Here is a 72,089-nt window from a genome sequence, read left to right on the forward strand (position 1 = left end):
ATATCTATTTGATTCAATAATTCATGGCCCGTCCATTTTAATTCTTTAGCTACCTGAAGTGTGGAGATAAGAAATTCAAGTGGCAAAATCGCTTGAATTCCATGAACCATGTTGAACGGAGTCGTTCCGATTGAGGTTTTGTACGCTACTCTATATGCCCATAAAGCTGAATGCAACTTCTGATCCCAGTCGGCTCTCGATTCACTAACAATTTTCATGAGAATTGTCACCAAAATCTTGTTTGTACTTTCTGCTTGGCCGTTAGCTTATGGATGATAGGGAGATGAATTCTTGCGAATTACCATGAATTCATCCAATAGGAATTCGATCACTTCATTGACGAAATGAGTCCCTCTATCTCTCACTATCTCTATTGGTAAGCCATACCTAGTGAAAATATTCTCATACAAAAACTGTGCTGTCGTTTTTGCATCATTTTTGTTTGTTGCTTTTGCTTCAACTCACTTTGTTAGATAATCTGTTGCCACAATAATATATTGAGCGTGCGTTTTATATCCAGGAGGCACAATTGGTCCTACAAAATCTATTCCCCATTTTGCAAACGCTCTTGCCCCCATCATTGGTCTCAAGGGCATGTTATCTCGTGCTCTAGGAATCTTTGTCCTCTGGCAATCATCACATCGTTTCACAAACTCTTCGGCATCCATGAATAGTGTAGGCCACCATATGCCAGCAATAAGAATTGCTTTGGCCGTTTTGTCAGCTTAGAAATGTACTCCAGCTTGTCCGCCATGTGCTTGCTCTAAGATAGGAACGTATTCCTCTTCCGTCGCACATATTCTCAATTGATTGTCTTTTTCCCTCTTGTAAAGATTGTCCTCAATCAATACATAGTTTTCTGCCTCTTTCATGATCGTTTTGATACGTGATCTACTCATCCCTTCAGGAAATATTCGGGTGGTGAGGTATTCTACAATGTAGTTACTCCATCTGGATGCTACAGATAATTTGAATAGAGTTGCGTATTCTATCGGCTTTTGAAAAGTGCAGATAATACATGATTTGATATGCTTATGAACACTTTGTTACATTTTCGGCCAATATACACCCATTCTCATCAATCTTTGATACGTGTGTGCATGCCCATTGTGAATCCCTGTTGTTTGTACATGAGACTGGTTTAGATACAAGTCCTGTTCACTTGATTCAACACAAAGCCTAAGGATTTGATCCGATCCCTGTTTGTATAGCCTTCCAGCCAGCATTACCAATGATCTAGATGCTGCAATGGTAGATGGTTGTCTTGTCAAATTCAATGACCCAATAGTCAACAAAGGAATTACATCCTTGCTCCATCTTGGAACCATTTCCATGTTAAAGAGATATGCATCTGGCAAATCATCATCAACTCCTACAGGGTTTTCTCCATGCACCATTCTAGATAAATGATCTGCTCTTTGGTGTGTAGTTCCTTTTTTGACTACAACCGTAAAGTCAACCTCAAGCAGTATGATGAACCATCGTACAATCCGCCCCGTACTGCAAGGTTTGTTTACCAAGTACAGCAGTGCTTGGTGATCAACGAAGAATACAAATTTATTGAAAATTAGGTAATGTCTAAACTTTTTCACAACATAGATCATACCCAAACCCTCCCTTTCAGTTGTTGTGTAATTATTCTCTGCACTGTTTAGTTGTCTACTGGAGTAACTGATTGGAAAATCCATGTTCTTTTCTCCAGGTTGTGCGAGTATGCATCCTATAGCATATGCTGATGCATCTACGTGGATGTGGAATATCTTTTCCCAATCTAGAGCCTTCAAAATTGGAGCGGATATCAATCGTTGCTTCAAAGTTTGAAAAGCTTTCTCGCACTCATCTGTCCACTCAAATTTAGTTATCAACGTATAAAGTGGTTTCGTAATTATAGCATATGAGTAGATAAATCTGCGATAATATCCACAATGGCCCATAAATGCCTGTACCTCCTTTACCTTTACTGGTTGTGGTAGATCAACAATTACGCTGATCTTCTCTATGTCTGTCGAAATACCATTTTTGGACACTATATGTCCCAATATTTTGCCTTATCTTACCATGAAGACACATTTCTCCGGATTCAGGCAAATCCGATACAGTCTGCATTTTTTGAACACTTTGGTCAAGTGCTATATGTGCTCCAATCTTATGAGAGAGTGAACGCACAAGTCATCCATGTAAATTTCTAAGAAATGTCTTAGATATTCTTTAAAAGCATGACCCATCAGCCTCTGAAATGTGGCTGGTGCATTCGTTAAGCCAAAATCCATTACCCTGAATGCAAAAATGCCCCATTCAGTTGCAAAAGCCATCTTGTGCTGATCATCTGGCTTTATTACGAGCTGGTTGTAGCTTGAAAAGCCATCTAAGAAACTATAAGCTTCTTTTCCTGCCACTCTTTCTATTACATGATCAATAATGGGTAGGGGATAGTTGTCCCGAATTGTAGCAGTGTTTACTTTCTTGAGATTGACGCATACTCTCAACTTTCCATTTTTCTTCGGGACCACCACAATCGGTGAAACCCAGTCAGTGTGCTCAATTTCATAAATAGACTCTGCCTCTTTTAGCTTATCTATCTCCTCCTTGATATTCCTTGCAAACTTCTCATTGTAAGCATAAGGACGTTGTCTGCTTGGTTTGGCGTCATTCTTAAGGGGTATTGTGTGTTTGACAGATGCTTTGATCCACCCCCTTAAGATCTTTGTATGACCATGCAAACACATCTCTATACTGTTTTAGAGTAGCTATCAAAAGCTTTTCCTCTTCTTCAGTAAGATCCGTGGCAATATATGCAGGTTTTGGATCTTCTCCTGGCTCCGCTAGATCTATTCGTTTGGCTTTTTCAGGACCGTTGTATGATGTACCAGGTTCCTTCAATTCTCTCATCGGTTGTTGCACTATGATTTTTCTATCTTGTATGGTATACTTCTTATAATGGGACGGCACATCCATCTTGTCAAAATTCTTGTCCTCATCTGTTTCCATTTCAGTTATCCATATGTCTTTGAGGGTCTGTTTGAGCTTATTGTACTGTGTTTTCCTCTTTGTTTTGGTCATTCTAGACCCTGTTTCCCCCTCCTTATGTGTCTCAGTCATTTGCTTTTCGTGCTTGTTCTTCTTGTTGTTTTTTCATGGTTTAGTTATGATAAACCGGCCAATGACCTTGTCTTTGACACAATTGTCTGCTTTTACAAGCCTTTAGATATCCCGTTTTGTCATTGACAAGAGGCATGGGTTTATGCTTATTCACTCTTGATTTCCTTGTTCTCTTTGATCTATATCGCTCTTGTCGACTAGGTTTTTGGTTAGGAAACTCGTAAAACCTGTCCGGTCTCGATATATACTTCCTATCCGTCTCTGATCCACTTGATCTTTCTTCATCAACATCTATCATTTGGATTTCATCACCCAGTGATGGAAGGTCATCGCTTAGTGAGTCTGTGAATTTCTCCTCTGTTCGATTCCTATCGTCCATTAAAGATATCTCATCAACTATTCTTCTACACTCAGTCTCAGGTAGTGGTTCTTCTTGTTCCTCGCTATCTGATCCTGACTCAAGGATGACGCTAGCCATTTGCAACGTTACTAGGTCGTATCCTTCATCGTCACAAAATTTTGTAGGCGTGCATTCGTTAACACATACATCCAAGGTTGACAATATTTGAGTCCACCCAAATGGCTCAAATAAATGTTCAGGGAAAGGTTCTAGGAGATAAGCCTCGTCTTCTACTGACCATTCCAACACACATTCCTCTTTGATTAAGTCTCCACAATCAGATGCTCCACACATCCAGACATGTGCTTTCGTTTGTAACCACGCAGGTATTTCTTTTCCATTCACTGTGGTTGAATCAAATTCTTGCACTGGTGTTTTTGCAACGTCTCTATAGATGTGATCCTTCATGTTGATTTTTGTTATTAGCTCCTCATACCTTAGGTAAATTTGGTCGTATCCCCAATCTTGTATCATTTTGAGTTTACGCATAAAAGGTCGCCCCAAAATAATGTCAAAGTTGTTTGTTTTTTCGAAATCTACCACGGCAAAGGTGTGCTCATAGTTAATTCCACACGAAGTTACAACTATTTGGTCCAGGACTCCCAATGGTCTTTCTACATACCCATCTGCGAGTTGCAGTTTCATTCTCGTTTTTCTGAGAGCTGGACGGTCCCATTTCTCCCAGATCTACTTTGTAGCAATCGGAACTCTCCCGCTCCACTGTCTAGGATAGCTATTGTCTTTATATCCTGATATTCGACAGGTAAGGTTGTATTACCTTCCTCACCTTCACTGTAATCTCCGACCTTGTTTATGGACACAGGTTGGGCTTTGGGTTGACCTTCCAGTTTGTTTTCTTTGACCGTAGGGTTTGTCTGAAGAGGAATCTTGATTCCTTTGTTCTCCAAATGTTTCCCCATGTCTTCCCATAAGTGTGGTCTGACTCTCAAGAGTTCTGACAGTGTGATTGTGCATGTTACAGGTGTCGGCAGCACCTCTTGAAGACTTTTTGAGTCAATCATTTGTGGAATAGCTCTCATCTGGGATGGAACTAATCTTATCTCCGATTGTGCCTCGTGTTCACCTATAAATGAAGGCAGGGTTTTCAGGGATTGAGCTTTGCTTTCCATCAAAACCTCGGTTCCTGCATCTCCATACAACGATTGTATATCTCCTGGATAAAATTTGTTGTCCATGTTAACCTCAGGAATTGGTGCAGACTGTAACGTCACGCTTCCGTTCTTTCTATTTCTAATGGTTTCCCATAAGTGCTGTGGCCATGGTTCTTCGACTTCTGAATTGGAATTATAGTCATTGACTTAGCATCATCAGCGGTGTTCGACACCACTCGGTGATCTAATGACAATATAGTTTCAGGCCTGGGTCCGTTTACTTGTTCTGAATCATCGATCTTCAGTTTTTATCGCTCTTTGTGAATCAACACTTCTTGTTCTGGGGTTCTAATCGCATTAGGTTCCATCAATGCCTGGGATGTTTCAATAAGGTGTTAACACATTTCCAAACGCTTCGTTTCCACTTCTGGTTGAGGAAAAGTCAACCATCTCTTCTCTAAGGTTTGGTTTGTTTTTAGCCTTGCTTCATATTCTTGTAATAGAGCATCTAAAGGCTCTAGCACTTTCTTGACTAAGACTGATCCCCCTGAGGATGCTTTCCTCGGCTTGTTGTTGTCCTCAACAGTTTTACTCTATCTCTCTTGTTTCAGTTGGTCTTTCATTTCATGTAATTCATTTTGCATGGCAATTTGGGTGAATCTCAATGTATTGCTTGAATCTCAAGGATGCTTCCTTCACTTTTTCGTTCTCCTTTTGTTTAAAAGCATATATCTGTGATATAGTATTATGCTTTATACCCCGTTTTGAGAATTATTTCGCGAACTCCCGCAATACATGTTCAATATTCGGACAAGTTTCAGGGTTCAAGGTTGAAACCATGTTAAGGCCGTCCCTTCCAAGGTCAGTCCGAATCCCTCACATTGAGTATGGAAATCAGTGATCTACTCTGCTCTTAAGACTTGCTTGAAGAGCGACACATGGGCATATGGATCCCCTCATCCGCTATACTTCTTTGGCATGCACTTCGCTACCTAGGATGGCCTCATCCATCTATGGTCTGCGACCAATTTCAATGCTCCCGTGTCTCGACTTAATCGTTCTCGTACATCATGGATGTCGTGGGTTGCTCTCGTTGGCTACCCTGCCACGAATCTACTGCTAGGAGGCAAATGTGATGGTGTGGCTGCAAATGTCGGACCTACTGCGGTATGTGTAGAGATAGGAACCGAACTACCTCGATTCATAACCATTGACTCTCTGGGATATAATGTTTCCATGGGGTTTGGCATAGAATACTGAGGTTGTTTGAAAGAATTTGCTACATGAGTCCTCTCTCCACCTGTTGCCATCGGGTCTGGCATGACATTTGTAGGTGCTGGTCTCTGTGGGCTTGGAGTGACATAATACTGGTGGAGTGGTCCCCCAAAGTACATATATCCTTCCAACTCCTTTTTATCGATTGTTGCATATCGTCTTCCATATTTGGCGTATGCGACGATTTTTGTTTATGATCCCTGTGTGTAGGTGAAGACATAAAGTCTTTTCCTCTCTGTCAACTCTCCGATGTAGTGTTCCTCGCATCTATAATAGAGATCTTGCTCTCCATTATTATACTTGTATAACCCCACGTAAACGTTGTCTGTGTTGACTCTCAAAGTTTTGTTTTCTCGCCTTAACCTCACATCAAGGAAGCTCATTGTTGGTGCTTTCTCCTTAGGTTTCTCATCTACTTTGGCTTTCGTGCCCATCAATCCCCACTTGTCCACAATGTTAGGATTCAGGACTACCAAGTACATGATACCTTTGTCATCGAGGTACCTATCTCCGCTATAGCTCACATGCACTAAGTCCTTGAACTCACTTGGTCTATATTCTATTTTCACACAGTAGCGGTCCATACCATCTTTGTAGATCTTGGCACCTTGATTGTTGTCATATTGATACTTGATGAACAATAGCTTCATTGTGGCTGAAGGGTTTGATGGTCCTGCTGCCATGTTTTCTCTTTCGTTTAGGTTTAAATGTCCCAAGTGTTCCGTGAAATACTCGTAATATCTCTCTGAAGAAGTATCGGAAATACTTCCTTCAAGGATCGGCTCTAACGATCGTACTACACCTTGGTTTACACTCTCCTCCGTTGATAAAACACTTGCTTGATCCGCTAAATTTTGGTGTTGGTTGTTGATTTGTTTTCCCGATCTCAAAAAAATGAAGAAAGTGGAATTTACCGATTGAATCCAAACCTCTTACCTGGAGATGGAGTGATCTTCCAACTCGCACGACTGCATGGATTGTTACTTGATCGGTCTCTGCAAATGAATACACTTGATGGCTATGAGATCACTGTATCAATCCAACTGTCAGTAGATTCAACAACTTCACAACGAATTCAATGCAATTTTTCTTGCACATTATTGACAGTATGTCCAATTTGGGTTTTGACAACTCCTAATATCTTAAAAGGTCTAGGTTTATGAATAGGTAAAAAATGAGTCAATTCTGGCACAGAGGTACACCGATCGCGATCGTAGTACAGTGCCCAAATTTGATGAAACTTCACCAGCTTGTTCACTAAGCTATTTTAAGGTTACCCACCACATACTTTTGTATTCAAACCCCAAAAAGTCAAGCTTTTATCAGTTCTTGGTTGGATGTGTCTGTTTTTCCGAATCTATCAGTTTGACTTGATTTTGGTGTTTGTTTTGGGATATGAAAGCTATCTGGGGTTGTCCTGTGTACAGGCTCTCCCTCTGTATAGTTTATACCCAATTTGATGTATAGGATCCTGATGAAAGTCAATTTCTATGTCAGTATATCAATTTTCGACTTGGATCAATACTCAGATGGTTTGACAGGTATTTTGAGGTTTCTGGCTCTTGGTTCTATATACTTTTATGTTTATATACACCTGAGGATCCCACAGATGAAATCTGGTCAAAATCTGGCACTTAGGTACACCGATCGCGATCGTAGTACAAAGGCCAAATCAGACCAATTTTGGTGTGCTTGTTGGCAAAGGTGTTCTGAGGATATTTCCCCATTCACTTAGCATTTGGACCACTAAAAGCCAAGATTTTACACTTTTTGGGTTTGTTAGGCTAGTTTTGCCCAAGTAGCCCGATTTTCTTGATTTTTGATGTTTTTAGGTGTGGTTGCTTTAGACAAACTTGTTTAGAATCTTATCAGGAAGGCACACAACAATTCTTGTCCAATTCTGGCACAGAGGTACACCGATCGCGATCGTAGTACATGAGCCAAATCTGATGAAATTTAGTCTGCTCCCTCTGACAAGTGTTTTACAGTGTTTTGTGCTACCACTTGGTGATTTGAATCAATATCAACCCTATTTGGTTAGATTTTCTAAATTTCAGAGTCTTATGGCCTTTTTGCCAAAGTTATGGTTTCCTAGTTTCTCGACTCTAACTTTTGCCCCAAATCTGACTGGAATGCAAATTACTTATCCTACTCCTAAGTACGGAAATGAAAGAACATAAAGAAATGAATCAAACAAAACAAGCAAGACGGATTTCAGTACTCAATCGAATTAGAGAAATTGAAGAGCAAAAATGCCTTGAACACTCTCACTCACATCTCCCTAAATCTCCTAAGAGAGGATCTAACCGGTCCACTGACTCTAGACTCCACTAAGCTCTAAACCCCTGTCTAGCAGCCTAACTGAGGTGTAAAATGGATTTGTGGATTGATCTTCTTTTAAGGAAGCTAACTGCGCACTCAGTCACTCATCACCTAAGCTGCATTCCCCAACAGCGACGCCAATGTTTGCGGGTCGCCGCGACGGACGTCCATAGCATAGCTCTCATGCATCAACATAAAATATCAATACAAGGGAAGCGACCAGGATGAGGCATGGAAACTCACTAGGGTGTCATTCCTAATGAAGTGAACTCGATGAGATGCAACTACTAACTCTACAAGCAAATCACACGCACTAAAGCCAAGTAATCTGCCTATGTCCTTCTACACAGCTCTATAATCATCACGCTCGTTTACCATGCAAATCATATCGGATTCTCACAAAACTTGAAGGGGAGCTATAGGGGACTATTTAGAATCTATCATGTCACTATCACAGCATTCTGGAGAGGTACATGGATCGCGATCGTGCGTCCCAAAGTCAGCAAAAAAAGTGAACAGATGAACCCAAAGGGTCGTTTTAGGGTTCCTGAAGCCTCTCCTAGGGTCAAAAAAACATAAAATACGCATTTAAACACTCAAAACAACGATTTAAGGTCTCAAACGCGTAGTTGAAAACCTACACCGAATATTGAATGCTTACACTTGAATGGAAGAGCAAAGTAAGAGGAACACAATGCAATAAACGAATCTGAATTTAGATTACCGTAGCCAGAGTAGCGAAGATTACAAGTTGGAGCAAGAGGAAGCTCTCAAACGTACGCTGTCTTCTTCAAAACTTGTGATAAAAGATGATGAGGTTCAAACTTACAAAACTGACCTTTATAGTTTAGGTCTTTACAATTGGCTTGTTCGGCCAAAAAGTCCTAAACTTCTAACTGGATCTCCACTATACAAATGCTCTCAAAAAAATAATCAAAAATTTCTTTACAAGTTCTTGGCTTAGAGAATCTCCTTTACAAAAGAATGAGATTTCCGCAAAAATGTAGATTCCCTGAAAAATGTGACTCTTTCTCTGGAGACCATTGCTTCGTCCGCCAAACAGCCATTTCCAGGCATTCCAGTCAAACTCCGAATCACAACTAGGCATCACTATATTGTCAAGCTTTTTCATCACTTTGTGGACCAACAAGACCTCCAAGCGATTCAGATGGTACTGGTTAACCAGAAGGTCAATGGTTTTCCAACTCTTGTTGTCACTATCCCAGAAGTGTCCCAATCGATTCAGACCCTTATTATTCAGCTTCCTGGCTGTCTTTATCCAATAGGGAATTTGTGGCAGATCTACAACTTTGGAAAGCCAAGGGGACCAATGCAAAATGGAGTTCTTGAAGTATCTAGTCTTTCCCCCCCACTTTAAGACTCCTGCTGCTCTATTTCATTTTCTTACCAATTCTCCTGAGCTGCCCCCCAGTCTTAGGGTAGACCACGTCAGGGCTAACAGCTTGTCATGAACCTCCACCCCTCTCCACTTTCCACCTTTCGAGCCAAGTTTAGCTGCTTCTATCATATCTCTGATCATGACATCCCAAACTTGATCCTGTTTAGCCAAGGAAACAACAAATTTGGTGCAACAAGCTTCTGCATGGGGTTCAAAATTATGAGGTCTCCTTGATTTCCCGGCCCATTGCCATGGCTTGGAGGATTTCGTGTTGTTTTTCCATAAAAACCTTTTTACTGGTTTTAAGAACTCTTTCCAGTGACACTTAGCCATCTTGAGAAGTGGGCTAGTGAAGGCAATATAAGGAATCATAAAGGCATTTATCACTTTCATCCTACTTGGGTTAATTTTGTAGCTTTACAATATACAAAAGATCTTTCTTGATGATTTGATTGATTGGGATGAAAATATAGATATAGTGTTGGAAAAGAAAAGTTAAGCTTAGTCAAATATCACAAAGTGACTCACTATGCAGGTGAAAACATGCCATTCTCATTAATCCGCCATAGATTAACTCACTTTCATCCGACTTGGGTTAATTTCAAGAAGGTTAATTTCATGAGTTTATCACAAGCAGCTCACGTGGGGTTGTTGTTCTATCTCATCCAAATTTGGGTTGAAGCTCCAAATTGTGTGGTTTCAAGTTGCCCTTTTGATAAGGGAATGCGAATGGACATGAAAGCTTCCCTCTAATTTAGATGTAGGCCACATCGGGTCTGCAAAAGGATTGTCACATGCGTGCATTCCTTTTCCCATCCCGGCTAGACTTCAAGTTGGTGCTCCCCTCCAATTAATAGACCAATGGGGCTCTCCATTTTAGGGGCCCCCTTCCCACGACCAAACGTCATTAAGTTTAAACCTCATCTTCTAAGCGTCTCAGCTTGGGACTTGTTCCCCATGGCCCAAAAATCCTGAAGGGAGGTCCTCTTCTAATAGAGGAGTTTCTCACCTAAAACCAAAGAGCCTCTTTATTAAGGGTTGTAGGCCAGCATAGCCTTGAAGATCAAAGGTATATTCAAAGAATTGAAGCTTCAAAGGAAGGATTACTTGAATGGTCAAAGCTTCAAAGGAAGGCATACTCGAAGGACCAAGGACATTTTCACTTAGTGAAGTGACTTCACTTAAACTTGAAGAGATACTTCATAAAAGTAGTATTCAAAGGGAAGTTCCTACCTCTCTCTCTCTCTCTCTCTCTCTCTCTCTCTCTCTCTCTCTCTCTCTCTTTCATCAACAAAATTAAAATTCAAATTTATGCACCCAAGCACAACATCTTGAAATGCATATCCATCGATATTGAGCAATTGTGAGGAGCTCAAACACTAGCTTTTGCATTAAAAAACCAAGTGCTAAGATTTCTCCAAGGCGTTGTTATGGAAAAGAAGGGACTTAGGAAATTTAACAGTGAAGGTTTTCTTGCTTGGCAGACCAAATTAAAAGGTTACTTAATGAAAAGGGATTGTGGAGAATAGTAAAGCTAAAATTAGTGACCCCTCTTTAGTGGTGGAGCACAAGTGCAACCACGAGCTATGAGCACATAGAACCATGCCAAAGATGAGTAGGCATTAGGAATCATAATTATTACACTATATGACAATAATGTGCATTTTGCTAATGATTTTGAAACCTCATTAGTTGTATGTTAGCTGATCAGCTAACAAAAGCATCAAAAGGACACCATCCCTATTTTTTTATCCCTATTGATTGTATCAAAACTTCATCATTAATGAGAAATCCCATAAAAGTCCAAAGCTATCGTATAATTATTGATTGCCAAACAGTGTAAAGGGGCCGAGGGCTTCCAAAGTTCTAAATGCAGATATTGAGCCTTATCATTGAGACCAATTAGCTAGGAATCCCTTTCTTAAACCTTGGCTAAGGTACAAAAGTCAATTTTTGTAGCTTTAAGTCTAAGTTTTTGGATAATGAAAGTGGAGCTATGTTGCAGTATAGTACTGTGAGTTCTTTATTTTTTTGATTGCTCGTGTCTCCGGTGTTGCATTGTGATTCTAAGCATACCAATGTGCTCGCAGGTGAAAGCTCTTCCTTTCTATGTAAATTTTATGCGATGAAGTTGTGTTTTTAGTCGTGCCCTATCTACGAGCTATTTTCATTCTCTACGCACAATACACACATCTAAATGAATTTTCGACCATAGGGATAGATAGAGAACATCTTAAGGAAGTCATAGAGTGCTTGAGAGGCTGAAACTGACATACACAAAATATGTTGTTTATCTTTGGTGCGATTTTGCCTAAGCGTCAGAAACAACTTTTGAGCATATGGGGATGTTGAGGATACTTAGCTCATTCTAAGTAGTAAGTTTCAGTGCATTTGGAGCATCGTAGCTATACAAATTCGTCGGGTAAAGGTTGTGGTAAGGAAAATGGCTTTTGATGTTTGACACACATGTGAGACCGATATAGGTAAGAGCACATTGGACTTGGGTTTTTTGAGAGATTAGTAGCTATCTCTTGTAGCCTCCATGCACTAGTCGGATCAGATACGTCCCACGGATCAACATTTTATGTCTGTGGTTTTTGCTTTATTAGCATCGATATGGCGAGGCTTGACAATCGGCTTGGCGTCGTTGCCGAGGACCATGCAACCTAGACTAGAGAAAAACCCAAATCATTCACTTAAATTTCCATTACTTCCTCTAGTTTTAGCTAGAGTAACACATTTTTTGACTTTATCACTGCTGCTGAGAGGTGCTTAAGAGTAGGGATACTTGATAAGGACCTCCAGAGAATTAGTTTAGTAGGAAAAATTAAGTGAAGGGTACTTGAGACTAGCTAGTGGTCGAGAAGGGTATCATTTAAATAGAAATTAGAGATTTGAGGGTGAAAGTTGAATTTTTCACATTTTGCACTCTTTTTTCAAGTTTAGTAGGAGTAGGGTAAGTAGAAAACAATCAAGACATCATCTGATCTGAGGTGCATTGAAGGAAACCAAAAAAATTATCAAATCCATCTTAAAAATAGACATGGGGTTTTTGGGATTGAAATTGTGAAACTGAAATTGCAAGGTGGTAGAGCAACTTGATTAGACTATTTCTCCTGATTGTGGTACCATTTGGACCACTGAAAGGCCTAGTCAAGTCCAAATCTGGAAAAAACCACCAACTTTTGAGAAAATTGACAAAAGTAAAGTCGATCTTGACCAAATCTTGAAATTAGGGTATGGGTAAATCATAAAACTTGTGGGAGAATCAATATATGAAGCAAAAATTGCAATAGAGTCTTATCTTAGGCACGCCTAAGATAGATTTCTATCTAGAGGAGGAATTTTGCCAATTTTTAACTCACAAGGCTTTATTGGAGCATTATACATCTCTTGAGCAAGTTTAAACAAGTTTAGAGCTGTGCAAGGGCAAAAAAAAAACCAAGAAAACAAAAACCTTTGCCATGGGACCAAAAAGGGTGACAAAACACCGGTAAATAGTTCCAACTTTGTGAAACTCATTGAACAAGCTTGAAATCACATGTAGAAACCCAGACAAGTCACACTGGGCAAAAATATGTTGAAATAGGGAAGATTTATCTTAGGCACGCCAAAGATAAAATTTTCACCAGAAGAAGAATTTTGTGAATTTGAGACTAGGGTTATCTTTGTCAAGCTATGTGGACCCCATCCAGATAATCACATATAAATTTACACCCACAGTGAATGCAGCCATTTTAGGCGTACCTAAATTTGCCTGAGCAAAATTTCAGAGTTCAGGGCACATTGATTGTATCCTAGGATTGTGGAAGGAATTATTAGATATTTTGTAACTTTGGATTGAAAAATTGTGGAATCACATACATTTTGAAGTGTTGGTGTGGAGGGAATCACCACTTTGCGAAGAAGGGCTAGACAAGGAGTGGAAGCTTTGTGTCTAAAACCAAACGCAACTTTCCAGGTTTGAAGTATCTGTTCAAATAAGTTGCTTAAGTCCATTTATGAACTTAAGATCTAGTAGAGTTTTGGGAAACTTGGGTACCTTAGGAGAGAATAGGAGCATGAGCTCCACAGAAGAGAGTGTAAACCAAGGGAGACATTTAGAAAATATTGTGAAAGAAGTGGCAGACACTTACTCTGACTCAAGCTCCAAGAATATGTCTTCTTTTTTTACTCAATCAGAAATTGGGACCTCTCTCAAGCTCAAGCATATTTTGGCCTTCTTTAAAACCAACAAGTACAAAGCCCACATTTATTTGGATCCCAACAAGGAGTTTGTTGTAAGGGTAGATGACCATACCATCAAGTTTGAAGAGGAGGTTATGGCGAACAAACAATACAACTTCTATATGGATCATAATGGGGTGCAATATCTCAAGATACAAGATCTTGATTCAGTAGGCAAGTGGGGATTGAAAGTTGACACTTTATTTCCAAATAAGGTAGTGAAGGAAGAGCTTCCCGTGCTAGAATTATAAGGATACAATTTGTTAGATATCAAACCTCTGAAGCGTATAACCACTGACAATCCTAGGCTTGGAACGGATTTGATCTAGAGTACCCATCCAAATCCAGGGCAATTGGTACCCTTGAAAATCGTGTATATTTTCAAGATCAAGGAGAAAGGTTTAGTGGAACTTCCTATCCAGCTCTTTAGGGATTGTTATAACAAAATTTTTGTTATGATGACTCCGAAAGAGAATGAACAAACCAAATACTAGGGACATTCAATTTGAGAAGTGATTACTTGAACAATACCTAAAATCAAATAGAACGTAGGGCCAAATGATAGAGTCTATGATAGCAGGGTCAATCAAAGAGGAAGCACAGCCACAGGCAGTCATTGCAATGATGGAAATAGGGGGAGAAATGCGGAAACCACCTTTAACAAGGAAAGAATGAGTGACACTAGGACAAGGAGAGGTCCACATGAGTCACATCTACCAAACAACTGGTTTAAAGGTTTAATGGGAGAAACACTTGCTAGAAGAACACAACCGTAGAGTCATACTAGCAGATTTCCAAAAATGGGTCAAAAATATAGCGGGTCAAGGGATCCGTATGACCACTTAGCGAGCTTCAGACAGGTTTTGAGAGTTGAATGCATAACCAACTTCCATACACTTTTTGAGGGGTTTGGAATGACCTTAGAAGGAAAATATTTAACTTGGTTCTAGATCATACCTCTTGGATCAATAACCAATCTACCAACTTTGGCAATGACATTTGTTGCCTCCTACTCAAAAATGGGAATGAAGCATAGTACAGTAGCCCAAATCTAGGACATGATGACCAACATGCAAAGGATGCCACTGAGAGGCCGGTGCAGGGACCAACCCCAAGAAAACCTATGGGACAAAAGAGGGCGTTGAAATGTATGCCATCAAAGAAAACTAGACAAACCATGAGACAAACGAGTACTACTATGAGCCCAAATATGATGGAAACGTCCACTATGTGCCAATGAGAGCACAAGGACAATCCACGTATAGATACGTTCCAAATGTGACACCAATGCAAAGATTACCCATGAGTATGGAGAGACCACAACCAATATTAGGCCAGCAACCACCACTCCCAAAGAATAATGCTATACTAGTCAAGTACATGTTGCTTGAGGGACATGTGTATGAACATGCTATAATATCCATTACACCATACCCTGAAATGAGTTCAGTAGCTATGGGGTAGAGGAAGAATGGAATAATCAATCGACTCCGGTATTTGTAGAGCCAATGTATCAAGCCTCTTTGGAAACAACACCTGCTACCTTCATGGCAAACTAGGGAGCTAGACCTCCTATGATTAAACCAATGCCTAAACCAAAAACTGGAATTTTTCATAACTGCGACGCGGACAACCATTGGAGAAAAGAATGTCCTGAACCAAATTAGAATGTAAAACCTATAGAGGCATATTGTGGAGCGTGTGGATGCAAGGGTGGACATTTTCTTGAAGAATACCCTAGTAACCCAGTAAACAAAGTGAAGACCGCCATAAACATAGTTCAAGTCATGCCCAATAGTTCATCAGAAGGGGAACCCACAATTCTAGTTTGAGTAGTGACAAGGGCACATGCCAAGGGGGAAGAAAAAAACAAGTGGATTGGACATACCCATCAATTCATCCAAAGACTCCAGGAAGAATGATCCAAATGATATGAACTCAAGAGATAGAAATTATGAAAGGAGGTAGAAGAGAGGATACAAAAGGAGATAGAGAAAGAAATGTAGACATTGTGATTAAACTTTAAGAAACCATAATCAAAATTGGCAAGATTGGTATTGGTCGACAAAATTTACGAACCAATCAATGCAGCGTTGGAAGCTTCCCAAGCTAGATTGAAAGCGAGTCAAACATTGGAAACCAAATGGAAAAGCTATCCAGCAATTGATATGGAAGTAGTTAAATTAGAAGCGTACAAAAACTTAGAGCGAATTATACAATCCATGCTGAAAAAAATAGAAACCTCAGCTGGAAATCATAAAAAATCCTAACGAAACCATCCGAGAAAAAGTACAAGAAAAGGGAGAATTGAAAATCTTAGAGGACGATGATGCACATTCACCTGAACTGATAGTTCTTGATAGTGAGGAGGGATGGGATGGAGTGCCTATAGTCGAGGAAGATTGGCCAAACCACCCGTGGGAACGAGTTAGGGAATCAAAAGATGGAAGTCCAACTCTAAAATTGGCTCCAATTGAAGAAGTATGGCTAGATAGACCACCCATGGAAATAGATGAGAAATCCTAGTATGAAGATTAGGGATCGGAGCAGTCATGCTTGACAAAAGCTGGAACATGGCGGATGCTACCTTTGTACCTAGGTGAAAATGAAGAGAAATTAGTGGTCTGCAAAACGATGAAACTAAATAGACCAAAACAAACCTTGGATGTGAAGAATTTGCAATCCATATGTCAACTCCAATCGAATGCACAATTACATTGGGTGAGCTATTAAAGTTACGACCACACCTATGGGGAGATCTTCAAACCACTATGGAAAAGATGGGATTAAAAGGAGTATCCCAAATAAACTTGAAAAAATTGCAAATCGAGGAGATACATACTAAGTTTGTCAACTCTGTGCCCATGAAAAAAGTTGGAAACTACTGTGAGGGGAACGAGAGAAACACCACCCTTCTAGTACAATACAATTATGTAACCACCATGGCTCTTTTGGATAGTGGGGTAGACATAGCCATAGCAACAAAAGCCATCTGGGAAGCCTGGGGGAAACCTCAGGGGGTTCACCTCTTAGACATGTAAGTTACCACCTGAGTTCAAATGAACGGATTTTTTGATTGCCAAAATTTTAACATTTTAACATAAATATATTAACAGAAGGGGTTTTTAATTGATTTTAGAGGAAAACCTGTACGTTTTTGAAGAAAAAAAGGATCATTTTATTACTTTAAGCATGTAAAGGAGTTTTTTAATACCCTTTGAATACACGTTATATGAGTAGTTTCTTAAAGATACACTCCTCGAGGGGGGAACCCAACAATTAGGCAAACAAGGATGAAATATCCTCACTATGTTCTTTGCTCTCTTAAGGATACAATGTATTCCCACATTTAAGCATGTGAAGCAGAAATTGTGAAACTATCCATTTGCACTTACACGTTTACAAAAACATGTAGTTGTTGTAGGTGAAGCATGTGGTGGTTTAAAATTTATATGGTCTTTTCATGATCCTTTTGCTTTAGCAAGGTGTTGCAAGTTCTATGAGAGCACATATTTCTTGCAATAGAATTTGAATTTCATTTTGCGTTAAAACTCATTAAGTTCCCTGAGAGATTCCAATTGAAATGAAAATCACTCCTCATGTCTCCATTGCCGCCTTGTGTGTACCCAAGCCCCTCTGACGTGCCATCGTTGGCTCCTACCTTTGCTCAACCCCTCTGCCTTGCCATGAATTGCTCATGTACCTACCCGTACCTATGCAAAACTGCTACCACTATGCCGTCACACCTTTGTCCCTCTCTCGGTGTTTCTCTTTTGCAAGCCCCCCCCCCCCCCCCCCCCCCCCCCCCCCCCCCCCCCCCAACACACACACACACACACACACACACGGATCCATCATTGTCCTCCTGCCTCTTCACATCGAGAATGCTTCACATTTTCTCACGAAGACCCACTCTGCGGTTGGACACAAAGAGACTCCTTTAAAAAGCTTGTATTGCAGGTATATCCTTGCGCAGAGAGCCAGAGAGAGAGAGAGAGAGAGAGAGAGAGAGAGAGCCAGAGAGAGCCCTCTCCCCAACACACACACACACACACACACGGATCCATCATTGTCCTCCTGCCTCTTCACATCGAGAATGCTTCACATTTTCTCACGAAGACCCACTCTGCGGTTGGACACAGAGAGACTCCTTTAAAAAGCTTGTATTGCAGGTATATCCTTGCGCAGAGAGAGAGAGAGAGAGAGAGAGAACCTCATATGTGTCCCATGCCTTTGAAACCTCAGTTCGTTGCCGTCCTCAACTCACAATACTCATATGCTCACGAGCTCAAGTCTATCCTGCACACAAAGTAGAGAGAGAGAGAGAGAGAGAGAGAGAGAGAGAGAGAGAGAGAGAGAGAGAGAGAGAGAGAGAGAGAACCTCACATGTGTCCCATGCGCTTGCAGCGTGAGCTCATCGCCATCCTCAATTCACGGCACTTATACACTCACGAGCTCAAGTCATCACCTTGCTCAACCCCGGATTGCAATACCCAAGGAGGCACGTATCTACCATAGATAGGCGTAGAAAGATAAAAATAAATTTTAAAAAAACTGACCGCCCTCATTTTGAACATCACTTTGCACTAGAACTAAAGGAGAATCACTTTTGGTTCCCCTTAATGAACCTCAAACCACAAATTTTCCTTACCGGAGTAACTCTTAATGCCAATAAATTGAACCCAACCTAGAAAGATAATTATAATTATATAAAACCTTGGGCATTTTAGTTATAAATCTCAATAAAATCTTAGATTTGGGCACAAATTCCGATTGTTGCATCAATTTGACCTTATAATCAAGGTCAAGAAAATGTTTTTCTCGAGCACTGCATGTAAGTTTCTCTTCCTTGGGAAGTGCAAAGGCACCTAGCAAGTTTCACCTTTGGAGGCTCCTTGCAAGGCAATTATAACTCTAGAATCTAGAACTGCAATACCTGTTCTTATTGTTATCTCCATGTGAAGAGCAAGTCACAAGTTTGAACATAGTATTGACACACATACTAAGAGGGACTCCACGCGAGGTTACCCCTTCCTCCCTCCACTAATTGCAAAGAGGTGTGGTTGGATTCGCAAAATCTACCCCTTACATGTGTGCATGAGCTACAAATACGTCAACTATCCACTCGATCAAGTCTTACCTCTTACCCGCTGGTGTGTGGAGTCTTCGTAATGGAATAGAATAATTGTAAAACGTTGATAGCATCATTCATCACTTTGTGATGAACACACTTAGTCCACTTTTCAAGCCATTGCTTTCATTTGATATAGTGTTCTCCTTCATAGAATAATTGTGGAAACGTGAAAGTCACATAGGTTTGAACATGGTATGTTGTGTATCGGGCAAAATGATGAGAAGAATTGTGTGTGAGCGTACTTATAATGAGTTATGTAATCTAAATTGTACAAATATATAGAGATTTGCACCTTCTTTTTATTAAAAAGTTGCTAAAGGCATTTGGTTGATTGTACATCATAAGCGGCCTAGAAGCTCGTGCTTTTTTAACCATCTTTTTGGGTGACAAAATACTTATCTATTTATACTATACTAGTATGGCCGGCCGTCTTCGGCGGCCTCTTTCTCTCCCCCTCTCCCCCTCACTCATATAAACCGAAACTTACCGGATGCAGCAAACTTTGACACGTGGCACTGGAAAACCAATCTCCTTAATATATAGTATAGATATGAAAGCAACTTAAAATTTTTCAGAAAGGAGAGACCCTCATGTGTCACTTTTTTTTTCATTTCAAAGAGAACCTTTGCAAAACATTTAATTGAAAATGCAAAAGTGAAGGGTAAGTACTAAGATGGTAGAAAATGAAAAGACTTCTGGGAAGTCTTGCCAATAGAAAGTCAAAAAGATTTTAGTACTTTGTCTAAATTTATAATACTTAAGCCTATAGCTTTTGGGAGGCCATTTCATTGGAGTCTTCAATTTCAAGGCTGACAATTAGCTACTTTTATGTTTTAAAATCATTTGAAGGATCGCTTTTCTTTATATTTTGAAGGTCATAAAGATTTTTTCTCCATGTGTTGCTTAATGAACCTCCGGGTCGTAAATGATCTTTGATTTCAATGCTCAAAGTTCAAAAGCTAGATGCATGTATTTTTGTGTGTGTGTGAGAGAGAGAGAGAGAGAAGAGAGAGAGAGAGAGACCTATTCTCTTGATATGTGTGAATATAAGAGACAAAGTCGACGTGCCATTCCCTGAGGTGTTTGCACATTTCATGAAGGCTTTCCACATTTGCATTGCATTAATAAGTACATTGAGATCAACAATTTAGCGATAGGAGTCCAACAATTTGTTATGGATGTCTTGCATGCATTGTGTGTGTGTGTGTGTGTGTGTGTGAGAGAGAGAGAGAGAGAGAGAGAGAGAGAGAGGGTGAGAGGCTTCTCACACCAACACTAGAGAGAGAGAGAGGGGAGGGAGGATAAGCATTGGTTTTACAGTCAACAATCGACAAAGCAACAATCAACGAAATCCACAATCGAGAATCAAAAATAAAAAATCGATATTGACATCTACGAAATTGAGAATTGAAAAAATTGAGAGTTGACGCAATTTGAAAAGCTCAATCCGACAAATCCAAAGCAGAAGATGTGCAAGCCCAAGGTAGGAGCAGACCTCAATAAACCACAAAGGTGGATGAGGGAAGGGAACTCTGACAATTCTCGGCTATTTTTGAAGGTTTTTATGCTAGATTTCTTTGGGCTTTGTTAGTGCTCTCGCCTTTGAGTTTACTTGGAGTTCAAAGGTGAATCTCAAAATTTGTAAGTGGGGTTGCACTAAATCTAGGTTTTCTGAAGCATTTAAAGACATTAGAATTTTTGAAGCAAATCTCAAAATTTTGTAAGGGGGATTACACTAAATCGAGTTGAGGCATGGTGCTTTCTCCTAAAAACTTAGAAAACTTGCATATGAGAAATTTAAGGGAAACTTGATTATATTTGAACGCTTTTAAACTCAATTTCTCTATACTTTGTAAGTTTCCTCACCTTTAAATCTATAATTAGAGATAAATTTCAAAAGCTACAGTGGGATTACACTAAGTTTAGGATTTTTCAAGCATTTGGCTATACCATACTTTTTTTCAAACATTTTAGAGGCAAATTTACTATATTTGAAGGTTTCTTCTCTGCACTTTGTAGATCCTCTAAACCTTAATTTTTGTTCTCTAACCTTTGTAGTTTCTTTTTTGTGTGTAAATGCTCTTAAGAGATTGATTTGAATTAACTCAAAAAGAATACATGTAGACCTTGGCATATCCTTTACAGAGGGGTCTCCAACCAATATAATATATGCACACTTTGACCCAAAACATACCCAAATATTTTTGCAAATACACTATATTTCTATCAAGGACCTATCTTCTTTTTCTCGGCAAGCCGCTTCCTCTTGCTTGATAAAAGCCATTCATAATTAGAGATAAATCTCAAAGATTTTAGATGGGATTATACTAAACCTAAGTGTTTTTCCTCCATTCCTTGTGGGTGTCCTAACCTTCAAATTAAATTTTACAAGTGTGTGCCCTTCCTATGGATATGGAGAGAGAGAGAGAGACCCTTTTCTTAGCACCCAATCCACTCTCTTCCTTTCTTTGTCTTGGTCCCCTCCCCTCCCCCCCCCCTTCCAATCCCTTTTCTTATGTCATGTGGCAAGGGCCTCCAAGGTGCATTAGAGATAGTTGAGAAAATTTGTAGATGGGATTATAGTAAACCTATGATTTTTTTAGCACTAGGGTACACAATAGATTCTTGCTATTATTCAATAGTCCATTATCTATAATCCTTGTAATGGAGTTTGAAAAATTAGAGGAAGGAGAGAGCCTCCACAAGTTGTTTTTTGGTTGATTTGCATGGGCTGTTGGATCAACACCAAAATTGATTTGTTGAGTCCCTGTTGGATCATCCTCCTTACCATAGACACATTAAAGAGCCTTTCAAAATTGAGTGAAGTAATTCAGATTCTATGCGATTCCATCCTTTTTCAATGACCTACAATAGTCAAAATTGTATGCCTGACAACCTCTTGTCAGTCTCTATGTGTGTGTGTGTGTGAAAGAGAGAGATAGCGAAAGACCATGTAGACTGTGCAAATCGCATTTTTTTCACAATGTGCAGACTGTAGTTGTCAAAACACTATGTGTGTATGTGTGTGTGTGTGTGTGTGTGTGTGTGTGAGAGAGAGAGAGAGAGAGAGAGAGAGAGAGAGAGGTCTGCCACTAGCAAGTAGACATAGAAAGAGAAAGAGTGAGGCAGGTCATCGGGACCAAGACCAAGAGCTTGATTAGGACACCATACTTGTACTCTATTAGTTTTCCGAGCTAGTGTAGTAATACTCTGTGTAATCTTGATTCTAGAGTAGTGGGTTAATTCCTTGAGTTGTAATGCTGTCATGACATTTGTAAAAGTCCATGTGAGTCGGCCACTGGCCATTTAGAATTCCCTAGGTATAAATGTCAATAACCTTAATATGAAAGGAGGCTTATCTTTAGAAGAAGAAGGAGCTCTGAAAACGTACGATCAAGCTACGAGCTGCTCCAAACTTGTAATCATCGTAGCTAATGATTTGGTAAACTATTTTTGATTCAGAAACTTGCATCATGTTCCTCTCTCTTTGCTCTTTAATTCAAGTGTAAGCATTGTCAGTTTTGCTGTGGTTCGCGACTACGCGTCTTTGAGCCTTAATTGCAAATTTGAGTGCTTAAATCATTGTTTATAGTCGTTTTGACCATAGTAGAGTATTCTTAGACCATAGGAAGACATTTTTGGCATGTTCTATTACAGTTTTTAGGACCTTTTTCATGATGGATCATGATTTTGGTACCTTGTTGGATTGCCACTAGACTTGCTAGGATAGTGCCCCTAGGTATCCTAGACCTCCTCCAAAAATTTCATTGCATTTCGAGTCAGTTTGAGTGCCAAAATGGCGTGATGACATAGAGTTGTGAGAAATGACATAGGTAGATTTTCCTGATCATTGAGTGTTGGTTTGCTTGTTGAGTTGATATGTTTGCTTGTTAAGTTTCACTTCTTGAGATTGACAATCTCAAAGAGTCTCCATGCCCCATTCGAGTCACTTCTCTGAGTATTGACATTATGTTAGTACCAAAAAGCTATGCTGCAGACGTCCGTTGCAGCGACCCGCTAAGGGCCACAATTAAAACCACGATTGGCTCACTAACATGTAGTCGTGAACCACAACAAGATTGAAAATTATTATACTTAATTTAAAGAGCAAAGAGAGAGGAACACAATGCAATTTTCAAAACTGAAATTTGATTACCATTCATTAGTTGCGATGATTACAAGGTGCAACAGCTCCTTAACTTGAGCGTACGTTTTCAGAGCTCCTTTCTTCTCTAAAAGTAAGCCTCCTTTCACATTTAGGTTATTGAAATTTATACCTAGGGCATTCTAAATGGCCAGTGGCTGACTCACATGGACTTTTATAAATGTCATGACAGCATTACAACTCAGGGAATTGACCCACTACTCTGGAATCAAGATTACACAGAGTATTACTACACTAGCTCGAAAAACTAATAGAGTACAAATGTGGTGTCCGGCTACGTGTCCGGCCAAGCGGGTTCCCATTCGATTTGTCCTCAAACATTCCCCCCTTCCTAATTCGTGTTGTCCCTTGACACGACCTTGTACAGTCTTGTCGTCCTCATACTGTACAAGGTCATCCCTTGACACGACCTTGTACAGTCTTGTCATAGGGTTGTCTTCAGTTTTGTCTTCAAGGTTGGACTTCAGCTTTGGAAGTGCTTTGTCGTTGATGACACTTCCCCCTTCCTTGAGTGATTCATATCTGCCATGTTGTTGATACATGATTTGATCTTTGATTATCAAGATAAAATTTCTTGTCATTGTGCAGCCTTCTCTTTGTTGCCAGTCTTGGCCACCATGAAGATGGATGTTGATGTGTCTGAGCTTGTAGAACTGATCCTCTTTGGGGTGTGGATTTTATGATGGATTTACTTTCAAGGTCCACTGCAATTTGAGTTTTCTATAATAGGTAGCCAATGTTGAAGCACTGTGTGAGCTACATATGGTTGTTGTGGATAGCTCGCTTGCTAAATTTTTCATTGCTTGTCATTGTAGGCCATTCTTTGACTTGCCATTGTTTGATGGAGCATTGCTCTCAACCTTGGAGAAAACAGATTCTCTTGATAAGCATATGTAGATCTGCTTTTTTTTTCTCCAAGTCATTGCCGATTGGTTTGGGTAGCCATTTCTTTATTGCTGATGTAGAAGGAATATATAAAAGAAGATGATGTGATTTTAGATTACGGTCTAAAACTTGGATGACCAAAGGGAAAAAACCCGATGCGAAAAAGGTGCCTTTGATATATGCTCTTATTGAAGTTGAGCATTTGGACTTGAAGTACTTGTCATGCAAGGTGAGTGCTTGGGAGAAACAAAGGAAGAGTGCCTTATGCAAGTGCCAATTATGGGACACTCTATATGCATACTAGAAATTTGTCGACCAAAAGTAAGCAGTGTGAAAGAGGGATTTGATGGGTGCTTCAAGGAACATATGTAGCACATGTGACATCAAAGGATGTCCAATAGCTTCCATGTTTCCAAGAAGGGTTTTCGATGTAGAAGCTTCTCCACTCATACCTCACTATGTTGAGTGCGTGAGTGTCTTTTGGACTTCCTCCTTCACTTACCACTATACTACAATGACTTCGACTCTTATGCTCACCTATACCAGCATGAGAGACACAACGTAATTATGCTCAACTCATCCAGCTTGAGCAGTACCTAGAATAGCTAAGACGCTTAGACCACAGAGAATATTATTTGAAGCTTTGGGACTAACACCTTGCTCATTTAATGGCTTAGCTGCTCCGAGTCTGACTTTTATGCCATGTATGTTTATTGGAAACTTGGACTTACCTGTTCAAGGCCAGAAACCCAATTCCATAAGTTTTGAAATTTTAGGCCTTTTCCATTGTTTTGGCCATTGGATGCCACCATTTTGTCGAGTAGGTTGCATATTTTGGCTCCTCTTGACTTGCTTGTTGTATGTTCACACTGCTTTGTGAAACAAGTCCTTCACCTCTTGTAGAGACTGATGTGGTTTGTGTTTTATCTCCCATGAGAAGCGATTGAATCTGTGTGTGGGTTCTTTGTGATTGAGTTTCCACGAGCGATTTCAGAACCCATCTTGTTTTTGGTCCTTGTGTGATCGTCTTTTGTATTCGCTCCTTTTGCTCTATGACTTGATGGAGACTAGGTTTTGGTAGCCATATTTGATGATTTCCTTTGTAGAAGACTTGATTTTGGAGTTGATGAGGTATCCATCTGTAGATTGCAACATCCTTCGTTGCAATTCACTTTTGTTGGATTTTGGTTGTCATTTCTTGCCCTTGGATAGAAGCTTGAGCTGCATGATTTGTCTTGGTTGTTCTAGATTGAACTACAATTTTTGGTAGCCATATTTGAGTGTTACCTTCAAAAAATCCTTGTGCTTTGAGTAGCTCCACTGGAATCATCCACTGCTTCACCTGTTTGTGTTGGGTAGCTTTGCCAAGGTCTGACTTTGATACCCAAACTTGTCACATTGTTTGCTGCTTTAATGTTTGCTTTTGCCTTTTGTGGTAGTTCTTTCTCCTGGTTGAGTTGTTTTTCTTCCGTTGATATCACATCTTGTTCTTTGTAGAACCTGTTGGTTGAAGTGGGTAGGTCCAAGCTGTTACTTTAGGCTTTTTGGCCCAAACATTAGCGTTTCCTTGGAAGTAGTTTCTCCTGGTTGAGTTGTTTTTCTTTCGTTGATATCACATCTTGTTCTTTGTAGAACTTGTTGGTTGAGGTGGGTAGGTCCAAGTTGTTACTTTAGGCTTTTTGGCCCAAACATTAGCGTTTCCTTGGAAGTAGCCCTGAGCAGTGATTGACTCATTTGATGCAACCCATCCTATCACTATTTGTTGTTGAGGCTGAAGTTGTGCTTCATGTATCCAAACTGGGTCTTTCACTTGGATGTGCTCTTTGGATAACACTTGGTTGACATTCTTCGGTTTCTTCTATATGTTTTTTGTGATGCAAACTTTGGTTGATATACTTTTTGCTTTGGTTTCCATTGCATCGCAGCTTGTTGCACTCTATGTCCACAAGCTAAATATCAAATCTTTTTGGATTTGGACTTGGTTTGATAGGTCAAATGGCCAATACTAGGTATGCACTGCGGTTTTCTGTCTGTCATCTGTTCTGCTCCCTTTTGACCTAAATTTGCTCCAATTTTTCCAAAATTGGACTTGGAGATATGTTTCTTAATGTATGCACTTCTAATCTGAAAAGTTTCAGGTCAAGTTGTCACTATGGGTACATGGATCGTGATCCATGTTTGGAGCCCAAATTAACTTTTTTTTGTACCATCAAATTCAGCATGATTAGGAGGTCCTGTGATATTTTTCTTTTTGAAAATGGACCTATGGATTGAAAGTTAGGTCAATTCTGGCACTTTGTCAGAATGCTTGATAGTTCTGGGATTTTGACAGGTTTTTGATCTCCAAATTCACTTTTGAAAATACCACTAGACTCCCTGTGATGTGCTCTAGCTATGGTGCAAACATAGTATCAATTTGTGACAAAGGAACATAGATCGCGATCCATGTACCCCTAAGAAATTTTTGGACAGAAAATTTTCTAGTATGTAGCATAGACCATTGTGAACAAAAGTCTCCAAAGAATTTTTGTCAAAAAAGTCCAAAAAAGTCATCAAAAGTGCCAAAAACAGCTCAAGGTGAAAACCCTAAAACAGACCTGTGAATTGACTTTTGCTTGACCTAAATGATCCAAATCACATAAGAACCATATAGCAGGGATCAGTGGACCAAGGGGAAGCTGTGTGCCAAGTTCATTATCGTCTGACACAATGTTAGCGGGTCGTTGCGACCTTGGGGGGTTCACTATGTGTAAAACTACCATATCACGTGCGTTCAAGACATGTTTGTAAAACCCCTCATCTGTGAATTTTGTTAAGAATATAATGTACCCTTTTCTTTTAAAATCTGCAAGTTTTTTTCAATTTTGAAAACATAATGCCCTTCTATATATATATTTCTGTAAGTTTCAAGAACTTTAAATACCCTTCTGTTGAACTCACGTGATAGGTTACATTTTTATTAGGTGACCTCCCCGGGGCTGCGAGACGGACGTCTGCAGCATAGCTTTTTGGTACTAACATAATGTCAATACTCAAGGAAGTGACTCGGATGGGGCACGAAGACTCTTTGAGATCGTCAATCTCAAGAAGTGATGAACCTTAACAAGCAAACACACCAAATCAACAAGCAAACCAACTCTCAATGATCTAGAAAATATGCCTATATCCTTTCTCACAACTCTAGGTCATCACGCCATTTTGACACTCGAACGGATTCGAAATGCAACGTAACTTTAGGAGGAGGTCTAGGACACCTAGGGGCACTATCCTAGCAAGTCTGGTGGCAATTCGACAAGGTACCAAAATCACGATCCATCATGAAAAAGGTCCTAAAAACTGCAGCAGAACATGCTAGAAATGTTATCCTATGGTCTAAAAACACTCTCCTATGGTCAAAACAACTATAAACAATGATTTAAGCACTCAAATTTGCAATTAAGACTCACAGATGAGTAGTCGCAAACCACAACAAAAGTGACAATGCTTACACTTAATTTAAAGAGCAAAGAGAGAGGAACACAATGCAAGTTTCAAAACTAAAATTTGATTACCCATTCATTAGTTGCGATGATTACACACACACACACACACACACACACACACACACACACACACACACACACACACACACACACACACAGAGAGAGAGAGAGAGAGAGAGAGAGAGAGAGAGAGAGAGAGAGAGAGAGAGAGAGAGAGAGAGAGAGAGAGAGAGAGAGAGAGAGAGACATTGTTGTCTTCCTAGAGTGATTCCAAGGATTACAATTTCATTGTCCTCACACGTGGGCATGCAGATACCCACACACACACCTACCTATATATGACTTTGTGTGTGTGTGTGTGTGTGTGTGTGTGTGAGAGAGAGAGAGAGAGAGAGAGAGAGAGAGAGAGAGAGAGAGAGAGAGAGAGAGAGAGGGATCCAATGACCATGCTTTTTTTGGACGCAACAACGTGCGGGTCACATACTAGTATTAACATAACCATAGATAAAAAGAACAAAACGGAGTAGGCATGAAAGCCTGCTAAAGTTTAGGGGAGGATGAGATTTATGGAGAGTAAGTTTAAATGAGTGCTTGCATGATGCGAGGGGCGGGGGGCCATTGCTCAATCTGCGGCGATAGGGCAGGAGGAGGTTGATCGATGTCGAAGGCATGGACGAACTCGATGGCTTGTGATTGCGGAAGCTGGGTTTCTCTCAATTGGAGGGACCTGCAGTTTCAGCCAGGATTGTGGTGCATTTTCCTTGCCCTTCCCCTTCCATTGTTTTTGGAGCTAGTGGAGGCCGCTCCTTTAGGGAAGTTCTCTGTTGAAAAGGCAGTTGATGATGTTCGGAGGTAGGTGGTGCTCTGGCTCGGCTTGCAAAGGGCCGACGGGTTGGTGGTGGCAGTGCCTGGCACCCAGTGGCACCCTTTGGCAGCTCTGTCTTTTCTCTCAAGGGTGTATGGCCCCCCCTAAAAGCTTGGTTGTGACCGACATCAATCTCATACTGCGTCTCTTTTTGGTGGAGGCCACTTCACAGCCGGTGATTGAGTTCTTGGCTCGGACCTTCTTGCGACATGACATTCTCTTATGGATCTAGCTTGGCTTGGGGGAGACTTTGGCTGGTGACAAGAGGTTGGTCTCTTGTGGTAGCTCGTTGGGGCATCTCTCCTATCCCAGTTTTTTGGTTATGTATTGTCCTATATTTGATCTGTTTTGGCAATAGTCGCTTGGTTTGGTCGGAGATAGCAGCCCCTGTTCGGCTGTGGGTCATATTGTCTTGTGATTGCCATGTTGCTAGTGGAATGTTTGTAACATTTAATGGCCTAAATACTTGTGTGTAGCGGAAATTAGCATGAACATAGTGGGCATTTCATTAGAATAGATTCCTAATGAGAATTAGAAGAGTGCTTGGGTGGAGAGAGAAACAAAAAGCATAAGACCTAGTTAGATAGCATGAACAATACTTTCAAAAGAGAGAGAAATTAAGCTATTGACAACAGTTGAGGACCGGATTTACATGGAGCCGGTCCCCCCTCCAAAAGGCTTTGTATTATGGTTTCTCCCATCAAGAGAGACATTGTACAATACAATTCTTTGTGTTCCTTCAAGACTAGCTCTTGCAATGAAGATGAAAGCTTCATGCACTAAGCAAAACACTTATCAAACACAACATCAACTATCTCTGGTCTCAGGCCCAAGACCTCACACACCTTCGAAGATGGTGAGAGATAGTGGGGTATGAGAGTAGATTGAGAGGAAGAAGGAGTATTCTTATGAGAAAGATGTTCATCTCCTCACATAATCACTCATATTAGCATAGCTTAGCTTAGTAATTAACATGGTAGAGGAGATGAGCATTCATTGAAGCTTGGCTCTTGGTTGGATTTGCATCATGAAGCCAAGAGTTGGTGGTGTAGGCCTCCCTTGTCACAAGCTTGGAGTAGGTGATAAGATTTCCATTAAAGCTTGAGAAGGAGAGAGAGTCTTCTTTACTTCACACATGAGATTTTCTGAGTGTGTGTGTGATAATGCCTTGCAAAAATCAGCCCCCTCTCTCTCTTGGTCGACCCCTCTTGCTATTTGCTCATGCTCCACTCTCATTGGACCTCCCTAGGGCTAGCCAATGATAATTAAGCAGTATAAGTGATAGCCTTCTGATATGTGTCCCCCTTTCCCCTTTTGTGAGAGCTTTATGTAATTAATAAATGCAACTAAACTCTCATTGGACCCCTTTTCCCCTTGGCCAATAGGAATCAGGCAAGCCATTGGGCTGCTGAATGCTCATTGGACCCCTTGGGAGACTGTCCAATAGTCTTCTAGAGAGATTAATTCTCATTGGTTCTTTTATTAAGTGTTTTTAAATTAATTAAACTAGATTTACTCTAGCCTAATTTTCATTGGTCCACCTCCAAGGCCATCCAATAGGAATTGGGTACACCTTGTGGGTATATGGGCTAGGGAGCTGACATGTGTCCCTCATTCCCTTTGTGTAAAGGGAGCTTGTGTGTGTAAAGGTATTTTTAGCCCATTGTTGCACATGGCTCTTTTGCAAATGCCCCCCCCTTTGGATCCCTATTTTCCCTCTTTTGGATCCCTACTATGGCCGGTCTGCTAGCTTAACCAATATTCTAGCTTTTTCTCCCTTTGCACTTCCCCATATTAAATGATCAATTTAACATGAGAAAATCATTTAAGAGAATTAGATATTGATTATTATGACACTGTTAGTCTCTTTGTAATTATTTTTGAATGGCTCCATGGTTTGTGTTGAGCATGGAGCCCTTGGATGTTTTTCTTTGTTAATATATTTCATCAACTCTCTCCAGTTGGAGAGACTACTGAAAAAAAAAAGTTTAAATGAGTGCCTACAATTACAAATTTTTTGTTGTGTTTTAATATAAAATTATATTATCCATTATACATACATAATCACAAATGGTCTATATATTAGGAAAGGCCCCACTTAAATAATAAGGTGAGAGGTGCACTTATATAGCCTTCAAGGGTATGCTGATTAAGCTAGCTAAATCCAAGGTGCAAATGAGTTGAAAGTGTACATGAATAAATAGTGTGCACCTTACTGTACTAAGCTACTTATGGATTACTGTGATTAGGTGATGACGTAAACCATTACTATCCTTGTGCACAAAACATAGATGTAGTGATGCAAGCGAGGCATCTAGAGACCAACATAGATGAAGGGTCAATCACATTATTAATATTAAAAGAAATCCAACTCATCTCTTTAGAACTGGAAGATTTCTTGGTACTTTGGAAAGTATGAGCCCTGATCTTTTCATATCTCTACTCTTAGAAAAGTTTTATAAGTACACAACGTAGGTTATGGGCCACTACAAGAGGTTGTGTGCACTTGTGACGCTGTTAGCGACGAAAATACATTGGGTTTTTATACTCCTCGATGTCGCTAAGACCATCGCTAATAGCGTCAATACGGGAACGTCCCTATATGTGTCGTATGCGTTACTATAGACATCGCTATATAGCAACGTTTATAGGCCACCTATAGTGACGTTCATAGCGACATTGTAGAGCCTTATATAGCGACGCTTATAAGGGACACATGAGAGGAATTTTTTTTGGTGGCAAGGCATTGAATGCCCTGCCACCCATCAACCATATCATCAACCATATTGAATGTTTCAATAATAGAGTAAGCCCAGATTCAAGAAAGTGCAAGCTTAGATATAGACCCAAAGTAGTCACCCACAAGACAATATAACCATTAACTCCATCATCCATAGTATTTTTTGCAGAATAAAGATACAAAAATGACAAAAGTAAATTGAAGAAAGTAAATCAATGACAATTGTACACATCATAGGCAAAATCACTTGATTGTTGTTAAACTTTGCAAATGTAATAGTTACAACACCATTGTTATTATTGAAAAAATATACATGGTTTTCCAATAGTTACAAAAAGATGTATAAACGTCATCTCATGATACATATGCTATGACAAAAGGAAACTAATGCTATCTAGCTACGGCTAGATTGACGTCGCCTAATCAAACGTATAATCATATCCAAGCGACGTATCTGTCGGATTCTGCAAAAAAAAACAATAAGATAGCTTTCTGTAAGTATAAACATATAATTTATAAAACAATACAACAAATAGAAAAGAGTAAATTCTAATACTAACCATGCTGCCGTGAGAACTCAGAATGTCCATCAGGGCATTGCCCTTCCTGCCTGCGTACGCGCGCTCGTACGGTGCGAGGTCACGTCTTGTCATCGACCACTGTAAACACATACAAAGAATCCATTATGTTAGAATTTAAAAACCCCTAAACCCTAAACTATCAAACCTAAAGAGCAATGCAAAAACACTTACAAGATCGGCCTCAAATGATGCCCACCCGCCGCTCCCCAAGTGGTGTGAGCTCCCTACCTCTACTCGCGCTTTGGCTACCTCCTTTTGTTGCTTGCACTTGTCGGGATTCTCGCGCGCTGCTTTCTTCGCATTCTTCCAATCTTCTTTAGCTAGCCAATCTGGTCTGTTTTACCCATGCTTAATTGCTTTTTGCACTTCGGAACGCTTTTGCTTGCAGTATTCGCGCATTCGAACCTTCATCAGGTCTTCATTGAAGCGATCATCTCGTGTTGAAACGGGAAACTCATCATGCAGCATGCTGATGACTGTGTCTTTTAAATCACTTGGTACTTCACTCCAGGTGTTTAGTATGTAGTGTCTAAACACCTGAGAGCAAATATCGTGCATGCATGAGATCACCTTCTTTCCTTCATCATCCAAGATGATGCCGTTGCTGAAGTCGACGGAGTAAGGCAAGCCCTCTCGTCGGCAGTGACGCGTGAACCTGGGTGTCTTGGCAGGGGTCTCTAGTGGCATGTCGATGGGGGTACGAACGTCAGGTGTTTCCACTGGAGTCTGGGCCCCGAAGCGAGTAGTGTCGACTGGAGTGACTCTTGGAGGAGTAGCTAGTGGTTGTAGCTACTAGGAATGACCGTCAGCCGTGCAAAACGTGGTGTAGATGGCAATTTCGTGGCTGGTGTGGGGGCGGGGAAAGAAGGGGAGGGTAAAGAGCCTCATCAAACACGAGGCGGTGTCAAGGCATCGGCAGCGGCATCTCCACAACAACCACCGGCGCCACCACTAGAGCGCCGGTGCCTAGAAAAGTGTGAAGATTGTCTTGTCGACACTAAAGCTTCAGAGCACACTGAATGCGCCAAAACAGAGGGAGACACTAAAGGAGTAGGAATGCGTGATGGTGCTCCAGAGCGATGACGCTCCACGTACCACTGTCTCTGTTGGGGTGACAAAGAAGAAAGAAACTCATCATCATCCATACCTGCATTAAACACATGAACATTTAATCTTAATATTGAATAAATGGAGAAGAAAACATGGACAAGTAGAGAGAGAGAGAGAGAGAGAGAGAGAGAGAGAGAGAGAGAGAGAGAGAGAGAGAGAGAGAGAGAGGACTCATAAAGAGGGAGGGATTCCTTTGTAGAGAGATTTCCTTGAATTTTTGTGAATTTGTAAAAGCACTGCGCTCCGGGTGCGATGGAGAGTGAAGCTGCATTGCGAAGGTCTGCTCATAGAAGTTTCTTGCCCCACCACTAAATCTAATCGATCGGGTGAAAGAGACGCTGAGAAGCAGTAGTAGTGCTTCTGAGTGTCTCTTTCACTCAATCAACTAGATCTAGCGGTGGGACGAGCAACATCTATATTGAGCAGACCTTTGCGATTGCAGCTTCAGTCTCCATCGCACTCGGAGTGTAGTGCTCGTCGTCCCTGCTTGTGAGAACATACCTAGAGCATACATACCTGGAGTGGATGCAAAGACCATTAAATACAATGACGCATATAGACAAAAATGGACAAAAAGCTACGTGGATACAATATATATTATAAAACGGAGCAAAATTGTTCAAATACAATATTTATGGCTTTAAGAGGTCTCTCTCATCCTCACAAAGCTCAACATAACTTCCTATATCTATATAGAGCTCTCCGTTTAAACAGATGTCCTCTGTTTCATTTTGTAGATCCTCTGCATGCACCCCATAGCTTGATGCTTGTATGGTAGCACCTCAGCGGCTTCTGACTAAGCATCTTCTCCGATATCCTCCATTGATTCCGTTGTGATTGGCACATGGTAGCCTTCATATGTCCGTGCACTACAAGGGGCTACCTCTATGACGTACCACTAGTTTGATGCAGACTTTTAGGATGAAATATCACCTGCCAGAGCCACATAACTTACATGAGAGCTTCCAAGCACATAAATTCTAAAATTGGATGTTAACTATTTACATACTTACTTGTTCACAATGCTCGGGTAGTACGAAAGTGTCTCTTAGGTCAGTCCATTTCTTAGTTGAATCCACCTCAAGAAAACCAGACTCTCCTCTATGCACAGTAGCGTTGCGACCCTCCATGATTATCTTGAACCATTGCACGTCGAACAAGTCGACAAAAAATCCTCTATAATCGATCCTCAGAATCTCTTGTAGTGTGCCGAAGTAAGTGAGTTCCGCCACCACATGATCTGCATTAGAGGACCGTCGTCGACTAGACTGTTCAAATTTTGCCACGATTCCACAATCTTGAGTAAAACACTTTTTGTCGATCCGTTCCACCCTAAAATGTCGACCTTTACACCATGTTGTTGTGTTTGACTTATACTACAACCAACAAAAATTATGAGTGGCCATTCAAACATCTAGAAAGTCACTAGTCGTATACTGCAAACTTACCTTGATCGCGCAACCCCGAGAGTACTCCCACTCCTTGTCAATCACTTCTTCACCGCATTGTTGTGTGCTTTTCAATTGGTTGTGCAACCATCTTAAGCTCATGAATGTTGGTAGGCTCTTCAGACCCATCAGATAGTGCATCGGTGGTCGTCTTCCATGTCTCCACTCGATTCGTGCCCTTTGTCGCTCTTGCTTTGCATCCTCATATTGTGAAATCCACTTTTGCATCACTAGATTGTGAAGCATGCAGAATCGGTTGATTTTAGCCTCTAGATCTTCCATCATCTTCTTCTCAACATCGAGATTGCACATGACAATCCCATATATGCGCTCATCATCTATGGTTCGCCATAGCGTGTCCCTGGCTCTCTATCCAATGTAGCCACTCTCCAATGTACACTAGGGACTCTGATACCAGTCAACCTTCTGCCATGCTACCCTCCGGACGTGCCTTCTGACGCACATATCCCTTGAGCGTTTTCATGAAACGTTCTAAAAAGAACATCCATCTGGAATGTACTATGCCAGCTATTTCCACCTCATCAACTATGTGAACAAGTAGATGCACCTGAATGGTTAGCATGGTAGTAGGCCATGCTACTCTCCGGACGTGCCTTCTGATGCACATATCCCTTGAGCGTTTTCATAAAACGTTCTAAAAAGAACATCCATCTGGAATGTACTGTGCCAGCTATTTCCACCTCATCAACTATGTGAACAAGTAGATGCACCTGAATGGTTAGCATGGTAGTAGGAAAGTGTTTCTCATGCACACAACCTCCACAGCGTTTAGTTTGGAAAATGGTATGGAGTCTACGTTGATCTCCTTTTGTGAGATTCATTGCACCAACTTCGCAAGTTTGTAGATTGTGTTACGGACGTCAAGAGACAAACATCCCTCAATGGCCACCGGTAAAATAAACTGCAAAACACATGCAGCAATGATATTAAAGTCCACACACAAATTTGTTACACAATTCCCACTATGATATATTCCACTATGAACATGCCTGAAACATTTTATGCCAGTTGTGTGACTTCAAACCGGTAAGCTTTCTTTCTTTAGTAAAACATGTTTGGAGCGAGTGCATTACACCAGTGGGGGTCCACAGAGATCGAATGGTCTCTTTCACTTTGCCTTCTTGGGCTCCATTGAAAATCCATGGCGCTTTAGGGAGTTTTATTCGATCTCTGTGGGGGTCCATAGAGATCGAATGGTCTCTTTCACTTTGCCTTCTTGGGCTCCATTGAAAATCCATGGCGCTTTAGGGAGTTTTATTTGATCTCTGTGGGGGTCCACAGAGATCGAATGGTCTCTTTCACTTTGCCTTCTTGGGCTCCATTGAAAATCCATGGCGCTTTAGAGAGTTTTATCGATCCATCGGATGCTGTTTGCAGCCAATATTTCTCCATACGATCCACATTTCTAATGTCAACCCTGGCTCCCAAAGTATCTTTCTTGCCGGTTAGATGGTCCCATAGAAGATTACCCACATTCTTGAATATGTGCATTGGATCGAGCAAGTGATTGATCATGAGTTGGGGCCAATATGGTAACTCGTACCATAGAGAGAGTCTCTTCATCCCTGGGGGCAAACTGTCATCACACATCTCCTTCTACTCTAACCATGCTTGTGAAGACATCCTTGATGGCTCTCTTCCCAAAAAGCCGTTGCGTGTGACACATGATTCTCTGGAAGATATGCTTGATGACCTTCGTAGATTTTCTTCTTCAATGAGGGCGCCCGACGTGCATTCAGTCTAGGTCCACATGTGACACATGCTCTGTATCCGCTTGTTTGAAGCCCTGCATGTATACACATGATAATAGATAAGCTTGAGAAAAACCAAGATTTACAGTGTTTGAGTTTAAGTGTAAATCACATGAGCATTCTGTTAGTCCGGGATAGTCATGCATGGTCCACATTAGAATGCCTCTGATCAAAGCATTCCGTTGACTTGTGTGTCGGCTCATATCCACCACTTCTATGCCAATCCGAAGATTTATTCTCCTCATGCCATGATGCTAGGGCGGCCATGGACTTACATTCGAAGAAATGCTTGATGCGAGGAAGCAAAGGAAAATGTCGCAAAACCTTTTGTGGAATTTTTGTTCCCTGGAGATCTACTCAATATCTCTCAGAATCACATTTCGGACACCTCTCCATGTCTATGTATTCCCCTCTGAAAAGAATGCAGTCGTTAGGACAAGCGTGGATCAAATTGTAATCCATCCCCAAGTTTCGCAAGATCTTCCTTGCTTCCTCTCTGGAATCTGGCATCACATTATCAGCTGCTCGCAGTATGTGCTCTTTGAGCAATCTAAACAAAAAAATAACGGTACAATTGTGTAAAAATCTATCAGATCATTATACATCTAGAGTTTTTTTTATTAAAGTAAACATATTGTAATAGATCACCTGAAAAGTGTTGTGATGCTAGTGTCACTCCATCCAAACTTTGTCTGCATGTTGAGAAGAACCAGAAGCCCCTTCAATCTAGACACACGTGCTCCATCATACAATGGCGTATCGGCTTCACTTTTCATATCATCATAGATAAGCCTTTTTGAATCCATGATCATCTCGATCATTTCATCGATCTCGGGCTCAAACATTGCCTCGTTGGGAATGTGGTCTGCATGATCATCCCCCGAGCTATCAGAGGCTACATCTTGTGGCCTCACATATGCTGCTTGACCAAAGCGCCTGCGAACACGTCTATTGGGTTGCAAGATTGCTGCCTATTGGCCAGCATCAGAGTCCGACGAGTTATAATTGGCAACAACTTGATCTATAATAGATGGATCGAGCTCGCCAAATTCGCGAACGTGTTGCAAAGAAATGCCTCTTGTCCGTTGCACAGCATGCTTGCATTGATTACAAGGACTTAAGATCCTCGTTGAGAGATAGGTGTTTCGGTTGGACAGCCCCACATCCTTGTCACTACTCATAATGAGGGTAAAAACCTTATAACATGGACAAAAAATTTAATCTTCTATTGGCATCCTCCATCTTATCTCTCTCTCTCTCTCTCTCTCTCTCTCTCTCTCTCTCTCTCTTTGTTCACACTGTAAACTACCTCACATTCTCTAGTCATGTCCAATCCCCACACACCTTGGTCTAGAGGTGCACGGATATCAGAACCACCAGGTTATAATCTCGTCTTTATTGGTCAATTCCTATATTTGTGGGTACAAGAAATCTACACACCCACCTATACATGATAATGCATGTAGTGGACAAAACCCCTTTGCCTCTTCTCTAGCTGTAGCATTTCACAGCATCTTAACATCTTTTCACAGTAGATCTTTGTTCGAGGGATTACTTAGCACATTACATGTTGGACTCCAATCTAAGTATCATGCCGTTGAAAGCTTTCCAACTTAAGGTCGTATCCGTAGAGAGCAAGAGAGGGATCACCGTTCGTCTAAATCTAATTTTTTTACCGTAATCTCGAAGGTAGATTCGTGAATATGGTTAGTGTGTGAGTTAATAGGAGTCAGATTTTGATGGGAATATACATATTGTTGTGTAACTAGTGTTTGCTCTTTGGGCAAAGCGCACCTTCATTGACATGCACTGAAATCTAACCTAAATCTAAAACAAGCTAGTCCATTGAACATAAATCTAATTCTAATTAAATCTTAAACTCAAAATAAACTTAAATCTAATCTAATCTAACGCAAATCTAAATCTAACGTAAATTTAATCTAACGTAAATAAACCTAAATCTAATCTAATGTAAATCTAACTCAAAATAAACTTAAATCTAATCTAATCTAACATAAATAAACCTAAATCTAATCTAATGTAAATCAAATCTAACCTAATCTTAAACTCAAAATAAACCTAAATGTAATCCAATCTAACGTAAATCTAAATCTAACGTAAATAAACCTAAATCTAATGTAACGTAAATCTAACTCAAAATAAACTTAAATCTAATTTAACATAAATCTAAATCTAACCTAATCTTAAACTCAATATAAACAAAAATCTAAATGTAATCTAACCTAATCTAATTTAAATTTTAACCTAATCTCTTTCTCTCTTTGTTTTCTCTCCTTACCTCTCCCTTTCGTATTCCCCCCCCCTCTCTCTCTCTTTGGTTTTTTATTCTCTCTCTTTCTCTTTGTTTTCTCCTCTCTCTCTCTCTCTCTCTCTCTCTCTCTCTTTTCCTCTCTCAATGTGTGTGTGTATGCATTATTTATTTATGCATGTGTGTGTGTGTGTGTGTGTGTGTGTGTGTTTTGTTTATGCATGTGCTCTCTCTCTCTCTCTCTCTCTCTCTCTCTCTCTCTCTCTCTTTATTTCTCTCAAAAACACAATGTGTGTGTGTGTGTGAGTGAGAGAGAGAGAGAGAGGGAGAGAGAGAGAAAGAGGGGAAGGGAACATGAGAGAGAGGAGAGGGAAGGAGCATACCTGGCTCTCCTTCCTCTCCTTGTGTGTGTGTGTGTGTGGAGGAGAGAGAGAGAGAGAGAGAGAGAGGGAGAGCGTGAGTTATCTTTTTTCTTGAGCGCCGAAAATTCAGATATGAGATTTGAGTTTTCGGGCGCTCTCGATTTATTTTTTACCATTGTCCATGCCGCTATGGGCGTCGCTATGGTTGTTGCTATGTTACACATAAACTAGCGACGCTCATAACTACACTGATAGAGATGCCGTGAATTTTCACTTTTGAGCGTCGCACTGCGGGCGTCGCTAATTTGAAGTACCTCTTGTAGTGGGCCTTCATCTTTAAAATCTTGCTAGCTTGCCCAGTTTGTACTTATGGACTTGGTAGCACTTTTGTCAATCCTAGGTAGACCAAGGGAAATATGTCCTTTTTATTATAAAGGCAATCATGATGTACACTACAATCATGTCTTGCTCATAAGAAAAAGGCAAGGATAGAAGCAAGTAAGAGAGTGGAAGAGAGGCATTGAATCCAATTGTGTTCTATCAATGAAGCCAGTTCTAGAACCGAATCCATTTTCAAAAATAAATAAATTATTACATGGACTTCTCTCAGCTTTCATCTCTTCACACCATGCTAACTTATCTAATCTCTATAATCAAGCTTGGTAGTATTGCTAGATCAAGATAGATCAAAAGGAGGACTCTCTCTCTCTCTCTCTCTCTACCCACCCCAATAGATTTAGAGGAATTCTAAGTTATTTGAACAAGGGATAGAACCTCATGAAAAATAATGTCTATGAAAATCTCCCAAGCTTGGATTTAAAGAATGCCTTGCAACATCTATCAAGATGTTGTGCCATGCATCATTTTTAGAAATGCAATAGACTATACATGTAGGAAGAGAGTATTGATAGTGTTCCACTTGGAAGAGAAGATAGCCATATGAGAATAGAGACGATCTTCGTCACAGCAACGCGCAGGTCACATACTAGTATTATTTAAGTGGAGCCTTTCCTAATATATAAACGATTCGTGATTATGTATGTATAATGGATAAAATAATGTATGTTTAATTTTATTTTGTTTTCAAATGATAATGTGAAAAGTGCACCTGTCAGTTTTTTTTGTTTGCAAAGATCACAATGGTGAGTAGATTATATTGGTCGATCCAAAAAATTATAGATTCTTGACATAATCGTGACAAGCCATGAAAACTTCAATGGGTTCATAGATACATTGGCTGAAGGGGGAGCCACCCCATGACAAAGTTGAGCCCACACAACGGACTTTCACCTATGAGAGTCCGTTGTGGCACCCCAGGTCATGTTTTACTCTTCAAAGTTTGTTTGTTTTTTCAATGGCTATGATCGTTATCTACTTTCTTGGACTATCTCCGTGAACTTAGCTACTTCCATGGAGTTCTAAAAAATCCAACGGTTCCTTCTTTTCCAAATGTTTTGAAGTAGCAATGGCTCACGATTTGTGTTGTGATGAGTAGTGCATGGCTGTTAAACACCTTCCCTTCCAAGAAGAGATCGTTCTTAAAGAACCCTATTTTCCAGGTCTTTTGGACCCATTTGAAAATCTTATCTGCAAGACCACAGATTGTTGAGCACTTATTGAAAAGGTGAGGGAGATCTTCACAAGTCATTTAGCATTGCACGCATCTATCTGGACTAATTCCTCTAGCAAGAAAATTCACTCTAGTCACCATGGCTCCCTATAGCACCATCCATAAGAAACCCTTATCCCATGCGGCCATTGAGGGCTCCATATGTTTTCTTCAATTGTCTCCTATCTTGACCCTGACCAGTTTTTGCCCCACCGCTTGTTAAGTGGGGAGAACCAATCCTTTGATACCATAAGGGTGAGGTACAAATGCTTAGTTTGTGGTTTCACAAAATGTCTGGTCATAGACCATTTCCAAGCTTTTCACTCAAACTTGGATTCATAGTTTGACAGATGAAATGTGATAGAAATGAAAGAAAAATAAGGTCACTCAATTGTTTATTTTTACAAGAGTTTTGACCATTATGTTAAACTGAAGGACGTGGCACAAAATTGAGGTTGTTACCTAAAACCATGCATGTCATTGATCTCTATCTCCCTCTCTCCCCAAATTATAAAATCATGTTCCTTGTTGAGAGAGCAGATTGTATTCAACCATTTACATGCTTGAGCCTATTACACACAATCTATATCATACCAACCATTTGGCTTAGCTCTTGCTTCCTTTAATGTGAGACTGGACATTAAGGCCATGTAGGAGAGCCTCTTCTTGTATACACATCATGTCCCTTTAGAATTTGAGAGTATGAATATCATACCCTACTTGAGTGCTCAAATTTTGATCACATGGAATTTCTTGTCTTTTATTTTAGCCTAGATCATTGTCTGCATTTCTTTCTCCCATAAACTTCATGGATTTTATATTTTGGTTGCCACCATTATATCCATAGTCTTCAAGCATGCTATATGTTGTATTTGGTCCCATAGGTCAATCTAATGTTTAAGGATGATGACTCTCCCTCTCTCTCTCTCTCTCTCTCTCTCTCTCTCTCTCTCTCTCTCCCCGCCCCAACCCCCCCAAAACTTTGCCATCATTGTGATTGTTTCCAGAAGATTAAAAATTCCACCCTCTCCCTCCTTGCGAAAGTATGCGAGCATGTAAGCACTTGCATTCAAGAATCGAGACTCATTAACTATATTTTTTAGGCCTCTTGTCTTCTTCTTCTTCTTCTGCTTCTGCTTCTTCTTCTCCTCTCTCTCTCTCTCTCTCTCTCTCTCTCTCTCTTTAAAATCATTTGATAGTATTTTTCACTCAAATATTTATTTTGGTAATGTTAAACATTGTGTGTGTGTGTGTTTTTGTTTTTTTGTTTTTTTTTGCAAAACTCACAATTATGAGTGATTGTATTACAATAACAAAAAAAACAAATCAGTCTCAAGCTCATGCCAAGCCTTGAGGATCAAAAGATTACATCCGAGGCTAGTTAGAAGTACGCACTATTACCAAAATCCCTTTACACAACACGACTAGACCGTATGATTTTGTGTGTGTGTGTGTGTGTGTGTGTGTGTGTTATTTAAGCTATGCTAGCAGGACGACTCCTTGTGAGAAGTGTTTGGAGAAGGTTTGCCTAAGCTTCGCCATTAAGAGTCTAGATAAACGGGTCTCAAACTGCGTTAATGAGAAATAAAGCAGGTAAAGATAGTCAAAAAATGCTCTAAAATTGCAAATTTTAGAGGTTATTACTTTTGGTGTGCATCTTAATGAAAAAGAGATGTCCTTTGTAGATACATCAAGAAATTGAAGGCTATTTTGGCTACAAAAGGACAGGTGCCAAAAGGTTCTTAAGGGCTTGGGTGTGTGTGTGTGTGTGTGTGTGTGTGTGTGTGTGTGTGTGTGTGTGTGAGAGAGAGAGAGAGAGAGAGAGAGAGAGAGAGAGAGAGAGAGAGAGAGAGAGAGAGAGAGAGAGAGAGAGAGAGAGAGAGAGAGGCACATCACCTATTCAAGGGAGACACACATGTGGCCACTCCTATTTCTTGATACACTTGTCTGCAAGCATCTTCTCTCATTGACACTATGCAAGGGTATAACGGGAGGGTTACTTGTGTGTAGCGGAAAATAGCATAGACATACTGAGCATTTCATTAGAATAAATTCCTAATGAGCATAGCAAGAGTGCTTGGATGGAGAGAGCAACAAAAAGCATAACACCTAGTTAGATAGGCATGAACAATACTTCAAAAGAGATAGAAATTAAGCTATTGAAAATAGTTGAGGACCGGATTTACATGGAGCCGGTCCCCCCTCCAGCCAGTCCCCCCTCCAAAAGGCTTTATATTATAGGTTTCCCCCATCAAGGGAGACATTTTACAATAAAATTCTTTGTGTTCCTTAAATAAATAGCTAGTGTGATGAAGATGGAAGCTTCAAGCACTAATAAAACACAACATCAATTACCTCACAGTCTCAGACCCAAGACCTCACACACCTTTGAAGATGGTGAGAGCTAGCGGCGTATCAGAGTAGATTGAAAAGAAGAAGGAGTAGTCTTACGAGAAAGAAGTATATCTCCTCACCTAATCACTCATAATAGCTTAGCATAGCTTAGTAATTAGCATGGTAGAGAAGATGAGCATGCATTGAAGCTTGGCTCTTGGTTGGATTTGCATCACAAAGGCAAGAGTTATTGGTGTAGGCCTCCCTTCTCACAAGCTTGGAGTAGATGATGAGCTTTCCATTAAAGCTTGAGAAGGAGAGAGAGAGTCTTCTTGCTCCACACATGAGATTGTGTGAGTGTGTGTGTGATAATGCCTTCACAAATCAGCCCTTTCTCTCATCTTGGTCGACCCTTCTTGCTAAATCCTCTTGTTGGCTTCCCGTTGGACCTTGCAAACCTTAGCCAATCATAATTAAGAGGCATAAGTGATAACCTTGTGACATGTGTCCCCCTTTGCCCTTTTGTGAGAGCTTTAGGTAATTAAATAATGCAACTAAACTCTCATTGTACCCCTTTTTCTTCTGGCCAATAGGAATCAGGCAAGCCATGGGGCTATTGAAAGCTCATTGGACCCCTTGGGAGACTGGCCAATAGTCTTCTAGAGGGATTAATTCTTATTTGTTCTTTTATCAAATGTTTTTGAATGAATTAAACTAGATTTACTCTAGCCTAATTCTCATTGGTCCACCTCTATGGCCATCCAATAGGATTTGAGTACACCTTGGGGGCAACTGGGCTAGGGAGCTGACATGTGTCCACTATGCCCTTTGTGTAAAGGGATTTTTATGAATGTGTGTGTGTGTGTGTTTCTCTTTCATCCCCTACTTACAGGGATCGCCCCCTCCTATGTAGGAGTCTTGAAGACTTTTCTGTACACTCACAAAGCATCCAATTTCACTAAGCTTGACCATGTAATTAAATATCTAATATCTAACCAACCCAAATGATTTTCTCATATTAAACTCATCATTTAATATGGGATAATAAATGGGAACAAGTGCTAGAATATAGACGTGTGCTTACGGATCTATCTCAACACGGGGCCAATGGTAAAGGGGCCAAAATGAGAGATGGTCTGTCAAAGAGCAAGGTTAACTAATGAAGCTTAAAAGACCTTAGGGTTAGCTTCATTAAAGACCTCCAATGGTTAGTGTTAAAAGTCCTTTGACCTTAAGCAAGCTAGGGTTGAGCTTGAGGTGGGAACCCGACCTAAACTTGTCTTTGAACTTAAGCAAGCTAGGTCTGTGCTTGAGGTGGGAACCCGACCTAAACTTGCCTTTGACCTAAGGTGAGCTAGGGCTGAGCTTGAGGTGGGAACTCCACCTAAGGTGCTTGTCATGCTTGATGATTAAGGTACTTGTCATACTTAATGAGGAAGTTGCTTGAGAAGCTTCCTATGCATGGGGGGTAAGATCTTGAGTCAAAAAGAGACCCTACACACTTAATGAGGAAGTTTCTTGAGAAGCTTCCTATGCATGGGGGGTAAGATGCTTGAGTCAAAAAGAGACCCTACACACTTAATGAGGAAGTTTCTTGAGAAGCTTCCTATGCATAAAAGTCCCAAAGTTAGGGGAATCTTTGACCTAACCTTCCACTCACCCAAGGGGCAGCCCTTTTCTAAAAGGGCACATGGGACACATGTCAGACTCTCACTAAGCTTAACCACATGGGGTGCTTGAATACTATTGGTTAGGCTAAAGAGGGGTTCAATGAGCTTCTACTTCCATCCAACAAATATCTAGATATTTTCAAGCTCTCTCTCTCTCTAATGGGTAAGGAGGACACTGGTCAACAGACTACACATGTACTTGACTTCATGTTGCATGCGATTGGCTAGGGGGAGAGGGGTCCAATGAGATTGAAGCATGTGGAAAATCTACCACTCGCTGAAAGCAAGGAGGGGGGTGCTAGGGGGATATACTCCACACACACACACTCATTTGGAAGGGCATTCTCAGTTTGTGAAAGTTGAGGAACACCACCTCCTTCTCCAAGCTTGTGAGAAGTGAGAGCCTACATCAACACTCTTGGCTATGGAATGCAAATACATCCAAGAGCCATGCTTCAATGCTTAAGCTTGCCATCTTATCCATCTCCATTACTATGCTATTATGTATGCTAGCAAGAAGAGCAATGATAAGTGAGGAACTATTTCTTTCTCCTATGGAATGTTTCTTTTTCCTCTTCCCTACCCTCCTTCCCCCTAGCTCTCTCCACCTTCGAAGGTTTTTAAGGCCTTGGGACTGAGGCTTGGGATAGTTAATGCTTTCTACAAGTTAATGTTATTTTTGTGATGCATGAAGCTTTCCATGTTCATTGCATCACGTAAGTCACAAGGAACACAAAGATTGTATTGTACCAAGTCTCTCTTGATGAAAGAAACTATAATACAAATGCCTATTCGAGGGGGGACCGGATCCATATGAATCCGGTCCTCAACTATTGTCATGTTCTTTGAACTCTCTGTCTTGCAAAAGTATTGTTCATGCCAAACTAACTAAGCACCATGTTTATGTTTCTACCATCAATTAAATTCACCCGCTAATCTCTCAAAAATGCTTCACCTAATTTTCTAATTCCGCTACTCTCAAAGTTCATTGGTCATTTCCATTACATTGGTATCAGAGCATTTTGTTTCTCTTTTCTTGCTTAAGAAGAGAGGTCCTTAAGTAGCCTATTAATGGTTGCTCTTGTTAATTATATTAGGGTAAGTGGGTGTGGGATCTATTATCGATTTTGTTGAGCCCACTATGTGGGATATGGTGCACACCTCGGGAGGTTTGGTCTTAATAATGGAGTCTTTTTAGACTTGCCTACGGCTTTACCATTATTGAGCTATAAGAAGTCCGAAAGGAACAATCCCTTGGCAACTTCGCTATGTTAGACTCACTCCACTACTCTCTATAATTAACCAATTCGATCCATGGGTGTAGATACTTAAAGTGCCTATTTTCAAAGGCTAAGAGGAGTAGCATCTAAGGTTTTGAATTGCCAAAGCATCCACTAAGTAAACATATAAGTTTAATTAACATGGCTGAAAATAACCAAGAGAGTAGAATGAACATTGAAAGACTTTGATTTTGCACATGAAGGTGCCAATGATATGCTCCAATGTTTGTTAATTATCTTGTCACTAGGTTGCAACAAGCTATGGGCAACCCCACTTTGCAAGCCGAAGTTACTCAACGACTTCGTGCTTATGGGATTTCCTTTCCTCTCTAAGAGGAGAGAGAGCTTACGAGGCCTCTTGAAGAGACCCCCAAAAGAAGACTCTCTCCCATACGAGAGGAGGAATCCAAAGATCAAGAGAGCAATGAATCCCTAAATTCCTCTGAAGATGTGGCTCCACGAAGAAGGCGGACTAAAAGATCGCCAACTCCTCCCAAGAGGAAACGGTTAACCCATAGTCCTTCTCCTCGTCACTCCAAAAGGAAAGAGAGGAAACCAAGGAAGAAAAGGGCAAGAAAGAGGTCACACTCTTCTCCTTCTTCTTCACCTTGCTCCTCTACTGATGAAAGCTATGGCTATTCCCCTAGAGAATATAAGAGGGGAGGACATCGCAAATCTTTCCCTGCATAGCGAAGGTCACAAAAGCTCAGGAAGTTCAAAGAGGGAGGAAAGAGTATTTATTTTCTCACCTATGATGGAACATTTGGTGCTACCGACAAAGTATTGGCCTTCATCCAAAAATTTGATGCGGCCTTTGGAGACGAGGGCTTCATGGAGTCCTCCAAGCTACGCCATGTAGCTATGCACTTCCAAAAATCGGCTCGTCAATGGTGGGCTAGCCTTCGTGGCAATGGCGAAGCCCCAAAGACATGGAAAACTCTACGAGTTTCCATCATGAAGCAATTCCTTGGAAGAGATGCAAAGGAAAAAGTGCTCACCGAATGGCGGATTTTAAGGCTTCTCTCTCATGAGTCTATCCACAAATATGTGGACATGTTTTGGGATTTACATCTCAAGGCTAGTGTCTTTCAAAAGATGGACTTTGCTGAGCAAAAACAACAATTCTGTGCAGGATTACCTGAAGAGATGGCCGAGTATGTCAACTCTTAACGGCCTGACTCTATCAGCGAAGTAATCCACCATACCATGGTTGCTTCACGCAGCAATTTCCAACAAGGGGTTAGACGGAATGTCGAACCCATGGAAAATAAAGACAAAAGTGATGCAAAGGGAAAAATTAATGCCCAAAATTTTCCCCACAGTCATTCCAACAACAACAACAACAATCGGTCCAAGGAGAAAGAAGTTTACAAAGGTAAAAATAAAGTCTCTCCTGAAGAGCTTGAAACGTTTTGCAAGGATCACAAATGTTTTAAGTGTGGGGAGCAAGGACATGGCTATCGTTCTTGCCCCAAAAGAAATGCTCGCAATGAGACTCCTAGAGCTTCCACTATCGAAGCTCCAAAAGAGGATACTCATTGCAAAGGATCACCTCTCTCCTATGCTTGGTGAAAGGTAAGGGAGCATGATGACTTCATCTTGTTTGACCCTGGTTCTACTCTCAACTTCATATCAATGGAGTTGGCCACCAATTTGGGCATTCAAGATTTTGAGATGGGAGATGTTGTAACTGCCGATGCCACTTTCAAGGGATAGCAAGCCTCCGTTACTCCCTTGATTGGGAAGTTGAGGCTTCATGTACAAAGCTATGTCGACAAATAAGACTTCTTTATCTCTCCTCTCCAACATGAGGATGCTATCCTAGGGATACCATGGTTCAGCCGCATGGTTGCCAACAACATGAAGTTCCCTAAAAGGAGAATCTACTTCACCTATAGGGGAAAGAATATGTATATAGATGCTAATGAGTATGGTCATACTATACCACTTGTAAATCCTCTCGCCCTTGATAAATCAATGAAAAGCTCAATTTATGCGTACATGATTTTTGTCAAAGAATCCCTAAAAGGTCCTAATGTTTCATCAAAGGTGAATGGTAGGAATCAAGAAGAGTTAGACTTGTCTAACTTTCTAAAAGGATTCCAAGATGTGTTCATTGATGATATCCCTATGGACTTACCTCCAAAACGAGGGGATGATGACCATCAAATTGAGCTCCTATCAAGAAGCTCACCACCTAGCAAACCTCTTTATCGAGTTTCACAAGCTCAACAAGAGGAGATCATGAGGCAAGTACAAGAATTGGTAGACAAAGGAATTGAGAGGCCTAGCTCCTCTCCCTTTTGCTCTCCAGTCCTTTTAGTGCAAAAGAAAGATGGTACATACCGCATGTGTGTGGACTATCGCGCACTAAACCATATCACTATCAAAAACAGATTTCTCGTACCTTGGGTAGAAGATCTGTTTGATAAGGATCTACCTACTTCAAGAGGATTGACCTTAAAAGTGGCTACCATCAAATAAGGATAGTGAATGAAGATATCCTAAAGACCGTGTTTCGTACAACGTTTGACCTTTATGAATATCTAGTCATGCCTTTTGGCTTGACTAATGCACCAACTACATTCAATCGATTAATGGAGAAAATTTTTAGACCCTACTACAAATTCACTGGAGTGTTCTTTGATGATATCATCATTTACTCCAATTCCTTGGAGGAACACAAGCAACATCTCCAAGTGATTTTTCAATCATTAAGGGAGAATAAGATTTTTCTCAATCAAAAGAAAAGTGAATTTTTCCTTCAAGAGATTCAATACTTAGGTCATGTTATCTCTCAAGATGGTATCCGTATGGATCCATCAAAGTTGGAGGTAATAAAAGCATGGCCTAATCCAAGGGATCTACATGAACTAAGAAGCTTTACTAGTATGTGTGCATACTATAGACGCTTCATAGAAAAATTCTCTCAAATAGTAGGACCATTACATGACTTAACGAAGAAAAAATTTAAGTATTCATGGACCGCTAAGGAGCAAAGTGCTTTTAACAAGCTCAAAGAGAAGCTTATCTCCCAACCAATCCTTATGCTTATGGATCTCTCAAAGCCATTTGAGGTCCAATGTGATGCTTGTGGTGATTGCCTTGGAGCAGTCTTGCTTCAAGAAGGGCATGCCATAGCATATGAGAGCCGAAGGCTCAACACGGATGAACGGGTCTTAGGCATTTATCAGAAAGAGCTGTTAGCTGTTCTACATGCCCTAGACACATGGAAGCACTATCTATTGGGGACTCTTTTCATCTTACGAACAGACAATCAAAGTCTCAAGTACTTCATGACGCAAACAAAGCTTTCCAACAAACAAATGAGGTGGGTAAATTTTCTTTCACAATGTAATTTACACATTGCTGGTAAGCACAATCAAGTGGCTGATGCAGTTTCACGATGACCAAAAGTTAATGCTGTGTCAATAGCAACTCACAATGATCTATCTTCTATGATGGATGAGTATTCTACTGACCCTGACTTTAAAGACATAATGTCAGCCCTGCTTTGGGGAAGAAAGAAGAACCATTCACCTTGCAGGATGGTTATCTTCTCCATGGCAATAGGCTATGTGTTACCCACTCCCTTCGTAAGAAAGTCATGTATGAATCCCATGCTCCTCCCTATGCGGGGCATAGAGGCATTCAAGCTATTCTTTGAGGAGTAGAGACGTACTTTTATTGGCATACCATGAAAGTGGACATACAAGAGTATTTTTCAAAATGTGTAGTATGCCAAAAGACCAAGTATGATAGAGGGAAGTAACCTAGATTACTCCAGCCATTGTCAATTCCTAATTCACCATGGGAGAGTATATCCATGGATTTTATCTTTGGATTACCAAAATCTATCCATGGGAATACGGGAATATGGACAATAGTCGACAGGTTTAGCAAGCAAGCACACTTTATCCCTGTCAAGAAGACTATTAAGGCACACCAAACGGCAACTCTCTTCATATCACAGATTTTCAAACACCATGGATTGCCAACATCCATCGTGTCTTGTACCTAGATTTTCGACGAGACCTTTCCAAAAATGATTTGGTTAACATCCATCTAACCAACCCAAATGATTTTCTCATATTAAAATGATCATTTAATATGGGATAATAATGGGAACAAGGGTTAGAATATAGACATGTGCTTACGGATCTATCTTAACACGGGGCCAATGGTAAAGGGGCCCAAATGAGAGATGGTATGTCAAAGAGCAAGGTTAACTAATGAAGTTTAAAAGACCTTGAGATTAGCTTCATTAAAGACCTCCAATGGTTAGTGTTAAAAGTACTTTGACCTTAAGCAAGCTAGGGTTGAGCTTGAGGTGGGACCCGACCTAAACTTGTCTTTGACCTTAAGCAAGCTAGGGGTGTGCTTGAGGTGGGAACCCGACCTAAACTTGCCTTCGACCTTAGGAAAGCTAGGGCTGACCTTGAGGTGGGAACTCCACCTAAGGTGCTTTTCATGCTTGATGACTAAGATACTTGAGGTACTGGTCATACTTAATGCGGAAGTTGCTTGAGAAGCTTCCTATGCATGGGAGGTAAGATGCTTGAATCAAAAGGAGACCCTACACACTTAATGAGGATGTTGCTTGAGAAGCTTCCTATGCATGGGGGGTAAGATGCTTGAGTCAAAAAGAGACCCTACACACTCAATGAGGAAGTTGCTTGAGAAGCTTCCTATGCATAAAAGTCCCAAAGTTAGGGGAATATTTGACCTAACCTTCCACTCACCCAAGGGACACCCCTTTTCTAAAAGGGCACATGGGACACATGTCAGACTCTCACTAAGATTAACCACACGGGGTGCTTGAATGTTATTGGTTGGGCTAAAGAGGGGTCCAATGAGCTTCTACTTCCATTCAACAAATATCTAGATATTTTCAAGCTCTCTCTCTCTCTCTAATGGGTAAGGAGGACACTGGTCAAAAGACTACACATGTACTTGACTTCATGTTGCATGCGATTGGCTAGGGGGAGAGGGGTCCAATGAGATTGAAGCATGTGGAAAAGCTACCACTCGCTGAAAGCAAGGAGGGGGGTGCTAGGGGGATATACTCCACACACACACTCATTTGGAAGGGCATTCTCAGTTTGTGAAAGTTGAGGAACACCACCTCCTTCTCCAAGCTTGTGAGAAGTGAGAGCCTACATCAACACTCTTGGCTATTGAATGCAAATCCAACCAAGATCCATGCTTGAATGCTTAAGCTTGCCATCTTCTCCATCTCCATTACTATGCTATTATGTATGCTAGCAAGAAGAGTAATGATAAGTGAGGAACTATTTCTTTCTCCTATGGAATGTGTCTTCTTCCTCTTCCCTACCCTCATTCCCTGATAGCTCTCTCCACCTTCAAAGGTGTTCGAGACCTTGGGATAGTTAATTCTTTCTACAAGTTTATGTTATTCTTGTGATGCATGAAGCTTTCCATCTTCATTACATCATATAGGTCACAAGGAACACAAAGATTGTATTGTACGAAGTATTTCTTGATGGGAGAAACTATAATACAAATGCCTATTCGAGGGGGGACCAGCTCCATATGAATCCGGTCCTCAACTATTGTCATGTTCTCTAAACTCTCTCTCTTGCAAAAGTATTGTTCATGCCAAGCTAACTAAGTACCATGCTTATGTTGCTACCATCAATTAAATTCACCCGCTATGCTCACAAAGTGATCTCTCAAAAATGCTTCACCTAATTTTCTAATTCCGCTACTCTCAAAGTTCATAGGCCATTTCCATTACAGACCATTTGGACTTACCTTTGAATTTTGGAACCTTAGCATTTTGGAAGTCTTAATGGGCTGAACCTTAGGGTCTTTGAATCCCATTGTTGCACATAGCTCTTTTGCAGATGGCCCCCCCTTTGAATTTCTATTTTCCCTCCTTTGGATCCCTACTATGGCCGGTCTGCCAGCTTAACCAATATTCTAGCTTTTTATCCCCTGGCACTTCTCCATATTAAATGATCAATTTAAAATGAGAAAATCATTTAGGAGAATTAGATGTTAGTTGTTATGACGTTACCTCTCTCTTGAAATCATAGTCGTCCTCGACTATGGGGTAGAGAAAATAAAGCCTATTCATTAGTCCTTTTTCTAGCGGGTAGAAGATCGCTATCTTACCCTACGACATTGTTCCAAAATGGATGAGTAATCTATTTGGTGCTTGAGAGCCTAAGGTGCCGCAAGCATGTGTGCACATTAGTCCTATCAATCTTCCATAGTAGAGTGACAAGGTCTACTTGGTGTTTGGAAGACGTCGTCTCCACAAACTTGATTCTAAGCATGCATACTACTTAACATTTGTGCACAATAAAGAAAAAGAGAGTCTTATAAGACAAAAGCTTTGTTCATTTTAAACATTTGTACATTTGCTTACTCTAGGGAAGCATTGTAAGCATTGACAAGGTTTAGGTTATCCTTTAATTGTATGCCTTGCATCCATCTACCATCTTGAAAAGGATAATTCTTAAACTTAATAAGATACTATCGGATAGTCTTACCGCCTCTTAATACCTTGTCTTCATGTCAAAAAATGGACTCGGGTTGCAACACCTCTTCTTGGTCCTCGATCTCCGGTGGGTCTTCAATAGTTGGTTTTTGAGGTGGCTCTTCTTTGTAAGGCTTTAGTAGGCTCACATGCAAAGCATTGTGTATGAGCCAATGGCTCAGAAATTTGAGTTGATAGGCCATCTCATTGATTGGTCTAAGAACCTGGAAGGGACCATAGTACCTTTTTGCTAACTTAGCACAGTAATTTTGGTGTCCGTAGGAGTCTTGCCTGTCGTGTGCCTTAATCGAGCCTTGGGAAATTTAAGTAAGACCCAATCCTTTTCCTTAAAGGATTGGGCTCTTTTGTGCTTATTAGCAACAACCTTTTGCCTTTGCTATGAGATAGAGCATCCTTAATCTTTTGGAAAGATTCTTGTAGGTTTCGGCTATACTCATGAGAGGCGAAGATCTTCCCGTGTACTTTAAGTAGCAGGAGACTTTTGGATCTTCCCTCAATTAACGCAAAAGGTGCTTTTTCTCATGGAAGTATGTACAATGTTATTGTAAGCATACTCCACTAAGGGTAAGTACTTCTCCCATTGGGACCTTTGATCTACTTCCGTTACATAGGCTTTTAGTAGATCAAGAATTGTTAGGTTAGCTATTTCACTTTAACCATCCGTTTGCGGGTAATAGGCCACAAATGGATGGTTTTGGCTATACTCATCTGCAACGAAGATCTTCCCATGTACTTTAAGTAGCAGGGGACTTTTGGATCTTCCCTCAATTACCTCAAAAGGTGCTTTTCCCGTGGAAGAATGTACATTGTTATTGAAATCATACTCCACTAAGGGTAAGTACTTCTCCCATTGGGTCCTTTGATCTACTTCCATTACATAGGCTTTTAGTAGATCAATAATTGTTAGGTTAGCTATTTCACTTTGGCCATCCGTTTGCGGGTGATAGGCCAATGAGAAGTTTAGCCTTGTCCCTAAATTCTCAAAGAGACCCTTTCAAAAATTACTGGTCATTCTAGGTTCTCTATCCGAGACACTATGGACATTGGCAAGCCATGGTACTTGAAGATTTGTGATATGAAGAGGGTTGCCATTTGATGGGCTTTGATAGTCTTTTTGATAGGTATAAAAATGAGCTTCTTTGCTGAACCTGTCTACTATCGTCCATATTTTTGTATTCCCATGGATAGACTTAGGCAATCCAAAGATAAAATCCATGGATATGCTCTCCCATGGTGAATTAGAGATTGGAAAAGGTTGAAGCAATCCAGGATGCTTCCCTCTATCAAACTTCATTTTTTGGCATACCACACATTCAGAAACATACTCTTGTATGTTTGCTTTCATGGTAGGCCAATAGAAATATGTTTCAATCCCTTTTAGGGTAGACTAAATCCCTCTATGTCCCGCATAAGGAGGATCCTGAGATTCATACATTACTTTCTCACGTAGTGAGTTGGTAATGCATAGTCTATTGCCATAGACAAGATAACCATATTGTAAGGTAAATGGTTCCTCTTTCTTCCCTAGTGCAAGGGCTGAAATCACATCTCTAAAATTGGGATCAATAGCGTACTCATCTATTATAGAAGATAGATCATTGTGAGTTGCAATGGAGACCGCATTCACTCTCGGTCGTCTTGAAAGTGAATTGGCTACTTGATTATGATTGCCAGCAATGTGAGCAATATGAAAATGAAATTGCGAAAATAAATTTGCCCACCTTATTTGTTTGTTGGAGAGCTTGGCCTGCGTCATGAAGTACTTAAGGCTTTGGTGATCCATCCGCAGAATGAAAGGAGTCCCCAATAAATAGTGCGAGGAGTTCCTTTTCATATATGCCTAGAGCTTGCTCAACAAGATCGAGCCTTCGACTTTCGTAGGCTATGGCGTGCCCTTCTTGGAGCAATACAGCTCCAAGGAAATCACCACAAGCATCACATTGGATCTCAAATGGCTTTGAGAGATCCGGCAGTGTAAGCACAGGTTGAGAGATAAGCTTTTGTTTAATATTTTCAAAAGCATTGTTCTCCTTGGCAGACCATGTATACCTAACGTTTTTCTTTGTTAGGTCATGTCATGGTCCCACGATTTGTGAGAATGTTTCTATGAAGCATCTTTAGTGTGCACACATATCTATAAAGCTTCTTAGTTCATGAAGATTCCTTGGTTTAGGCTATCCTTTTATTACCTGTAACTTTGATGGATCCATATGGATGCCATCCTGAGAGATAATGTGACCTAAATACTGAATCTCTTGTAAGAAAAACTCACTTTTCTTTCAATTAACATAAAGTTTATTCTCTCTTAAGACTTGAAATATTACCAGGAGGTGTTGCTTGTGTTCGTCTAATGAATTAGAGTAGATGATGATATCATCAAAGATCACTCCACTAAAGGTTTGGTAAGGCCTGAATAGCTTCTCCATCAAGCTATTGAAGGTAGCTGGTGCATTGGTCAAACCAAAAGGCATGAAAATGTATTTGTAAAGACCAAACGTAGTGCAAAATGCTGTCTTTACAATTTCTTGATCAACTATCCTTATTTGATGGTAGCCACTTTTTAAATCAATCCTACTGAAGTAGGTCGACCCTTGTAGCTTGTCAAATAGGTCTTCTATCCATGGAACGGGAAACCTATTCTTGATAGTGATCCTATTTAGTGCTCTATAGTCGACACACATGCAATATGTGCCGTCTTTCTTTTGCACTAATAACACAGTTGAACAAAATGGAGACGAACTAGGCCTAACCATGGCCTTCTCAACTAACTCATGCACTTGCCGTATAATCTCCTCTTGTTGAGCTTGAGAAACTCTATAAGGAGGTTTATCAAGCGGTGAACTTCCTGGAAGAAGTTCAATTGCATGGTCATCATTGCCTTGTTTAGGAGGTATTTCACAAGGGATGTCATCAATAAAGACATCTTGAAATCCCTTGAGAAAATTGGATAACTGTAATTTCTTGTGATTGTTTATATTTCTTTTGCTAAAGCATTAGGTTCACTTTGAGAATATTTAACAAAAATCATGTACATGAAAATAGATCTCTTTATTGAATTATTGAAAGCTTGCGTATGTACAATGGGTATGGTGTTACCCATCTCTTTGGCATCTATGTATATATATTTTTCCCTGTACTTAAAGTAGATTTTCCTTTCAGGGAATTTAACATTGGCAGCCATGCAATCTAGCCATGGTGCCCCTAGGATTACATCCTCGTGCTTGAGAGGAGAGATAAAGAAGTCATCTTTGTCCACATAGCTTTGGACATGGAGCCTCAATTTCCCGATTAAGGGAGTGACTGAAGCTTCTTGCCCCTTGAAAGCACCATTTGCGAGTAGGAAATCTCCCATCTCATAGGCTTGGATGCCTAGCTTGGTGGCCAAATCTGTGGATATGAAATTGTGAGTAGAACCAGAATCAAAGAGAATAAAAGCATCATGTTATCTTACCTTTCCCCAAACATGGCATAGAGGAGATCCTTTGTGGTGAGCTTCCTTTTCTTGGATTTTGACCAAGGTAGCTCTAGGAGGCTCATGGCGAGTGTTATTTTGGGGGCAAGCGTGGTACGCATGCCCTTACTCACCGCACTTGAAACAACGGTTATCCTTGCGATAACGCTCAAGCTCTTTAGGAGAGAGTTTGTTTTTGCCTTTGTAAACTCCCTTCTCCTTAGCTTTGTTGTTATTGGAATTGCCCTTAGGAGAGTTTTGGACATTGTCCTTCCCCTTAGGCTCATTAGAACCCTTGTTTTTTGTGGGCTTAAGATTTCTCTTAGCCCTTGTTTGGAAATGGATTGGAGAAGCCACCATAGTATGGTGTATGACTGTAGATATGGTGTGTGGCCTTTGGGAGTTGACATACTACACCATTTATTCAGCTAAGTGTTACCATATACATGTGGTGGTGATGTGTGTGAACATACTAGGACCACCGGGGCATTTTTTTCCTCTTTAGGAGGTTTTTTCCCCCGAGCATTGTATACATGCCCATCACTCTAGGGCTATCTATCTTTCCATTGCACACTAAGTAATACTCTCTCTATTGTGAGCCTTGAGCTTCCTTCGTCTTCTCCAAGCTGTGTGTGTTTATATGCAACCCTATATAGCACGTGCTGTTCCCGTTCTATTTCTCTTATTTTTGGGCAGTTTTCACATCAGGTGCAACATTTACCATGGCTGACAACAACAACACAAATGTGTTCAAGATGTTTACTGCTGAGGACAGGTTTGATGGGGACAATTACCCTATGTGGGCTTATATGATGCAACATGTTCTTGTGTCAAAGGGCATCTAGAACATTGTGCAGGGAATTGATGTACGTCCTGGTTCTGAAGATGTAGGCGATGTTGAGGATGTTGCAGGTCTTGGTGCAAGGATTGCTGTTGTTAGAGTTATTTTGCCTACGATAGAACAAGCTCGTTGGGATGTTAAGGATGCGCAGGCTCATGCATTGATTGTGTTGTTTGTGAAGCGCACCATTGTTCCTCACATCCGTTCAGCAAAATCTGCAAAATAGGCTTGGGATATTTTGGCTGGTCTTTATGCAAGCCGCAATGAAGCTAAAATTGCTTTGCTGCGTAAAGAGCTGGAGACGAAGATTATGCATGAGGAAGATGATATGGACACTTTCCTTGCTAGTGTCAAGGATATCAATGAGCAACTTATTTCTGCAGGTGAAGTTATTTCAGACAGTTCCCTTGTACAAACTGTTCTTGATGCCTTACCAGATTCTTACTAGACTTTTGCTAGTACTTGGAAACTTATGACCTAAGGAACTCCAGAAGTTGTCAGGTTTTGATGCATTATGCACATTGCTGTTGCAAGAGTCACTTTCCAGAAAAAACAGGACTAGACAGCGTGCAGTTGAATAGGCTTTTATTGCTTCTCAAAGACAGGGTGGTAACAGCAATGCAACCACTTCTTATGGTTCTGCTGTGAGTGGCAAAAATTCTGTTCCTAATGCTTCTGCTGGCAGCAATTCGTCTGGAAATTCTGGTGATAAGGGCAAAAAGAAGATGCGGTGCCATTATTGTAAAGCTAATGATCACTTGATCAAGTCGTGTCCTAAGTTGAAGGCCAAAGAGGTGAAGAAGAAAGAGGGTGGTTCCACTGCAAATGCTGGTTCCACTACAAATGCAGCCATTGTTGAGTCTTCTGTGAAAGGAGACTGTAATGCTGATGTTGATGCAGAATGGGATTTTAGCGCAGAGTGCACTTACAATCCTGCTGTCCATGATGCATGCTTGTCAGTTGTTTGCTGCAGATTCACATGTATGGTATTTCGACAGTGGTGCTACAAAGCACATTACCTCACATTGTGAATTGTTTACCTCTCTCGAGTCTGTCCCTCATGGGAATTCAGTCACTTGTGCCAACAATGACTCTTATCCAGTTCAGAGAGTTGGAAATATTGTGCTTACTGCTGCAAATGGCATTTCCTTCACACTTGTTCATGCACTTTATGTACCTGGGATCAAGAAGAATCTCTTGTCTGTATCCGCACTTGCTAGACTTGGACTTGTAGTCAAATTTGTGGATGACAGATGTACAGTTCATGATCTCAATTTTGGTGATGAAATTGTTGCATCAGGCCTTTTGTGTCGTGGGCTGTATAAGCTCACTTTGTATAACAAGTGTGGACAAAATTTTGCAAATGCTGTTGCAAATTCAAGGGCTATTTCAGATGCAAAACTTTGGCATGCACGTTTTGGTCATTTGAATTTTGCTAGTTTGCTGCTTTTGCAGAGATCTGATATGGTTGCTTCTTTGCCGCCTCTTGAAGCACCTGTCAAACATGTTTGTGAAGGCTGTATTTTGGGTAAGATGTTGCGTTCTAAGTTTCCAAAGGATGGTTCAGCTCGGGCCACATGCAGGTTGCAGCTTGTGCATAGTGATGTTTGTGGGCCCATGCAAACTCCGTCCTTGGGCAATTACCTGTAATTTGTGACTTTCATTGATGATTACTCTAGGCATGCATGGGTATTTCCGCTTAAAGAGAAGTCCAAAGTTTTTATGTTCTTCACACAATTTTTGGCTATGGTTGAAAATGTCTCGAAATGTACTATGGGCACCCTCCATTCCGATCGAGGGGGGAGTATATGTCTCATGAATTTAATGCATTTCTGGCTAGTCATGGGATAAATCACCAATGTACAGTGCCTTATACACCTCAGCAAAATGGTGTTACTGAGAGGAAAAACAGGTCAGTGTTGGAAATGGCACGATGTATGGTCAAAAGTCAAGCTTTGCCGCATTCTTTTTGGCTTGAGGCTATCATGTGTGCCACTTATGTACTTAACAGGTGTCCTACAAAAGATCTATTACTCCATATGAAGCATGGCATGATAGAAAGCCTTCTATTGAGCACATGCGTGTTTTTGGCTGTTTGACATATGCTTTGGTGCCACAAGTGTAGCGCAAAAAATTGGATGATAAGGCTGTCAAATGTATTTTTGTTGGTTATAATGCTGAAATCAAAGGTTACATGTTATATCATTTGCAAACGAAGCGTATTCTAGTTTCACGGGATGTAGTGTTTGTGGAAGATTCTGTTCAGCCCTTGCTCTGTCATGTACTAGAGACAATAATGTAAGCTCACAGGACATTTATGACACTTTGTTGCCTCTTTTCAGTGGTGGAAATATGAATGTAAGTTCCAATGAGGCAAATGTACAACCTATGGGGTTTTTTGAAAATGTTACAGATCAGCCTATTACTGATGTAGATGTACATGATGTACTTGATGAGGAAAGGGCTGAAAATGAGCATGCTAGAGGTATGCCAAAATGGCTGGTGCACACTTTGCGTGACAGTAAATTGGATGCACCTTTGTCTAGTCATACTCGTTCAGGCTCTCGCCATGCATCAAATTGTTATGCTTTGGCTGTGTCTAGCTTACATGATGCCTCTGTCTTTTGATGAAGCACAGAATTCAATAAATTGGATGGCTGCCATGCAATCAGAATATGATGCACTTATAGAAAATGACACATGGACTTTATGTGATTTGCCTCTTGGCAAAAAGGCCATTGGTATGAAGTGGGTTTACAAGTTGAAACGCAAGTCGGATGGTGAGATTGATCTCCATAAGGCTCGACTTGTTGCAAAGGGTTATGCACAACAATTATGAAGAGACCTTTGCTCCCACTTGTCGTATGACTACTATGAGTTTTCTATGTGCATTGGCAGCTCATTTTGGTTGGGATGTACATCAACCAGACATTGTTACTGCTTTCTTGAATGGTGACGTATTGAAGTTTATGTAACGCAGCCTCGCGGTTTTGTCATAAAAGGACAAGAGGACAAAGTGTGCAGATGTAAGAAGGCTTTGTATGGGTTGAAGCAATCTCCTCATGCTTGGTATGCGAAAGCTGACACTCATTTGGTTAAACGAGGCTTTCGTAATAGTCCAACAGAAAGCACATTGTATGTAAAGCGTGAGGGTGATGTAATTCTCATTGTGGTTCTTTATGTTGATGATTTGTTGATCACTGCACCAAATGAGAGACATATTGCTGAATTTAAGGCTGATTTGAATGCTACTTTCAAGATGAAAGATCTGGGGCTGTTGCATCATTACTTGGGTATAGAGTTTAAGCAATGTGATGGTGGTATATCCTTGTGTCAGAAAAGTTACATAGAGACATTGCTATGTAAGTTTGGACTTGAGGATTGCAAACCTATTGACACTCCCATGGAAACAGGTTTGAAGTTGAGTCTACATGATGCTGGCGATCATGCTGATGTCACTCTTTACCAAATTGTTGTTGGCTGCCTCATTTATGTAATGCAACATGAGGCCAGATATTCTATTTGCAGTCTCACAGGTCAGCAGATTCATGCATAGCCCAGGGTCTAAGCATTAGCAGAATGTCAAGAGGATTTTCCACTACCTTAGTGGCACTTTACACCTTGTCTTGTTTTATCCCAAGGGGGGATCATTGCCGCCAGACTTACATGCTTTTTCGGACTCAGATTGGGCTGGTTGTTTTGACACGCGAGTGTCCACAAGTGGTTTTGTTTCATGCTTGGCAGTTCATGTATATCATGGTTGAGTAAGAAGTAACCTACTATGGCCACTTCGAGTTGTGAGGCTGAGTACAGGGCAGTCTTCACAGCTACGGTTGAGTGTGTATGGCTCAGACGCCTTATCGCTGATTTGGGTGTTGGACAGGAAACTGCCAACACTATCCCACACTAACAATCAGAGCGCATTGGCAGTTGCGAGGAACCCATTTTTTCATGTTCGCACAAAGCACATTGAGGTGCATTACCACTATGTCAGGGAGAGGCTCTCATGAAGAGAGATCATCTTGGCTTATGTGCCAACACAGGATAACGTTGTAGATCTTTTCACAAAGGCATTGTCTCATGAGATGCTTGAAGCTTTCCGTAAAGCTTTGGGCTTACTCCCCTTTGTGGATTGATCCTGTCCTTAGGGCATGGCACTTCCCTTTACTCATGTCCCAGCTCGCGTTCACTGCATCACTCCAGGGGGGATTTGTTACCATATACATGTGGTAGTGATGTGTGTGAAGACACTAGGACCACCGGGGCATTTTTTCCCTCTTTAGGAGGTTTTTCCCCCCGAGCATTGTATATACTCCCATCACTCTAGGGCTATCTATCTTTCCTTTGCACACTAAGTTATACACTCTCTATCGTGTGCCTTGAGCTTCCTTCATCTTCTCCAAGCTGTGTGCATTTCTCTGCAACCCTAATTCCAACACTAAACTTGCACAAAATTGTTGTTTTTGCTCTTCAAAACCCATCTTTTTGAAGACAATGGCTTTGCGATGTAAGTCCCAAAACTTGTCTACATATTTGTGAATGGATTTGTAGAGAGAGAGCTTCAAGCTTCGCCATTCGGTGAATACTTTGTCTTTGGTATCGGTGGCCAAAAACTACTTCATAATGGAAACTCTTAAAGCTTTCCATGTTTGTGGAGCTTCATCATTTGCCCATAGGCTAGACCACGATTGCCTGATGGACTTTTGAAAATGCATAGCTACATGGTGTAGCTTAGAGGACTTTGTGAAGCCCTCATCTGCAAACGCCGCATTGAATTGTTGGATGAATGCCAAGACTTTGTCCATAGCACCAAAGGTTCCATCATAGGTAAGGAAAGAGACGCTCTTTACTCCCTTTTTGAACTTCTTGAGATTGGACAACCTCTTCCATGTGGCATAGGATTTCCTATGGCCTCTTCTTTTTGATGGTTCAAAAGTTGCAACATCGCTTTCTTCAAAAGATGAAGAATTTGAGGAAGATGGAGAAGAGGGTGACCTCTTTCTTGCCTTCTTCTTGCCTTGGTCCTCGTTGTCTATACCATCACTTTCTTCATAAGAGGAAGAGGATGAACAAGATGGAGAAGAGGGTGACCTCTTTCTTGCCTTTTTCTTCTCTTGTTTTTTATCATCCCTCTTTGAATTATGGTGTGGCGAAGTGTGGGATCATTTAGCAGGTGATGTAGAGTGTTTTGCCCGCCGTCTTCGTGGATCCATCTCCATCAAGGTGGCAAGTGACTCACTTCTTTTTCATTCCTTTGGTGGGGGCTCTTGAGTTCTCCTTTGGGAAGGAGATGCGTCATCAAGAAGTAAATTTTTGAGCCCTTTGTATACATCCTCTTCTTCTTCCCGAATTGGAGAGAGGCCTCTTTTGGAAGTCTCACAAGGAGGCTTCCTAGGTACTCTCTCATCATGGTGGGGAGCTTGGAGAATCCCATGAGCACGAAGCTGCCGTTGCAGTTCACTTTGGAGGGATGTATTGCCCATGGCTTGCTGAAGACTAGAAACAAGGTAGTTAATAAGCATAGGGGCATCATTAGTAACCTGCTCATTAGCAAAATCAAAGCTATCAACATTAATTTCACTCTCTTTACTATTGTCAGTCATTCTAATAAATTTTAAGGTGTAATATTTTTAGGTGTACTTTGGCACTTCAAGCCTTAGTTGCTGCACCTCTTTACCCCTTTAGAAAAGCACTCAAGCTCCTGTACCCATGGCTTGAATATCATTAATTGCAAGTAATAGAAGAGAGGGTCTTTCAACACCAAAACAATATTGGCTCATGTCAAGCTTCTAATAGATCAATAGTGGTTAAGCCATAGGCAAGCCCCATAAGACTCCACTATTAAGACCATATCTCTCAACAATGATGCCCCGTTATCTGCACAAAGGCAGACACACTGCAAGGCTGAAAAATCCCTATTCTACTTACTCAATTGCAAATAAAATAATAACAAACCATTTATAGCTAGCTTGAGGACCTCCCTTCTTGAGCAAGAAAATAGAAACCTTGTGCTATGATACGAATGTAACATTTAATGGCCTAGTAACTTGTGTGTAGCGGAAAATAGCATAGACATAGTGAGCATTTATTTAGAATAAATTCCTAATGCGCATAACAAGAGTGCTTGGATGGAGAGAGCAAAAAAAAGCATAACACCTATCTAGATAGGCATGAACAATACTTTAAAAGAGAGAGAAATTAGGCTATTGAAAATAGTTGAGGACCGGATTTACATGGAGCCAGTCCCCTCTCCAAAAGGCTTTGTATTATAGGTTTCGCCCATCAAGGGAGACATTTTACCATACAATTCTTTGTGTTCCTTCAATAAATAGCTAGTGAGATGAAAATGGAAGCTTCAAGCACTAAGCAAACACTTATAAAACACAATATCAATTGCCTCACGGTCTCAGACCCATGACCTCACAAACCTTCAAAGATGGTGAGAGCTAGCGGGGTATGAGAGTAGATTGAGAGGAGGAAGGAGTAGTCTTACGAGAAAGAAGTATATCTCCTCACCTAATCACTCATAATATCTTATCATAGCTTAGTAATTAGCATGGTAGAGCACATGAGCATGCATTGAAGCTTGGCTCTTGGTTGGATTTGCATCACAAAGCCAAGAGTTGTTGGTGTAGGCATCCCTTCTCACAAGCTTGGAGTAGATGATGAGCTTTCCATTAAAGCTTGAGAAGGAGAGAAAGAGTCTTCTTGCTCCACACATGAGATTTTGTGAGTGTGTGTGTGATAATTCCTTCACAAATCAGCCCTTTCTCTCATCTTGGCCGACCCTTCTTGCTAAATCCTCTTGTTGGCTTCCCCTTGGACCTTGCAAATCTTAGCCAATCATAATTAAGAGGCATACGTGATAGCCTTGTAACATGTGTCCCCCTTTCCCCTTTTGTGAGAGATTTAGGTAATTAAATAATGCAACTAAACTCTCATTGGACCCCTTTGTCTTGTGGCCAATAGGAATCATGCAAGCTATGGGACTGTTGAATGCTCATTGGACCCCTTGGGAGATTGGCCAATAGTCTTCTAGAGAGATTAATTCTTATTGGTTCTTTTATCAAGTGTTTTTAAATGAATTAAACTAGATTTACTCTAGCCTAATTTGCATTTGTCCACCTCTATGGCCATCCAATAGGATTTGAGTACACCTTGGGGGCAACTGGGCTAGGGGGCTGACATGTGTCCACTATGCCCTTTGTGTAAAGGGGTTTACATGAGTGTGTGTGTGTGTGTGTGTGTGTGTGTGTGTGTGTGTTTCTCTCTCATCCCCTACTTACAGGGCTTGCCCACTCCTATGTAGGAGTCTTGAAGACTTTTTTGTACATTCACAAAGCATCCAATATCACTAAGCTTGACCATTTGGACTTACCTTTGAATTTTGGAACCTTAGCATTTTGGAAGTCTTAATGGGTTGAACCTTAGGGTCTTTTGAAGCCCATTGTTGCACATAGATCTTTTGTAGATGGCCCCCCCTTTGGTTCCTATTTTCGCTCCTTTGGATCCCTATTGTGGCTGGTCTACCATCTTAACCAATATTCTAGCTTTTTCTCCCCTGGTACTTCCCCATATTAAATGATCAATTTAACATGAGAAAATCATTTAGGAGAATTAGATGTAGTTATTATGACATTACCTCTGTCTTGAAATCATAGCCATCCTCGACTATGGGGTAGAGAAGATAAAGCATATTCCTTACTCCTTTTTCTAGCGGGTAGAGGATCCCTATCTTACCTACGACACCGTTCTAGAATGGATTACTCAACCGAGTATAGCGCATAACCATATATGCAAGTAGAGAGCAAACTAGCTCAAAACACGTCCCACAAGAGAAACTGCATGCAGAAATCATCAAAAACCTGTGAAACCTGTGACTACGTGTCTGTAGCCACACAAGCATATGCTAATCCTCACTTTTGCGAGAGTGGATACAAGAACACCAAACCGTGTCCAAATTGACAAAAACCAAAAGTGAGGGTAAACACTCGATCATCGTCAAAGTGGGAATATATCAACCATTGTACAATTAGAGAGCAAACTCCAAATATGCATAAACCATGGTAAGAAATATTGGGAAAAATCCGGCACAGTTTCCCCTGGAAATTTAGCAAAAGCTCAAAAAATCTCACCAAATACGCATGACAATAGACACTCTCTTAGTAGCAAAGTCCACAAATGGTCTACATGCAATGCCAAAATCCTGGTAAACTGGCTCACTCCTGACTGAGTAGCTGTATGGACGTGTACCTATCCAAAAACACTACAAACCTATAAACCTACTACCTGCGAGCTATGGCTAGCTCAAACTGCATCCGCAAAATGCATACATAGTATGAAACTGCACAAATTCGTGCTAAAAAAGAAGCTCTCTAAAATGCCCCACACAGTCAAACAATGTGCATAAAACCGCATCCAAATGTGTAACGATCCCAAAGTCACATCCCAAAGTTTCACTTGCATACGCAAAGACAAGGTGAATTCTGTCTCAAATAGCACCACAATGTGCCATACATAGCCAAAGATGCAAACCGCATCACTCTCCACATTGTAGGAATCAAACTGCATCCGAAACATGCCAAAACCTTAGGGTAGACTCCTGGATCACATGTATCCGAGTCCGGGTGTGAGAGATATGCCAAAACCTCCATTTTCGGCCCAAAAACGTAGCATAAACTTGCTGCTATTGCACTTGCTGTAATTTAGAGAAAAATTTCAGAAAATGGATATCACCATTGCATCCAAAATGTGCCAAAACTCTAACCTAGACTCCTAGATCATATCCATCCGACTCCATATGACGAAGATATGCAAAAAGCATTGCTTTGGGAGCCAAAAATAGCAAAAACCTGCTCTTTTTTTGCAAAATTCAGTAATGGCTTGCTACACAAGCTGAATATACATGCCTAAGCTAAGATCTGACACCATTAAGCCGTATCCACCATCGCCCGAGCTCAAGCCGCCATAGTCAAGAGCTCCATCGCTTCCGTCTCATCGAGAAGCCATCGCACGCGTGTCGCCGAAGCTCTAATACCAATTGTGAGTGCGCAAATGTGGTGCGTGTGTGGAGAGTGAGAAGGGAAGAGAGAGAGAGAGAGAGAGAGAGAGAGAGAGAGAGAGAGAGAGAGAGAGAGAGAGAGAGAGAGAGAGAGAGAGAGAGAGAGAGAGAGAGAGTACACACGATGTGGTGGAGCTCCCAAATCTCACTGTATGAGCATAGTGTGAGAATGAATGAGAGCTCCTTATTTTTTGTATGCATAAAGAATAAGGAGATAAATGTGGGCGGCCAGACACTGGTCGACGGACACGGACAAAGCATGGCGAGGCACACCGCCTTTACCTAACATGTTAATAATGGCTACTAGGTTTTTTTAAGATCCTCTAAATTTAGAGTTAAGTTCCTTTTGGTGTCAAAAATGTCCACCAATAATTGATATATGTACTTGTCCATATTTGACTATTTCATGAAACTATAAACTCTGAGTTCTTGAGGGTTGTGATCCAATAACACCCTTTATACAACCATATCCTTTGTAAGCCTCCATTTTTCAATATTAAGACTTGAATTCTACACCTTCAATTGGTCACTTGATGTTGGAGTTCTTTAATGGATTTTGTACTCTTCTGCATATGAAATTCTTCTTCAATCAAATATTCTTTAAGATGAAGAATTTTATTTCGAGCTTCTTATTTGATCATCTCTCTTTTTGTTCTTGCTCTAACTTGGCAGAATTGGCTTGCTTGATGGAACTCTGCACTTTCATCATTTGACCAAGGACATTAATTATTGTGTTTCACCCCATTTGGATAATGGCAACAAACCTAATAGTAAGAGTTTCAAGATCTGTTCTATTGGTTCTCTATGTTAGCACTAGAAATTATAAGGCATTGCTAAAGTCTTTGACAAGTCCATCACCAGTGTTCCAAGCAATTTGTTCTTCTGAACAGATTACAATCTGTCAACAACTGGTTGTTCTATAATAGTAGCAGCCACAATTGTGGCCTATTCAGAGGTACCTATTTCTTTTGGGCTCTTTTGGAGTGCGATGGCCATGCCTAGTATTGTCCCAGCTAGGACAATATTCGTGGTAGTTATAGTGCCAGCTATCTCTTCAGTTGTTGGTTCTAGTTTCTTTTCAACAATTGTGGCCAATTTCTTACTTTTGGCACTGAGCTGGTCCAAAACTCCACATATTTTTTTGATTTTTAGTTGCCAGCTCAGATGTTCCTGCTGCATTCTTTTCCAGCTCTCTTTTTGTTCCTTGTGTAATCAAAGTTGTTTTCTCTATATGGGTCTCAAGAACCACCATCTGGTCTTTAGGGACCTTAGCCCCACTTAGATTTATTAGTATGTTCTTTACATTCACATGCTCTGGAATAATGGTGGCCCAATACAAGTATTGCTATACATGCCACCATGATTTGAACAAGTTCTGGGCTTTGTAGTAGTTTGAGTCACTACAATGCTAAATAGTATTGAACTAAGGTTTATGGGCGTTTAGCTATTAATAGCCCATGCTAACATCATACTGAACAAATTTCTTGAAACATAAGTTGGGTTATTTTTTAGAATGATAGCCTCTATAGCAAACTAATACAATGCTCTATTTTCCACCAAGATAGATACTAGGATGCCCTACTCGCCTACCTTCTGCTTCTTCCTGGTTTGGGCCATCTCATTCAAAAAATTGATGATCCAACCAGTGCTGAAAGGCTGTGCCTTTTGGTCAAATGGTAATATAAAAATATGTGAAATTGTAGTAGCCATGATTTGGAGGTTCCTACCACTGTACCTATCTCATAATCAAATATGTCTCTACAACTTGTTAAATGATGTTAGAATTAATGGGAAATTTGGAACCTTCTAGCAACACCATGATGCCTCAATTTATAGGAGACCTCGTTCCCTAGCTTGAAAGACATATTTTCCAATTGGCTGATATGACACGATGAGTTGGGCCTCTCCTAGTACTAATCCTTGCTTAAGTATGGCTGGATTCTACTCATTGAGAGCTACCTACATGTCTTATGTAGATAAGAACACCTGCCCATTTGTGAACCCAACAAGAGCGGTTGGGTAGAGAAGGATAACTTACTTGAGGATGAAGGTGAAGGAAACTAGGAGTGCATAGGTATCTCAACTCATATATACTAGTAAGAGGTTGCAGTAGAAGGTTCTGCCGTAGTAAGCTCTATGGGTGTAGGAGGTGAAGGAATGCTTGCAAGGTCGTCCACCCTCTCATTGTTATTCTGATTCAAGCCATGAATTCTCTAGTATTTTCACACATTGGAACTATATCAACCATTATCAACGTGGCATTCAGGCATTGGTATGGCCTTATAATCATTACTAGTAGAATACCCAAAATGATACACATTTTAAGGCAACATCAATGACCATTATGGATTTTGGATCTCTTTTGGTGATCCAATAACTGAATCTGGTCATCCTCAGATCATTTTGTGGGGATGCATATCCTTAGCTACTCTGACTCTTTCTGGTCAGATAAAAAATAGATCGAGTGGAGGAGGTTCAAAATTAGATGTGTCATGGTCTTGCAAATTTGGTGCCAACGGCTTTGCTAGTCTGGAATAGTACAACTTAGTCTTTCCCCATTGTAGGTACCGGGTAGCATCAGTCAAGAAAATCCTTCAATCTGATTGTGTTATTAGAGAAAACCTAGTCTACCTCATATGGTCTTGACCATGTTATCTTCAGATTGGATTTCTTTTGGCCTAACTTTGACTAATATAACAACACTAAATCACCCTTTCTAAAATCCTTTACTTTCAACTTGCTATTGAGGCGGTCCGGGGCGGGCAACAAGAAGAGCGACCTCTAAACACCCTTTGAGGCTCCCGTGGTGCTCAATTGGGGCTGGGGCAAGCAAAATCAGAGACAACAACAACCCACAGCCAAAAACCAAACAAGAAAAGGGGCACCACTTAGTTGTAGATGAGAACTAGGACGCACGTGATATCTCCTTGTACTCAAACGCACAAAGAGAGGGGAATGCAAGATAGCCACACACACCAAACACAAATATTCACCACGCCAGAGAGAGGTAAAGCGCACAAATCAACTTGAGCAACTCATTCTTTGTCATAAAATCTAATATCTAACCAACCCAAATGATTTTCTCATATTAAATTGATCACTTAATGTGGGAGAATAAACGGGAACAAGTGTTAAGATATAGATATGTGCTTATAGATCTATCTCAACACGGAGCCAATAGTAAAGGGTCCCAAATGGGAGATGGTCTATCAAGAGCAAGGCTAACCAATGGAGCATAAGACCTTAGGGTTAGCTTCATTGAAGTCCTCCAATAATGTGTGTAAAAGTCCTTTGACCTTAGGTAAGCTAGGGCTGAGCTTGAGGTGGGAACCCGGCCCAAGCTCAAGGTGCTTGTCGTGCTTGAGGTGCTTGTCATGCTTGAGGTGCTTGATTAAGATGCTTGAGGTGCTTGAATGGCTCCATGCTTGAGGTGCTTGACTTGGTGCATGATTAAGGTGCTTGAGGTGCCTTGAGAAGCTTGCCTAAGATGCTTGTGGGAACACCCCCTACTTCAAGTGCTTTGTCATGCTTGATGACTAAGGTGCTTGAGCTCCTAAAGTCAAAAGCATCCCTACAAGAGGGGGGGCGAGCCCTTTTCCTAGGGATTAGAGAGAGAGAACACACACTCACACTCACAAGGGAAGCCCTAGCTTGAAGAGGCAGCAAGGACACATGTCAGGTCCCTACCCATGTTACCTTCATGTGTTGCTTGAAGCCTATTGGCTAGGCTTCAAAGGGGTCCAATGATAAATTACTTGAATTATCTAATTGATTTTGCATTTATCAAGTCCTCTCTCTCAAAGGGGAAAGGGGGACACTTCTCCCAAGGCTACCCATGTTGCTTGTAATGGCTCCTGCTTGTGATTGGCTAGGCCTGGAGGGGTCCAATGAGCTTCAAGCATGAGCTACAAGGGGGGGTCGACCCAATCAAGCTAGGGGGGTTCTTAGGGGGTATACTCACCCACACACACTCACAAGAACTCTCATTGTGTACTATGCAAAGTGCAAGAGCTCCCTCTCCTTCTCCAAGCAAGTAGAGGTTGAGAGCCTACACCAACACTCTTGGCTATGGAGTGCAAATCCAACCAAGAGCCATGCTTCAATGCTTAAGCTTGCTAGCAACAAGAGTATGATAAGTGAGGAACTAATTCTTTCTCCTACGAAATGTTTCTTCTTCCTCTTCCCTACCCTCATTCCCTGCTAGCTCTCTCCACCTTCGAAGGTGTTTGAGGTCTTGGGACTGAGGCTTGGGATAGTTAAAGCTTTCTTCAAGTTTATGTTATGTTTGTGATGCATGAAGCCTTCCATCTTCATGGCATCACCTAGGTCACAAGGAACACAAAGACTGTATTGTAACAAGTCTCTCTTTATGGGAGAAATCATAATACAAATGCCTATTGGAGGGGGGACCGGCTCCACATAAATCCGGTCCTCAACTGTTGTCATGTTCTCTAAACTCTCTCTCTTGCAAAAGTATTGTCTATGCCATGTTAACTAATTGCTATGATTATGTTGCTATCTTCAATTATGTCAACCCGCTATGCTCACAAAATCATTTCTTGAAAGTACTCTCATTAAATTCTTCTACTCTCACATATTAAGGCAAATTCCATTACATTGGTATCAGAACATTTGGTTTCTCTTTTCTTGCTTAAGAAGAGAGGTCCTTAAGTAGCCTATAAATGGTTGATGTTGTTAATTATAATAGAGTAAGTGGAACTGGGATCTAATATTGGTTTTGTTAAGCCCACTATGTGGGGGATGGTGCACACCTCGGGAGCTTTGGACTTTATAATGGAGTCTTTTTAGACTTGCCTACGGCTTTACCATTATTGAGCCATAAGAAGTCCAAAAGGAGCTAGCCCTTGGCAATTCCTCTATGTTAGACCTACTCCTCTACTCTCTATAATTAACCACTTTGAGCCGTGGGTGTAGATACTTAAGAACCGATTTTCAAAGGCTAAGAGGAGTGGCAACTAAGGTTTTGTATTGCCAAAGCATACACTAAGTATAAACATAAATTTTGTTAACATGGCTGACAATAATCAAGAGAGTAGAATGAACATTGATAGCTTTGATTTTGCACATGAAGGTGCTAATGATGATGCTCCCATGTTTGTGAATTATCTCGTCACTAGGTTGCAACAAGCTATGGGCAACCCTGTTTTGCAAGCCGAAGTTACTCAACAACTTCGTGCTTATGGAATTTCCCTTCCTCTCCCAGAGGAGAGAGAGCTTAGGAGGCCTCTTGAAGAGACCCCCAAAAGAAGACTCTCTCCCATTCGAGAGGAGGAATCCAAAGAGAAAGAAAGCAATGACAATCTAAGTTCTTCTGAAGATGTGGCTCCACGAAGACGGCGGTCTAGACGATCGCCTACTCCTCCCAAGAGGAAAAGAGCAACCTATAGTCCTTCTCCTCATCACTCTGAAAGGCAAGAGAGGAAACAAAGGAAGAAAAGGGCTAGGAAGAGGTCACCCTCTTCTCCTTCTTCTTCACCTTCCTCCTCTTCCGATGAAAGTTATGGCTATTCTCCTAGAGAATACAAGAGGGGAGGACATCGCAAATCATTTCCTGCATGGCGAAGGTCAAAAAAGCTAAAGAAGTTCAAGGAGGGAGGAAAGAGTATCTCTTTTCTCACCTACGATGGCACCTTTGGTGCTACTGACAAAGTGTTGGCTTTCATCCAGCAATTTGATGCGGCCTTTGGGGACGAGGGCTTCACAGATTCCTCCAAGCTACGCCATGTAGCTATGCACTTCAAAAAATCAGCTCGTCAATGGTGGGCTAGCCTTCGTGGCAATGGAGAAGCCCAAAAGACATGGAAAACTCTATGAGTTTCCATCATGAAGCAATTTCTTCCAAGTGATACTAAAGATAAAGTTCTTACCAAATGGCGCGGCTTGAAGCTTCTCTCTCATGAGTCTATCAACAAGTATGTAGACAAGTTTTGGGATTTACATCTCAAAGCTATTGTCTTTCAAAAGATAGACTTTGCCGAGCAAAGACAACAATTCTGTGCGGGATTACCTGAAGAGATGGCCGAATACATCAACTCTCAACGGCCCGGTACTATTACCGAAGTAATCCACCACACCATGGTTTCTTCACGCATCAATTTCCATCAAGGGGCTAGACGTAATGTCAAGCCCATGGAAAACAAAGATAAAAATGATGCAAAGGGAATCCAATGCTCAAAATAATTCCCAAGGCACTTCCAACAACAACAACAATAGGTCCAAGGAGAAGGGAGTTTACAAAGGTAAAAACAAACTCTCTCCTGAAGAGCTTGAAGCTTTTCGCAGGGACCATAAATGTTTCAAGTGTGGGGAGCAAGGACATGGCTATCGTTCTTGCCCCAAGAAGAATACTCGCAATGAGACTCCTAGGGCTTCCACCATCGAAGCTCCAAAAGAGGATGCTCATTGCAAAGGATCATCACTCTCCTATGCTTGGGGAAAGGTAAGAGAGCATGATGCCTTCATCTTGTTTGACCCTGGCTCTACTCTCAACTTCATATCAATAGAGTTGGCCACCAAGTTGGGAATTCAAGCTTTTGAGATGGGAGATATAGTAACAGCTGATGCAGCTTTCAAGGGACAACAAGCCTCCGTTACTCCCTTGATTGGGAAGTTGAGGCTTCATGTCCAAAGCTATGTTGACAAAGAATAT

The sequence above is a fragment of the Adiantum capillus-veneris genome, chromosome 28 (assembly GCF_014529385.1).
Source record: "Adiantum capillus-veneris isolate H3 chromosome 28, ASM1452938v2, whole genome shotgun sequence".
NCBI lineage: Eukaryota > Viridiplantae > Streptophyta > Polypodiopsida > Polypodiales > Pteridaceae > Adiantum > Adiantum capillus-veneris.